Consider the following 60,948-nt stretch of genomic DNA (forward strand, 5'->3'; position numbering starts at 1 on the left):
TTAAGAAAGAAAATGGTTGTTTATCGTTTGTAGAAGCAGTACCCTTTGGTAAACCAAAATCACTGATTATTGTTAGGAATTAACACATTACATTTATTCAGATGTTACTTTTGTCACGGACCTATCAAAGTATGCGGTTGTATTAGTCGGTAGATGTCAATAAAATGTATTTCCCTTCGAAATTCAGTCATGGAACGACCGGCTTCCACTTCCGTAAATAATCGGAAACGGACACGTTCGCTGCCTGTATACTTCCGTCATTTAACGGGAAATTTTAATGAGCAGTCAAAGGATTGGCTGTCCAGAAAGGATGAAATTAAAAACCTTTCTAATGTTTGTTTTCATCAAATATTGTTTAATATTGAAGTAGAAAGACTTTTGAGCAAAGAACATGATTTTCAACATTAAAAAAAAAAATCATTAATTTGTTGTCCTTGCACGGCGTCGAATCTCATTCGAGGAATGGAAACCGTATGATGTTGTCAGAGTGACATTATTTTGAAGAATGCAGCGAGAATATTATTTAGCCACTCAGGTTAACGACTTAATTACGACAGGCGTAAAAATACTCGAGGTCTTTGGAACGTAATCATCAGACGACAATGTCAGACACACTCACGTGTGCCTGAATGGAACCTAAATAATCCAATTAACCCACGCTTACGTGTAAAGTAGTAAATATTCCTGTGGTACATGATGTATAAAACTGTTTTCATTAAAATCTTATAAATGAAAAAGATGAAAAGCGGACATGTCTTTGGTAACACTCAAAGAGAACATACTGATTAAAAACCGTTACCATAACTCAATATCGACAACATAAGACCAAAATGATACACATTCAAACAATCAAATCAGACAACTGAACAGGGGAACAGAGAATTAGATCGAGGGCCCAGGAAGGGCAAAGGTTTTCTGATTCATCTTAAACACCCACCAAGTATAAATGTTTGATAAATCCAAGTAATGTTATGTTCTCAATATGCGAGTCGGGACTATGTCAACGTAACAGCTAGACATAGTATCTAGAATCATTCCCGGGGAAAAAGGGATGTTACTGTCAAGAAATGGGAAGTTCACAAATGATAATTTAAAAAAAAAACTTATTTACAGCTGAGTAATACAGTGGTAAGATTTTCCTGAAAAAAGTTTGCTTCGATTTATTTTGTTTAACTTCCTATTAACAGCCATGACCATTTATGGACGTGTCGGGTTTTGGAGGTGGAGGAAAGCCGGAGTACCCGGAGGAAAAGAACCACCCTACGGTCGATACTAGGCAACTGCCCCACATGGGTTTCGGACTCGCGATCCAGACTTGGAGGACTATTTTTTACACAGGCGCTTGCATAGAAAATGTGATTTTCATTTTTTTTTATGACAGTGGTATGTGTAATCTACATTTTTTACACCTTAATCACTCGGCCACAGCGGACCCGATTTCTTTCTTGAAAGTTGAACACCATTGGAAGTAAAGTTGGGGGTAAAGGACCGATGTAGGTGAAATATTCTGTCTTGGTATAATAGTTTGATGTTTGTTCCCGTAGGTATCAAAAAGAAATGGACATGTGTTTTTTCCGTGTGCATGCGTCTCCAATGCACAGCCTCTCCGTACTAGGCCTATTACATCTTCGTTTTCTGTACAAATGACCCGCGAGTGACTTGAAACAGTTATTCTCGGCAGTGGTGAAATTTTCCGTGTCTGAACAGTTTTTGGTGTTGAGAGTATGTCGAAGGTACATTTATATGACAATGAACGTTTCTATGTTGAGAAAATACAGCATCTTGGTACGAACAGACTTCGTTTTGCACATGTTTATTTTAGTCTGTTTTACGTGTCGAAAGGTCACTCGGAATTTTCGAAATTTCGAGGCAATGTCGACTTCGTTACCCTAGGTCGAAATGATTAACGGTAAGATATGGATCGATTGAAAAAATCCATTAAAGTAATCATGTACGTCTTCAGGCATCCACTCACGACCTTATTATTCAGGATCCCTTGAGATAAATTGCCTAACCATTTTGTAGTGTTATGGCCATAACCAGACATTGTGTCATTCAAACTGAGCTTTCCCTATTCTTTGCCTATTATGTGGCGCTACGCTAGATGTTTTGCGGTTTTGATAAGATTTGCCTATCACGACATAAAACTGTGCTAATTAACTGTTGCGTTTCAGATTTTAACAATGTAATTAGGCGAACAGTTACACGCTATAATACGTCTCTGAGACCCGATTACGTTCATACCACCGTAAACGCAATAAGACGCAGTTCAATCCCTATACCACATCTTTATGCTATATTATACATGTATAACACATCAGTACATGATGTATATGATGCATAGGTATACCATATCTATGTGTTACACTTTTACATAATACATTTAATATGCATATGCTTATAATATATTTGCCACATATCTTTACAAACACCAGACATCGTTAGACGTTCTGAGGAGGCCCGGATTAATTTGGGAATACGATAATCGGAACTAGTATTTGAAAATATTTCCTCATTTTGAGCTCCGTTACTCATAATCTGGCGATACCTTTGACTCACTGGTCTAAGATTGCATAATACGTACATGACAACGACATTTCATAGCAATTTGATGTTGGAAAGGAAGTATTGCGTTCGAACGAAATAATATTGAAGGGGAAAACAACATTATTTAATTCGAACGCAATATTTTTATGTAAGATGTCCGTTCTCAGCCACTTTAGAGATCCACACATATATACATATGGATTATTTTTTTGTGTTGTTTCACGTCATATCAACAAAATAACTTAAAGATGCTACACCCCCGACAGAGTGTAATATATTGCTATCTTTTGGACAATAAATGGCATTAAGTCCATATTAATGTATCCTTTTTTAAGACCTACAAATAATAAATAAAAAATGATTTATAAATTATTCTCTCTTTTTTAAAAACTTTAAAAGTAAACAAAAACATGAAAATTTCCGAGGGTGGTAATAGTGTAAAGTGTATAACTTTTATTACTGAAGAAAAATGCAAACGAGTCTCGTCGTGTTTTTAAGTGGTAAAAAGTACTATTTATTGGAGGTGTAGCACCTTTAGGAGGATATTCGCACAAGTTAGGATTTCATGATATGCATTTAATAAAACTTGTACACAAGTATATACTTATGTTCTTATGGAAATAATACGCCCCAGTTTACCAAAACTTATAAGATTTTTAATTTGTAGAAATTCTTTATATACCTAGTTAGACCGATTTGCAAACGTTCGCGCGGCCCTGTATCAGTCGGAAAGTGTGAAAAAATATGTAATCTCAGCAAAGATTATAAATGCTCAATACTTCACATAAAATCTGGACCCTTCCCCCCAAAGCGCTATATTTAGACGCTCTAATCTTATATTTGTCAGGGGTATTCCCACCAATTTGCTTGTCAAAACTGATCACAGGAAAGATATTTTGAGGCTGATAATAATTTTACAAGTCACATGAAAAAGTTTGTTGAGGGTACACAACAGCTAGAAATTGTCCATCTTGTGATTAATATAACTTTTAGGCGACGGAATTCCATAATTCAAAAGTTTACTTAATGTCTAATGGTGAGAGACGGAGACCAACCCGTGATTCTAAGGTTAAGTATGGTTATGTTCGCTTCTTATTCCGATTGGACGAGATAATTCAGCACACGGACAATCACGGTTGCATGAGTGTGTTCCTTCTTACATGGCCAGCAATTTCATGTCTGGCTATAAGGGTGGGAGTTCGACCAAATATTTTGGAAAAGGGAGTCAATATTGGAAGCGTATACATGTATGGAAGATACATGTTCAGACGTAAGTACTCCTGTAGAATATTTAAAGTATTTCAAATGTCAAGGTCATTTATATGAGTAAACAAGCCATACCAGGTGCTATCGGCCAAAACATTCAAAATCAAAATCCAGACTTGTCGAACGACCACGAAAATTAAACATTTAAGACATTAACGTTGTCCACTCTGGATTCTTTTTGTCTGTTGTCTTTTATTAATTACTTACATTAGCCTACTATAAAACATGTAGGGAGAAAGTTGTTTGTGGAGCCACCGGCCCCTCCTACGCACGTGTAGCCGACACATGTCTCTGATCAGGGAGGTGTATTCGGCTGATTCTGCAGAAATAATGTTTCTCCCTGTGTACTCGGCGCGCGCTACAGTTATCTATATATATAACAATCGCTAATACCCGTCGTCTACGTCTAAAATAGCTGACGAGAAAGACGATAGCCCGTCTATACAGCCTTGTATTGATATACCGTAAACTCTCGCTGGATGCATCTTAGTTCTACCGGTAAATACCTAAAATCGGCGTACCGTAATCATACTAATAAACTGGTACGATGGTAACATCACACTGTTAAACAGGACTCGCGTTGGGGTGACTTTACTAGTATCACATTGTTGAACAGGACTCATATTGAGGTGACTTCGGTAGTATCATATATTGTTGAACAGGACTCGTATTGAGGTGACTACGGTAGTACCACATGGTTGAACAGGACTCGCGTTGATGTGACTACGGTATAGTATCACATAGTTGAACAGGACTCGCGTTGGGATGACTACGGTAATATCACATAGTTGAACATGGCTCGCGTTGAGGTGACTACAGTAATATCACATAGTTGAACAGGACTCGCGTTGGGGTGACTACAGTAGTATCACATTGTTGAACATGACTCGCGTTGAGGTGACTTCGGTAATATCAGATTGTTGAACAGGACTCGCGTTGAGGTGACTTCGGTAATATCAAATAGTTGAACAGGGCTCGCGTTGATGTGACTACGGTAGTATCAGTACATATATCGCGTGTTTGTCATAATTGACACTGTATGTTGAACACATCGCCGAGTTGTCAGGTGATAAAGGTACAGATAATGGTTAAATATGTCGGTAGGCACCCCAAGGACGGGGCGCAATGTAATATCGGAGGGTAGGGCTTCCATTCAGACCAATATGTGACATAACCTTCCAGTGACCACAGGTCAAGTACCTAATACAGATATATCACAGGGGTATACTGATTGTACACATTGTCAAAGTAACTTTATGGTAATTATATGTTCATCTGAAAATTATTATTAATGTAACGTGTACTTTTAATATGGACAATGGTCCATTGTTATCTACGATTTATACTAAGATTTTTTCTTTTCTTCTTTTCTTTATAGTGGCTTTTTGTTTTGCTTGTTTGACTGTTTTTACGTAATTATGTACACAAGTGAAAACAACAACGCTGTATATCAAACTGACACGTGCCAGTACCACTGTGCTATTTCGGACAGTGTTCCATGGTTTTATATATATTTTTCCTGACAATCATGAAATAATGGTATACGTTTGCTAAGTTTACTTTTCACGTAAGTCTTGTCCCGATATTTTGCTATTTTCACCTGAACACACATTCCTCCCACTCACAGAGGCATACTGCCAAAATTCTAACGGGAAACCTGGCATCACCACAACAAAAATATTTTTTCCTCCCATTAAAAGTCCTACTTTTCTTTCTAGAATGAACTACGATTCGGACCATCTGAAATGAATTTTCTTTGAGTCTATGAAAATGTTTCCTTGACGAATGCGACTAAGTTTCCATGTAATTAGGCCTAATCGAATCAGCATCCTGTTTCATCTAGAACTTCGAATATATGTCTGTACATTTGTGGACTGTTTATCCTATGGGAAAGTTGTTTAATACGCCCAGTACATAGAGATCCGATCGAAAATCATTAAACCATACTCTAGTGTAGCGAGAAATTGGCATACCAAGTACCGAAAGAAGTTGAACACAATGGTCAGTGTTGGGAGCGCCACCTAGTGAAATCAAGGTTGTTTAGTGTTGGGAGCGCCACCTAGTGAAATCAAGGTTGTTTAGTGTTGAGAGCGCCACTTAGTGAAATCAAGGTTGTTAAGTGTTGAGAGCGCCACCTAGTGAAATCAGGGTTGTTTAGTGCTGAGAGCGCCACCTAGTGAAATCAAGGTTGTTAAGTGTTGAGAGCGCCACCTAGTGAAATCAAGGTTGTTAAGTGTTGAGAGCGCCACCAAGTGAAATCAAGGTTGTTAAGTGTTGAGAGCGCCACCTAGTGAAATCAAGGTTGTTTAGTGTTGAGAGCGCCACCTAGTGAAATCAGGGTTGTTTACTACTTACATTGTTTCCGAAAAGAGCGAAAGTTTCCTGGCGAGCTTCCCAACAGGAAACGAGCCCAGATCTCCAGGATGATAACCCACGATTCTACCGACTGAGTTATGTCAACTAAATGACAGATATTGTGTAAAGTGATGTTAATGTTATTGCCGTCAACCTTCGAATGACGAAAACGACTAGTTCGAATATTTAGCGAATGTCTTATATTCCACGCACAGTCAGATAAAGTAATCTGGAGACTTGTTGATGTTGTTGTCAACAAGAACACAACAAACGCCCACAACAATCACACGAACAATTTCAAGCAATCACAAAGCAATCATACCAATCATACCAAAATCAGTTTCTTCTATTGTCTTGGTATCAATTTGAATTAAGGTTTTTCTTTTTGTGGTGGACGTTACGAAATGTTGTTCTTTTTTTTCAACTATGCAAATATTTCCGACTACAGGACGTTAGGAGGTGAGGCTATTGCCTGTGTCACGTGACCAATACTACACCCAGTACATTGTTTTCATACCGAACAGGTGGAATTTCTGCTATAGGTTAATTTGCCTTGGTGCAAATAGAAGATTGGGAGATACGCGGTATTTATGTGACGTCACTGAGGTAAATGTAGCTATGCGATGCAGGTGTCACTGAAGCCGGATATACTGGTATACTTTGCAATAAAGCATTTCTATATTCTCTAAGAACATAGTGCCACAAAGTGTCACCCAAGCTTAGGTCATCCATGTCAGGCGACCGTGTCCATATTTGAAGGTTCACAAATCCGTGTCGCTGATTTGTGAGAAATATGCCTTTATTATTAAGGTTCCGACCAGCTCTGTCACTCGATGATGCTGGGATGGCCCGTTACAGCAACGATGACGCCGAGCCATTTTATACATACCCAACTAAGATAGTCATAATCGAGTCGAAGTTACCAGGTAGTTTATGGTTCAGTTAACCAAGTCCGAGTTCAGTTACCAGGTAGTTTATGGTTCAGTTAACCAAGTCCGAGTTCAGTTACCAGGTAGTTTATGGTTCAGTTAACCAAGTCCGAGTTCAGTTACCAGGTAGTTTATGGTTCAGTTAACCAAGTCCGAGTTCAGTTACCAGGTAGTTTATGGTTCAGTTAACCAAGTCCGAGTTCACTTACCAGGTAGTTGATGGTTCAGTTAACCAAGTCCGAGTTCAGTTACCAGGTAGTTTATGGTTCAGTTAAACAAGTCCGAGTTCAGTTACCAGGTAGTTTATGGTTCAGTTAACCAAGTCCGAGTTCAGTTACCAGGTAGTTTATGGTTCAGTTAACCAAGTCCGAGTTCAGTTACCAGGTAGTTTATGGTTCAGTTAACCAAGTCCGAGTTCAGTTACCAGGTAGTTGATGGTTCAGTTAACCAAGTCCGATGTTCAGTTACCAGGTAGTTTATGGTTCACTTAACCAAGTCCGAGTTCAGTTACCAGGTAGTTTATGGCTCAGTTAACCAAGTCCGAGTTCAGTTACCAGGTAGTTGATGGTTCAGTTAACCAAGTCCGAGTTCAGTTACCAGGTAGTTGATGGTTCAGTTACCAGGTAGTTTATGGTTCAGTTAACCAAGTCCGAGTTCAGTTACCAAGTTCCACGGTTTCGTTAATGCTTGCGACAGTTACCTACTTCCGTTATACTTTAGCAAACGTTTGTGAGAGTATCCAAGTTCCGGTGCAGTTTGTGAGGGTTACGAACTTATGGTGTACTTTAACTTTACTTGTGATGGTTACCAAAGTTCCGGTGTAGTTTATTTAACCTTGGTGACGGTTATCAAGTTCCGATGTAACTATCTATCTTTAGTAAGAGTTACCAAGTACCGATTTAGTTTATACAGAGATGGTGAAGGTTACCAAGTTCCAGTTCCAGTTTAGTTTATCTAACTTTAGTGAAGGTTACCAAGTTCCAGTTCCAGTTTAGTTTATCTAACTCTAGTGAGGGTTACCAAGTTCCAGTTTAGTTTATCTAACTTTAGTGAGGGTTACCAAGTTCCAGTTTAGTTTTTCTAACTTCAGTGAGGATTACCAAGTTCTGGTTCAGTTTATCTAACTTTAGTGAGGGTTACCAAGTTCCAGTTTAGTTTATCTAACTTTAGTGAGGGTTACCAAGTTCCAGTTTAGTTTATCTAACTTCAGTGAGGGTTACCAAGTTCAAATGAGTTTACCGTAGTGTGCTTTACGCATACCTAATCTATCTACGTTATGGCACAGATCGGTAGAGTTCAGTTGTGTTATTTTTCACGAAAATACTTAATTTTGATATTCTTAGATCATGATGAAATGGGAAATAACCAGAAGAGACAGGAAAAGATATTTCAATAAAACAGACACCCTACAATATGGATATCCCCGTGTTATTGTCGGACGTAACTGTCAAAATTTGACAGACAGAAGACCTCTTCGAGTGTCCACTCCCCGTAGTGAGTCTAGATTCGGATACCTATATACCTAGACCACATAATGCGATTTTTACAACTAACAGATAAACACTAGATAAAGAGGATAACATATCAGATAATAACGATCATTCTGTAGTACACGGAAGTAAAGATAGTGCTATACTAACGCCAGCCGCTAAAACATCTCATCTTATGTCAGTATCCCTACATTACTCAGTTAATATATAAAGATAAATGACCTTCAACGACTGTTAAAAACCTATTCCTTTGTAATCCAGAGTTATATATACGTGACCTCTATAATCATCAAATCATTATGTGACCTTTACACTACAACTGTTACCTCTGCAACCCTGACCTGTATACCGGTAAAAGTGACCTCTTAACCTTGACCTGAATATGTGTGGCTCTATAACCCTGGGCTGTATATATGTGACCTATATAACCTTGACCTATATATATGTGTGACTATAACCCAAACTTGTATATAGGTGCCCTCTATGACCCTGACCTGTATATACATGTGACCTCTTTATCCCTGACCCGTATATGTGACCTCTATTATCATGACCTGTATATATGTAACCTCTATAACTATGACCTGTATATATGTGACCTCTATAACCCTGACCTGTATATATGTGACCTCTGTAACCCTGACCTGTGTAAATATGACATCTATAATCCAGACCTATGTAGATACGTGACCTCTATAACCTAGACCTGCATAATTATTATGCATGTGACCTCTTATAACCTACATTAGTGTATTTGACCTCAATATATTCAACACGTTTGCGTGTGACCTCTGTAGATTATGTACTGTCTATACATATGTACATGATTTCTCGCGTAACATTCATAACATTTCTTTCTGTAATGAGGAAATAGTGATAGAATGTAATTACGGTTTTCAAGGCAGTGAAACTGTAATAAAATGTACATGAACATATCTATACCTGGTAATGTGAATAACAGGAAAGGGGCTAAAACTGGAACACAGGAATCCCCGTAATGTGAATAACAGGAAAGGAACTAAAACCGGAACACAGGAATCCCCGTAATGTGAATAACAGGAAAGGAACTAAAACCGGAACACAGGAATCCCCGTAATGTGAATAACAGGAAAGGAACTAAAACCGGAACACAGGAATCCCCGTAATGTGAATAACAGGAAAGGGGCTAAAACCGGAACACAGGAATCCCCGTAATGTGAATAACAGGAAAGGAACTAAAACCGGAACACAGGAATCCCCGTAATGTGAATAACAGGAAAGGGGCTAAAACCGGAACACAGGAATCCCCGTAATGTGAATAACAGGAAAGGGGCTAAAACCGGAACACAGGAATCCCCGTAATGTGAATAACAGGAAAGGGGCTAAAACCGGAACACAGGAATCCCCGTAATGTGAATAACAGGAAAGGGGCTAAAACCGGAACACAGGAATCCCCGTAATGTGAATAACAGGAAAGGAACTAAAACCGGAACACAGGAATCCCCGTAATGTGAATAACAGGAAAGGAACTAAAACCGGAACACAGGATTCCCCGTAATGTGAATAACAGGAAAGGGGCTAAAACCGGAACACAGGAATCCCCGTCATGTGAATAACAGGAAGGGGCTAAAACCGGAACACAGGCATCCCCGTATGTGAATAACAGGAAAGGGGCTAAAACCGGAACACAGGAATCCCCGTATTGTGAATAACAGGAAAAGGGGCTAAACCGGAACACAGGAATCCCCGTAATGTGAATAACAGGAAAGGGGCTAAAACCGGAACACAGGAATCCCCGTAATGTGAATAACAGGAAAGGGACTAAAACCGGAACACAGGAATCCCCGTCATTCCGTCTTACGGAGAAATATCACTGGTGTTAGTCTTCCGGAGTCCAATGACCTCTACATAAAACAAGATATTGACAGGAAACAGATGCTTATTTTCGTCATCAACATGTCTTAATAAATAACTATAACACAATATCCAGACTTCCCGTGATGCGGCACGTACTTTTTATCGTTAAGATGAGAAATGTGAGATAAAATATTGAACTATGTTGATGAATCAATTTAATTAATTAAATTCAAAATAATATCTGGATCACTTTACTTCAATGTCGACTGTTTTTTAATATTAGCAATATTAATTTGTTTAGGTGTATGGTGCTGGGGTAGGAGTGGGAGTAGGGGCGGGGGATGTGGTATCAGGATTTTCGTTAGAAAGTAGGTTTACATAAAATGTATCTCATGGTCATGGGAACGCTATAATTCCTTATAAAGCTTCTAGGGGTGTTTTAAAACACGATGTAGTGTGATAATGTACAGAAATGCTATATATCACGAGCCGTGACGTAATCGAGACTGCGGTGGAGAGTTAGCACCACACCAGATACATGCTCAATGTCTTGGTGGACTATGTATCATTCGCTGCAATTTCGTGAAGAGCTCGTAACTTGTTAGAATTTAAATAATTCTCTCATCTATTTGTCTTTTATGACAACAGGATAGGTTAAAATCAATTTCAGTTAGGGCGTTTCGCTGACCAGAGAACACACTATGTTCTATACATGTTTGATAACGCAATGATTTCCAAGATAATCTGATTAGTGTATCCCAGAACATTCATTTTAGTATCTTTAAGACTTTCTATATTTCTCTACATGGGAAAGGTATTTAGTGGGTGTATGGGCAAAGGAGAGTCAAATTTCTAAAATACCATTATCACTACGTAGGGGCCTTAGAGTGCATATGTTTTGTATCAATACTGCATAACGTAGACAATTATTGTGCTTGGTGTTTGCGTGGGTTATCGGTAGCGTGGCTACACCATCTAAAGACTCTGCCAAATAGCAATAATGGTTCATCTTAAGTAACTAGACCATATCTATTAGTTTTAATTTTCACACATAGGCCATGCCGATTAGTTTTAATTAATGGATACAATCATTTGCAATTTTGTTTTAATCAAAATGTCTTGTCGGCCACATGGTTACCGCGGGCTGGTGGCAGACAGAAGATTGCTTCAATAACATGCATCGCGAAGCAGCTAATAGTACACATGGTCAGGATTAGGGCCATACAAATTATCAATAAATCCAATGAGCATTGCTAATTGGTCTTTACTAGAATGTCGCTTTTTACAGTCACATAACATTATACATAATCGGGGCCTAAATCCATAGTCTATATAAGCACAATATACATAATCAGGGGCTACACCATGGTTTATACAGTCACCATATACATAATCGTGGCTAAGTCCCTGGGGGCTTAAAACGTAACAACAAAAGAGGCATTATCTAAATAGCATATATTTGAAGGACCTTGAATGGGTCCGTATATTTGAAACAGTACAAATGCTCATGCACGGAATCTGTGCTCAAACCATCTTTCTATGAAATCATTTAAATCATAAAATAAAACTTAAAAAAAAAAAAAACTAAAATCGAAAATAATATCTCATTGAAATCTTTTCCTAAATTTCTTCACATCATTGAAAAAATATTAATTCAGATATCAACTATAACACCAAAACATTGGAGTCTGAAAACAAAAAGTGTATTTGAGCACGAGTACGTTTTCATGCGAACGGACCCTGATGTATCAATCTACCCCGATTTAATTTGAAAAAGAAACAGGACGAACACACTCGATGTCAACCCTAGATTCTATAGCAATTACTCCTGATAGAAATGATTTAAAATGTCAACAATAAGCTTAAACCAAGCTTTCAACGACACAAAGGGTGTTATTCTGAATATACGGCAGAAATAGATGACATGTTTGATTAATACAGTTGTAGACGGCAGTATTTATGGTAATGTAGAGTTATGTTAAACGCCACCGTTAGGAACCCTTGTATAAGTTATATATTTTCCAATCCAGAAAATCCTGATAATTATTCAAAAGACCGAGTAAGAGCTATGCTGTTCTTTTGGTACAAAGTACTTCTAAATCTTGACTGATTTTTGGCAGGCAAGCTACTTTACGTTGGCGATACCATAGCCCGAGTTTCCCCTGGCCCTGACACCATTGGTGGAAACTCGAGCTAGGATACCATAGTAAATCAGACGTTTGTTTCTTAATGACACGTACTGTAGCTTAGGTATAGTTTTGTTTTATTTAGATTTTTAAAAAGAGCTTTACGAAATACGACCTCCATCACTTGTACCGACCCTTGGAAGTTGACAATGCTTTGGCCTATCGTAATAGAGGCTCTAATACGTTCCCTATTATTACCCAAAGCCCCTTGTCTCGGATTATGTAGAGGTCTCGCAGAGGTCATAACAATGTTCCACCACTTTCTACACCAAACTGATGGCTATCATTACAACGTCTCCTCTGGGTTACTTAACACCCTAAATTCCTTTCGTTTCCTAGGCTAATGAGCTTCCCATGTTCAGTGGAGTTGTATGGCCGTACCGAATACAAGCGGTACTTCTCTCAGGCATGCAACCGATACCAACAAACAATACATGTAGTAGAGTGATATCAGTGGATAATCCTGTATTTTATCAAAAGTATTGGTTATTTCAATGATTAATTAATTGCAATTTAGCAAGGTTTCCAAAAAATGACGTCACCTAAGCTATGACGTTATGTGTGCAATTCCACCGTTAACTTCAATACTTTTTTGTCGGCAAGATGGTAAAGTATGTTCGATGTTCTACTTAATCAACTGAATGTATGCTGCAAACTGATGAGTTTCAAGTCAATAAACGTTTGAGTTTGAGTTTCCAGTCGGCACACGTTACAGATTGAATTTCAAGTCGACACACGTTACAGATTGAGTTTCAAGTCAACATACGTTACAGATTGAGTTTCATATCAACGTACATTAAATATTGAGCTTCAAGTTCACACACGTTACAGATTGAGTTTCAAGTCAACATACGTTACAGATTGAGTTTCATATCAACGTACATTAAATATTGAGCTTCAAGTTCACACACGTTACAGATTGAGTTTCAAGTCAACAAACATCAGATATCGAGTTTCAAGTCCACAGATGTCACAGATTGAGTTTCAGGTCAAAACATGTCAGAAATAGGGTTTTAAACCAACACATAAAACAGATTGAGTTTCAAGTTACAAACTTTCAAGACAGCACTCATTAGTGATTGGGTTTCAATTCAACACCCGTTTGATATAAGTTTCAAGTTAATGCACATTACAAATTGAGTTTCAAGTCAACACAAGTTACAGATTTAGTTCGAAAAACAAACACAAATAAGATGAGTATCAAGCTAACACACCTTAGAGTTTGGTACTGGACTTGTATGAAAATTAACACGACTTAGAAAATGAGTTTAAAGTTTACACAAATCAGAAATATGTTTCAAGTTAAAACAAACAAAATTCTCTAAAGACAATATTGGCTGGAAATTGAACTTAAAGGCAACACCAAGCTGAGATTGAGATTTAGCTACACAGATTAGAAATTGTGTTTTAAGCTTGTTGGGAACACAGATCCAGCTGAGCACCTGTGTACCTACTATGACCATGTAACATTAAATTTATGTAAATTTACTTGTACACATAAACATTAAAATACATAAAACACTGATGTAATACAATTTACTTGTTTCCTTGCTGATGTATGAAGGCTAGTAACACTCCTCTTTGCACATTATATATGAACATGCATAAGCAACAACTCTTATTTGGAGATACAAGTATATACATTTAATAGCTCTGAAAATCTCCTTCACACAACATCAGAATTTGTCACCCATATACACACAATGGGAGTATCTCACTTTACACACACAATCAGAATTTGTCACCTTTATATACAACATCAGAATCTCTCACTTTACACACATAATCAGAATCTCTCACTCTACACACAACATCAGAATCTCTCACCTTTACATACATCAGAATCCCTTACCCTTATATGTAACATCAGAATCACTCACTTTATACACACAACATCAAAATCTCTCACCCTTACACACATCAGAATCTGTCATCTTACACCCATCAGAATCTCTTACTCTAACACACAGCATCAGAATCTCTCAACATTATATGTAACATCAGAATCTCTCACTTTACACACAACATCAGAATCCCTTGTCTTACACATATCAGAATTTCTTACTCTAACCCACAGCATTAGAATCTCTCAACCTTACACACAGCATCATAATTTCTCATCCTTATACATAACATCATAATCTCTCACCCTTACACACATCATAATCTCTCAACCTTACAAACAACATCAGAATCTCTCACCCTTACACAAAACATCAGAATCTCTTAACTTTAGATGCAATATCAGAATCTCTTACCCTTACACACAACATCAGATTCTCTCAACCTTACACACAACATCAGAATCTCTCAACTTACACACAACATCAGTTTATATCAAAATAGCAGATTCACATGTATATATTTATACATGGCACAGAAGCTACATGTGGAATCTGTGCTGCTAACAAGTTCTGTCCATCATTATCGTGAAAATATGTGAACTGTCAAAAAAGTAGGAAAGAAGAAATGATATTTACTTTTTATTTTCATTCCACTCAGCATTACATAATGAACACAGCATGTTCTACACAACATAGGGTACATTACTCTTCAAATTATCTCCGATCATGCATATCAGTGTTATGTATGTGAGGTATTAAAATGGGACTGATATTACCTACAGGCTGTCAAAAACCATAACACACATAGCAGGCTCCTACTCACAAACTGTGTCCTATCAAACAGACACATGCATTTATATCTCAGACAACTGTCGGCCTCTCCCTAAAAAAACAATGTGTCTTTCAGATTCTATCATTATCCAGGTTTTTGTGCATTTGCTGTGATGTTTTTTATGTATGAAGAAAAACACACCTTGAGAAGGATGTCTGTAGATAACAGAGGCATCAAAATGGATGGCAGTCTGGAAACAATATAGAACCTGTAGATGTTTATTTCATAATTAATTTGACATGTGGAGAAGACAAACAAGATGTACACATATCTGTAGACAACAAAGATGTCAAATATGTTGACAATGAAGGAATCAATTGTATCTATAGGCCTAGAGAGGCAAATATATGTATGTCATTGTCTATAGAACTTCTAATGAATACGTCTCCAAACTTCATAATGTATGGATGTCTAGACCTCAGAATACTTTTATGGATGTGTGTAGACCTCATAATGTATGGATGTGTGCAGACCTCATAATGTATGGATGTGTGCAGACCTCATAATGTATGGATGTGTGTAGACCTCATAATGTATGGATGTGTGTAGACCTCATAGTGTATGGATGTGTGTAGACCTCATAATGTATGGATGTGTGCAGACCTCATAAGGTATGGATGTGTGTAGATGTCACAATGTATGGATGTGTGCAGACTTCATAATGTATGGTTGTCTAGACCTCATAATGTATGGATGTGTGCAGACCTCATAATGTATGGATGTGTGCAGACCTCATAATGTACGGATGTGTGCAGACCTCATAATGTATTGATGTGTGTAGACCTCATAATGTATGGATGTGTGCAGACCTCATAATGTATGGATGTGTGCAGATGTATAGACTTGAGGAAGAAATAGAAAGCCTCCGGGCGCAAGTTTGGGCCATGAAGAAAGTTGTAAAAGGTCTCAAAAACTCGTCTGTTGCAGATGCAGAAGCAGATGCAGAACTGGATGTGATTGTTAATCAGTCAGCTAGCCCTCGAATGCCATAGGATTGATTGCACGGAAACTATACAGCACCAACAAACTAATAATTAATTCAGTTACGGGAAAAAGAACATCAAAATGTTCATCAGGAGGTCAAAGACCAGCAATTGACCAATGTAAACTTAACAAACTTGAAGGATTACTGGTAAAGAAATGGCAGAACTTAAAGCGAAAGGAAATCTTGTTATCACTATTTCTCAGAAAATATTTAAGGGATCTTTCTCAAATTTAATATGTAAGTTCCCCTTGGTCCCTTGTTGTGCATATTGTGACCGAACGGAAAACAACATGGCAGAGAGGCGACCATCTTGGATTTTGTCAATTATGCAGACCTCATAATGTATGGATGTGTGTAGGCTTCATGATAAGGATTCTCATCTATCGGGGTTACTTTCCTTTATTTCATTTTGTCAGTGTACCACAATGAGGTGCACACACATTGAAATGTACATATGATCCTGAAAACATCACAGGATTACGCAGAGGATGGTAAAGCAATAGCTTGACAGCTAATATGGTCAGAGAATGCATGATGTATGGGTATCTGTAGACATTGCAATGTATGGATTTCTGCAGACCTCTAGATGTATGGATGTCTTCCAGCCTCATGATGGATGAATTCTGTGCGCCTCCAGATGTATGGATGTCTTCGAGCCTCATGATGGATGAATGTCTGTGCGCCTCCAGATGTATGGATGTCTTCGAGCCTCATGATGGATGAATGTCTGTGCGCCTCCAGATGTATGGATGTCTGCTGGCCTCCAGATGTATGGATGTCTGTAGACATTGTAATGTATGGATGTCTGTAGACATTGTAATGTATGGATGTCTGCGGGCCTCATGATGTATGGATGTCTGTAGACATTGTAATGTATGGATGTCTGTAGACATTGTAATGTATGGATGTGTGCGGGCCTCATGATGTATGGATGTGTGCGGGCCTCATGATGTATAGATGTGTGCGGGCCTCATGATGTCTTCAGACCCGATATCAAACTAATGAAATAATGTCTTTCCTGATCATCGGATTATCACTGATAAATGTCTAAATTGTCATTCATGGGCCTATAAATGACAGGCCCTGAAGGTCATGTGAACTCTGAAGTGTGATGGAATCCTGAAGATGACACCATCCTGTGAACATCTGTCTTCCACACAAGTATTTACTATTCATTACAACATGCTCCATCATACAACTCACTTACACTATCACACACAAACAGATGGCATGATGCTTTCACACGCAATTTACAACTGTTGAGATAACTTTCTAAAACTGATCAAAAGATATCTTATCATGGCATACAGCAATTCACACTTAAAATTTGGTAAAAAAAGAAACTGAAGATCTACTCATCTCCACAACAGGTGTCCTTGTACAGGAACTATTTCATTAAGGTTGCAAGTTTTACAGATTTGATAAACTGATTAACAATTATACAATACACTTGCTTCCCTTGTTATTACCAACACTTTAAGAAATTTATTTGAAGGCAAAAATAACTGTACCATGTAACATAACTTTAATTCAAAATAATCAGGCATTAATTATACTGGTTACATATATCTAATCCATGCAACAAGATCCAAAATTCACATGAATCATCATAACATACAGCCTTCCATCATTATCGCCCCAAGTCAGCTGCTTTATATCCAGTGAAACCTGTTTACACGCTCTCGTGCAGTTGATAGAAACAGTTGAAAATAAACGCTGCATGTTTCACATTTTCTAGATATTTTTTATCTTGTTCAATCAAGATGGAGAGGTATATAAATAGTTTATGTGTATCACAGATCTAACATTCTCCGGACCACTGACGTAGATGCTATTCCTCGACAGTCTTCCTTGATGGTCCTTTTTACCTCGAACACGTAAGTCTATGTTCTGGTCCGTCGTTACTGGTTAGAGTTCTTCTCTCTGAAACACATGAAATACAGGATTAATAGAGGCTGAGGAAACAGACACCAGTGTACAGCAGAACACCCATGGAATCTCATACTATAGGTAGGGGGTGGGGGATATTACATGTGCATGAAGGGTAGGGGGTGGGGATAAGGTGTACATCAAGGGTAAGTGTTGGAGATTATGTGTGCATCAACGGTAGGGGGCTGGGGATTACGTGTGCATCAAAAGGTAGTGAGTGGGGATCAGGTGTGCATTAAGGTGAGGGGTTGGAGATCAGGTTTGCATTAAGGTGAGGGGTTGGAGATCAGGTGTGCATTAAGGTGAGGGGTTGGAGATCAGGTGTACATTAAGGTGAGGGGTTGGAGATCAGGTGTGCATTAAGGTTAGGGGTTGGAGATCAGGTGTGCATTAAGGTGAGGGGTTGGAGATCAGGTGTACATTAAGGTGAGGGGTTGGAGATCAGGTGTACATTAAGGTGAGGGGTTGGAGATCAGGTGTGCATTAAGGTTAGGGGTTGGAGATCAGGTGTACATTAAGGTGAGGGGTTGGAGATCAGGTGTACATTAAGGTGAGGGGTTGGAGATCAGGTGTACATTAAGGTGAGGGGTTGGAGATCAGATGTGCATTAAGGTGAGGGGTTGGAGATCAGGTGTGCATTGAGGTTAGGGGTTGGAGATCAGGTGTGCATTAAGTGTACGGGATGGGGATTATATGTGCATCAAGGGTAGTGCGTGGAAATCAGGTGTGCATCAAGGGGTTGGGTTGGAAGATAAGGCATGCATCAAGTGGAGATTAGGTGTGCATCAAGGCTAGGCATTGGAGGAATAGGTGTGCATCAAGGGTTGTTGGTCGGAGATTAGGTGTGCATCAAAGGTAGAGGTGGGAATTACATGTGCATCTAGTGAAGAAGGTAGGGGAGGTAGGGGGAATAGGGGTAGATAGGGGGAGGTATGGGGGAGGTAGGGGAGGTAGGGGAGAGGTAGGGGTAGGTATGGGAGAGGTAGGGGGAGGTATGGGGGAGGTAGGGGAGGTAGGGGAGAGGTAGGGGGAGGTATGGGGGAGGTAGGGGAGGTAGGGGGGAGGTAGGGGAGAGGTAGGGGAGGTTTGGGGTAGGTAGGGGAGGAAGGGGGAGGTAGGGGGTAGGTAGGGGTAGGGGTAGGTAGGGGTAGATAGGGGGGGTAGGTAGGGGTAGGTTGGGGGTAGGTAGGGGTAGGTAGGGGAGGTAGGGGGGTAGGGGGGAGGGGAGGTGGGTAGGTGGGGGTAGGTTGGGGAGGGAGGGAAGTTGGGTAGGTTGGGGGATAGGTAGAGTAGTAGGGGAGGTTGGGTGGGGTAGGGTAGGTGTGGAGTAGGTAGGGGAGGTAGTAGTAGGGGTAGTTAGGGAGGTTGGGGTGTTGGGGGTAGTAAGGGGAGTAGGGGGGAGGTAGGGGTAGGTAGGGGGTATGTAGGGGGGAGGTAGGGGTAGGTAGGGGGTAGGTAGGGTAGGTAGGTTAGTGGTAGGGGTAGGTAGGGGTTAGTGGTAGGAGTAGGTAGGGGGTAGACCAACCCAGGTGACATTTAGGGGAAAAACATTCTTTTGTGGTTGAACCAATTGTATAGTGCATTATACACACACATCCACTGAGACACAGACATAATCACTCCATACTTTATTTTTATCACACTACACAAGCTAAGTACCTGATGCTCATTATAAACAGTATCAAGTTCTATGTCCCCAGTCATGACTAATGTAATAGTCAGGAAGGTCGTTGGCCGCACAAGCCATTTAAAACAAGTGGTTTTACTATACGTAACCTCTAATCTGAGCAGCTAAGTGTGTACAAATCTCTATCATAGATAGCCCTGTCTGTAATTTGACAATAAAATGAAAGAATACACTCAATATCATAATATTCAATGCTTACTTTTTCATATTGTTAGCCGTGTTTGTAATTGACAATAAAACAAACGGATAACTAATTATTTTGATACTCAATAATTATTTTCATATTTTTATTTCTAAACTTGTTCAAAAGATGTTAAGATCTATTTATTACATTTTTACCAGTGAAATATCGAAAATTATTCATTCTATAAAAGTGATATTTTCTTTTTCTGATTTGACCTATCAAAACACTGCTTACAAATGACATTGGGGAAAATTAAAAGCAGATCCAGTAGATTTTTTTATCAAATGTAATAAACAGATTCTCTAACAGTATCTTCAATAATACCAAACACTTTTCACTTGTGTGGCTAATATTTTGATAATTTTCACTGCTGCAGACTCGTGAAAAATATCAAAATGTTAGCCCACTCATGAAATATATTTGATATAAATGAAGACACTGTTAGATATCCTCTATATCTTTTTCCTTATCTACATATCAAAAGCTTGCCCAAATATGGCTATATATACCACATTTCACAGGGAAAGTTGTACTAGAATTGATGGATGTTTGACCTCCACAAGGACGTTTACCCATTATTGTTACCTATCTGTAACACAGGCAGCCGAGTGAGTAATTATGCTGAATTATTATCATGAGTAGAATAATTCTGTATTGAGATAGTGAGAGTGCACTACAAACTTGTCACATACTCATACGTACCTGTCAACAGGTATGAATTTTAATGGATATTTCTCTGTGGTAGGAATAAAAATCATTATACATATACAATGAATTCTAAGGAAAGCACCACACATTGCAACAAGAGTATAATGTAATCTTTATGACTTTATCAATAGTGTTTAAACCACACCATAGGAAGTAAACACTTTAGGTTATACAGTACAAATTATTGTACATTCTCCCACCTGATCATGTCAAGTCTATATTTAGCTATGATGTATCGTTTGGACATTGAAATCTATATCCACGGCTTTAGAACACTTGTTACTGTAGTGAAATGATACATAGTGTTACCCTGTTGAAATACCTGGTCACTTTCTTGTCACCGCATTCATACACTTTATACATTATAGTGTTACCATACTGAAATATCTGGTCACTAATTTGACACACAGTTTACTGCATTGAAATATCTGGTCACTGGCTTAATTATAATGTCTCTTGACTTGGTACAGTGGATTATAGTTTGACCCTACTGAAATATCTGGTCACAAACCTGTATCTCTATTGATATGCAGTGTATATATAGTGTTACCCTCCTGAACTATCTGGTCACCAACTTTTCTTTTGATAGAGTGTATAGCTATGATCTACTTAAATATCTGGTCACTAACCTGTGTCTATATTGAAACACAATGTATAGTGTTACCCTCCTGCATTATCTTGTCACTAACTTTCCCTAATTTGACACATAATTTAAAGTGTTCCCTACAGATGTATCTGGGCACTGACCTTGCTGTACAGAGGCTATGGTCATACTAGGAGTTGTAACACGAACACCAACCCTACCTTGTAAACATTATACAGAGAGAATTAATGTCACATCTTCTGTAATCTACCGACATCAAGTACTACCGAAATCTTCCTTCTATCCTGAGCATGGACTCCCTATGTGTTCCTGCCTCGCATTCGTGATCAACATCTGTCTCATCACCACAGCGAGGGAGAAACTTACACCAATATACCGTCTTGTCAATCAATTATCAATGTTCTTCAAAAATACCAATAAAATATTGCTGTAATTCTCCTCAATGATCGTTTAATTGCAGTATCACTGGTGAAACTGTTATTGTTGTAGAGAGAAAGTTCTTGTCTTGTCTGATGTTGATTATTGTTACAGGCTTGCTGTCCCTGAAGTTTGTTAGATGATAACAGTGTAGAGGAAGTGTGCCAAGAGAGAGAGTGTACCTCGGCAGCTAACAAGAACAGAGGAAGACTGCCAGGACAGCGTAGTTTGTCAGTAACTGTCAAAGGCTATCCTATCAAACATCTGCTACACAAACTGTCACACACCAAGTCCAGTAACACCTCTACTGTCCCAGCACACATAAAACATTTCTGTATTGAATTAACTACAACAAAATCAACACTATTCGGTCCTCAATGGATTTTATGCCATGGTAACCAAAATAATGAGGTTCAAATCTCAGGATCAGATGGCAATCGTGTTTTTATCTGTGACCGGGATTCTGTCGTATTTTCTCACCCCTGTGATGGGTTATGAATTTTAGTCTGTATAACATCAAAATTTAAAAAAGGAGTAGACCATACATGCTACAACTATAAATGAATTCTTTTGATTATATAACCCGAGGTTTCCATTCATTTTTATGTCATTTCCTGCTGAAAGAAATCATTAAGAACAATTTTTTGAATCCATTCAAACGGATATTTTATTTATGGTACATTCATTTGAAGCTGACTAGACTGACATTAATAGCGGAAGCTTCCAACGGATGAAATGGAAATTACAAAAGCCCTATTTAAAATGGCGCAATGGCAGAATTAATATAAATCTGGCTCTGAATAGAGACCTATCCCTCCCAGTCAGGAGCAGTCTTACAAAGAGTAATGAGTCATAATCAGCCATCGATAGTTCTATTTCACAGGTAAGATTGATTACAGGTGTGTACACCTTGACCATACACCTGTACACAGAGATTAGAGATTTGTTTACAGTTTTACCTATTATTTTTTAAACAACAAATGAGTAGCCCTATCATCAGCCTGGTCTACTTACCTGTGAGATAGGGATGAGGTACCGACCCAGCATGACTACAGAGAAATGGCAGTAAATAACACGGACCAGGTAAAATGATGGACCAGGTGAAATGGAAAGGTACATATACATGTAACTTGGTCATAGACTGACCCCTCTGACATCATCACAAGAGACCATCTGGTCAAATACTAGACCTATCAACACTAAGCACATCTTCACAGTTTCATTAACATTGTAACATTGGCCTGATCTGATCTTATAAAGTTTGTTCAAACATAACCTGTGACAGATCAATTGAATGGACACCATAATAGGACACTAAGTTGGATAGCTATCGGACCCTTTAAAGTGATGGGGATATCAGAGACCTCTGAAGGAACATATTCCTGCCTAGTGCCCATGAAGACAGGAATCAGCCCTGTTCCACATGGTATTCCATGAAGACAGGAATCAGCCCTGTCCCACATGGTATTCCATGAAGACAGGAATCAGCCCTGTCCCACATGGTATTCCACGAAGACAGGAATCAGCCCTGTCCCACATGGTGTTCCATGAAGACAGGAATCAGCCCTGTCCCACATGGTGTTCCATGAAGACAGGAATCAGCCCTGTCCCACATGGTATTCCAAGGCTCTACCAACTGTACCAAAGAAGCGTGCTCCGTCAGCTGAGTAGTGGTGACCATACAGTAAAACCATATACCTATTTACAACCCTGTGTGGGAAAAAACAGCTTAACCCCTAGTAGACTGGCGCCTTTCTCTAGAATATTAAAATCATAAATAAAGTTGAGCTTTTTGATATTGGTGTCTATATCATGTCTGATCCTAAGTTTCAAACTTGGGGAGATAATCAAGCATAAGAATTAAGCTGGACAATTATTTTCGAAACCTTAGGAGGTATACTTATTATTTTTTTCCAATGCAGGATTATAATGTATTGTAGACTGGCTAACAATACATTTTATTCCTGCATTGGAAAAAAATAATTAGTATACCCCTGGAGGGACAAATGGGGTATCAGCGTCCCAGAAAAGGAGCTATGATCAAGTTCGGCTACATAGCAGGGATGGGATAGATGGTGGAAAAGATGGAGACACATACCACTAAGCCCTGAAATGACATCCGGAAGCCGAGGACCTAGCATAACTGACAGCATGTCCTGTTAATAGGATGGACAACCCTCTCTTTAAAGGTTAATCTGTCATGCTATCTACTACAGGGACAAATACATGGTATCTTAATGTTCACAGGTTAAAAGGGTGAGGCTCAGAATATTTTACACGTGATTAAGACTATATAGTATTCTGATGTATGGTGTTCATCTGTCTGTACCACGCAAAATGATTTACTCCGTTTTGAGTTTAGATTAAGTTTAAGAAACCTTTGTGTAAGCATTTGTCAAATATTTGGTTACCTGGAGTTATGCGGTAACTGACAAGGGAGGAAAGAATAATAGTTTCCTTTGAAAGGCTACTGTTATCAGCTTAGCTATAGTCCTTGGTCCACACCACATACTGGATGTGTAACTGAGACATCACCGAACCTAACCTTATACCAGGTATCTATAGAAAATCCACACAAGCTTTACCTAGTACATATACTATAAACCTTAATTCACCATATATATATATATTTGGACTCAATGGAAACATGGAGTTATCTATCAATTAAAGTGAGATTATGCCAGAGGGAATGTACTGGATAAGTTTTCTATATATACAACACCAGCTGGACAGGTGTCCTGATCTCTACTCCAAGGTCTGTGAATATCCTCTCTGGCTACAGGTAGTTCAGACCTGGTGACATTTATCAAACTGGCCCGTTCTATGAAGGTGGACTGTTTCTTGTTTACATGTAATTGCTATACCTTGCCACTGAGGGAGATGAAAGAACATAGAACAAGAGATCCCAGAGGGATCTTGGCGCCCACCATTGAATGATCTTTATAGGTTCCATGTCAGATTGATCTTTTCTCTACTTTTCCCTTCCTCTAAGTGTTACTAATCTGTGTAAATTCAGAAACAGCCCTCTAGTACTTTTCAAACAAGGGGAACCTATATATAAAATTTAAGATTTAGCAATAATGGCTGTCTGTCGGCCATGTTGTTTTCGGATTGGTCCCAAAATGCAACACCAGGACCAAGGGGAACCTACATATGAAATTTGAGAAAGATCCCTTCAGTACCTTCTGTAAAATAGCAATAACAAACTTCAATTGTCAAAATACAAGATGGCTGCCTGTCGGCCAGTTTGTTTTCTGACTGGTCTCAAAATCCAATATGCATAACTAGGCACAGAGGGCAACCTACAAATGAAATTTCAGAAAGATCCCTTCAGTACTTTCTGAGAAATAGCGATAACAAAATTCAATTGTCAAAATCCAAGATGGCTGGCTTTTGGCCATGTTGTTTTCCTATTGGTCCCAAGATGCAATATGCAGAACTACAGACCAAGGGGAACTTACAAAAAAGTTTGAGAACGATCCCTTCAGTACTTTCTGAAAAATAGCGATAACCAACTTCAATTGTAACAAGAGATCCCAGAGGGATCTTGGCGCCCACCATTGAATGTTCTTTATAGGTTCCATGTCAGATTGATCTTTTCTCTACTTTTCTCTTCTTCTAAGTCTTACTAATCTGTGTAAACTCAGAAGAAACCTCTAGTACTTTTCAAACAAGGGAAACCTATATATAAAATTTAAGATTTAGGCACCAAGGGGAACCTATATATATGGAATTTGAGAAAGATTCCTTCAGTGCTTTCTGAGAAATAGTGATAACAAACTTCAATTGTCAAAATCCAAGATGGCTGCTTGTCGGCCATGTTGTTTTCCGATTGGTCTCAAAATGCAATATGCATAACTAGGCACCTGGGGGAACCTACATATGAAATTTCAGGAAGATCCCTTCATTAGTTTCTTAGTAATAGTGATAACCAGTTTCAATTTTCGAAATCCAAGATGGCTGCCTGTCGGCCATGTTGTTTTCTGATTGGTCTCAAAATGCAATATGCATAACAAGGCACCAAGGGGAACCTACATATGAAATTGGAGAAAGATCCAATCAGAACTTTCTCAGAAATAGCGATAACAAACTTCTATGGTCAAAATCCAAGATGGCTGCCTGTCGGCCATGTTGTTTTCCGATCAGTCCCAAAATGCGATATGCATTACTAGGCACCAAGGGGAACCTACATATGAAATTTGAGGAAGATCCCTTCAGTACTTTCTCAGAAATGGCAATAACAAACTTTAATGGTCAAAATCCAAGATGGCTGCCTGTCGGCCATGTTGTTTTCCGATTGTTCTCAAAATGCTATATGCATAACTAAGCACCAAGGGGAACCTACATAACAAATATGAAAAAGATCCCTTTAGTACTTTCACAGAAATAGCGATAACAAACTTCAATTGTCAAAATCCAAGATGGCTGCCTGTCGGCCATGTTGTTTTCAGATCGGTCTCAAAATGCAATATGCATAACTAGGCACTAAGGGGAACCTACATATGAAATTTGAGAAAGATCCCTTCTGTGCTTTTTGAGAAATAGCGATAACAATCTTCAATTGTCAAAATCCAAGATGGCTGCCTGTCGGCCATGTTGTTTTCCGATTGGTCTCCAAATGCAATATGCATAACTAGGCACCAAGGGGAACCTACATATGAAATTTGAGAAAGATCCCTTCAGTACTTTCTTAGAAATAGCGATAACAAACTTCAATGGTCAAAATCCAAGATGGCTGCCTGTCGGCCATGTTGTTTTCCGATCGGTCCCAAAATGCAATATGCATAACTAGGCACCAAGGGAAACCTACATATGAAATTTGAGAAAGATCCCTTCAGTACTTTCTCAGAAATAGCGATAACAAACTTCAATGGTCAAAATCCAAGATGGCTGCCCGTCGGCCATGTTGTTTTCCGATCGGTCCCAAAATGCAATATGCATAACTAGGCACCAAGGGAAACCCTCATATCAAATTTGAGAAAGATCCCTTCAGTACTTTCTTAGAAATAGCGATAACAAACTTCAATTGTCAAAATCCAAGATGGCTGCCTGTCGGCCATGTTGTTTTCCGATCGGTCCCAAAACGCAATATGCATAACTAGGCACCAAGGGAAACCAACATATGAAATTTGAGAAAGATCCCTTCAGCTCTTTCTCAGAAATAGCGATAACAAACTTCAATGGTCAAAATCCAAGATGGCTGCCTGTCGGCCATTTTGTTTTCCGATCGGTCCCAAAATGCAATATGCATAACTAGGCACCAAGGGGAACCTACATATGAAATTTGAGAAAGATCCCTTCAGTCCTTTCTGAGGATTAGCGATAACAAGAATTGTTTACGGACGGACGGACGGACGGACGGACGGACGGACGGACGGACGGAGGGAGGGACGGACGGACGGACGGACGACGGACCACGGACGCAGGGCGATTTGAATAGCCCACCATCTGATGATGGTGGGCTAAAAATCCAAGATTGCTGCCTGTCGGCCATGTTGTTTTCCGATTGGTCTCAAAATGCAATATGCATAACTAGGCACCGAGAGGAACCTACATATGAAATTTGAGAAAGATCCCTTCAGTACCTTCTGTAAAATAGCAATAACAAACTTCAATTGTCAAAATACAAGATGGCTGCCTGTCGGCCAGTTTGTTTTCTGACTGGTCTCAAAATCCAATATGCATAACTAGGCACAGAGGGCAACCTACAAATGAAATTTCAGAAAGATCCCTTCAGTACTTTCTGAGAAATAGCGATAACAAAATTCAATTGTCAAAATCCAAGATGGCTGGCTTTTGGCCATGTTGTTTTCCTATTGGTCCCAAGATGCAATATGCAGAACTACAGACCAAGGGGAACTTACAAAAAAGTTTGAGAACGATCCCTTCAGTACTTTCTGAAAAATAGCGATAACCAACTTCAATTGTAAAAATCCAAGATTGCTGCCTGTCGGCCATGTTGTTTTCCGATTGGTCTCAAAATGCAATATGCATAACTAGGCACCGAGAGGAACCTACATATGAAATTTGAGAAAGATCCCTTCATTACTTTCTGAGAAATAGCGATAACAAACTTCAATTGTCAAAATCCAAGATGGCTGCCTGTCGGCCATGTTGTTTTCCGATAGGTCTCAAATTGTTTTATGCATAACTAGGCACAAAGGGGAACCTACATATGAAATTTGAGAAAGATCTCTTCAGTACATTCTGAGAAATAGCGATAACAAACTTCAATTGTCAAAATCCAAGATGGCTGCCTGTCGGCCATGTTGTTTTCCAATAGGTCTCAAAATGCTTTATGCATAACTAGGCACCAAGGGGAACCTACATATGAAATTTGAGAAAGATCTCGTCAGTGCATTCTGAGAAATAGCGATAACAAACTTCAATTGTCAAAATCCAAGATGGCTGCCTGTCGGCCATGTTCTTTTCTGATTGGTCTCAAAATCCAATATGCATAACTTGGCACCAAGGGGAACCTACATATGAAATTTGAGAAAGATCCCTTAAATACTTTCTGAGAAATAACGATAACAAACTTCAATTGTCAAAATCCAAGATGGCTGCCTGTCGGCCATGTTGTTTTCCGATAGGTCTCAAAATGCTTTATGCATAACTAGGCACCAAGGGGAACCTCCATATGAAATTTGAGAAAGATCTCGTCAGTGCATTCTGAGAAATAGCGATAACAAACTTCAATTGTCAAAATCCAAGATGGCTGCCTGTCGGCCATGTTGTTTTCCGATTGGTCTCAAAATGCAATATGCATAACTAGGCACCAAGGGGAACTTACATATGAAATTTGAGAAAGATCCCTTCAGTACTTTCTGAGAAATAGCGATAACAAGAATTGTTTACGGACGGACGGACGGACGGACGGACGGAGGGACGGACGGACGGACGGAGGGACGGACGACGGACCACGGACGCAGGGCGATTTGAATAGCCCACCATCTGATGATGGTGGGCTAAAAAACCACATAACAGCTCCCCTGGTAAATATGTAATGCTGTAGGGTCCATAGAAGATGGTACATATCTCATTTTCACACACAACACTAGGGAAATATGTCTATACTACAGCTGACACATTTCCCTGACAATATGACATTGCAAAAACCTATGCTTACTGAGAAAAGGCTTTTTATATTTGAAATGTCGAAGAAAAACAAAAGGGAAAACAAATTTTCTGTAATTAGTATACAAGTGCAATAAATAAAACTTTACTGAACTTTGCTTAGTTAATAATTAACTTAACTGGTAACATGTATTGAGTGCTGTTCAGGTACACACAGGCCGATGGATGTTCTCATTAGCAATGAAGTGGAGCTATTTAAACACTGGCACAGTACCATGCCAATACACCATCACACCTTAGCAACCAGGCATCATGCTAAAAAGGCTGCAGGCACCATTGCAGGTGTATACATATTCCATGTCCATGTGGTGAACATATCAATATTATAAATGAATACAGAAAAGAAATAAGGACCAAGCCCATGTTTTATCAAAATTCCTTAACTTCAAATTTTCCCAGAAAGCTTTATTGGAAGTAAGAAAGATAAACCTTAACTCAGGTTTTATCCCTTAAATCCAACATGGAACATTTTAAGTTAAGGAATTTCTTTAAATTAAGTTGATGAATCTGACAGGGGTCTGATCTATTACAAGGGGCTGGTTCGGACTTGATCACCTGGTAATCTAGGATTCAAGGAATCAAAGGTACTGACAGGATCGTTAGTAATTAACTAATTAATAATTATATAACTAACTGATTGACTAACCAGATATTTTGTACAGAAACACATGTTTCCCTTTTATAACCAGTAAGCATTTTTACTTTGCACTATTTCACTTATGACCTGAAGGTCACATGACCTTATTTCACAGTGCACTGCATACATTTTGCAAGGTGATACAGGTATAATTGAAGTTTCATCAAAATATCTTCAGTATTGTAAAATTTACTGCTAAGACAAGATTTTGCTTAAAATTCTATTTGTCCTCTGACGTAACTAGAAATTTTATCACCATGATCTTATGACATTGGACTGTGACTGATTCAATTATACATGTACTTGAAGTTTCTCTTTAGCTGTTCAAAAATTACAGTGAAAATATTTCAATTATTTGATCTTTGATGAATTTTCTGGAAGCAATGGTCACATAGACATCAATCTTGTAGTTTAACTGCACATCATAAGTTTTGTGATGGATGCAGCTATTCTTCAAAACATTTTCCCATTGAATGTACATCCTAAAAATATTTCACTTTAAACATTTTTGACTTATGACACACAGATTCAGAATGTCCAATTACAGAATAATTACATAAATAGATAATTGCTACAACATAACTTTCTTAAAGCTTAGATATGCATTTTAACTTAAGGGCCTTGTAAAATGGCCATCCTTCAGACATCAGAAATTAGATTTCAATAATTTCATCTTGAAACAGGCTTTAAAGCATATCAGAACATCTAAATGACTCTTATGATTTTGAAAGCTTTTTGTACAGACACGGCTGTACTTCTAAGATGTTGGTAAGAGATTACAATTAAAAGAACAGTATATACATAACGCGAAACAGAAGTCCACTTCACCAAGTTCTTATAACTTAATTAAGATGTTATTTTTACCTGGGAGAACACCTTCAGAACTCATTAGATGAAAGCTGGCCTACAGAGGGATGGCTAAAGGAGATTATTTGTTAAACATTTAAAGCATGCCCGGACCTATATATAAGAGATTATCTATGCGTGTTATACATTTATAGCATGCATAAATCTATATGTTCATGAGAGATCAAGGAACCTCGGAATGATTACAAGACTAGTTGTACAAAGAAAGATAATGTTGATGTCTCAAGTGTGCAAATCAAAACAATATTCTAGAGTTTCTGATCTTGTCACCAGGACCTTTACTGGGTGTGGCCCTTTCATAATCCATTACATGTTTAATCATGATATCAAGGCAATTTTACCCACTATTACAGGTTCTAGAAGCTGGAATATAATTGTGATTTAACATACTGCTCACCTCTTCAGTCAGAAGCATGGCATTACTATGATCAGAATAGGGCAGAGAAGACACAAGGTCACACAGTCTGCCCTGTACAGGTTAAAAGTGTACAAATCCGGTCAGTATCACAGGTATCTATTCCTGGTATCTAGAAAGCTTGTTGATATGGAGCTCTTTTAAAACGAGACACATATTACAGTAAGGTAGCATATTGCAAAACATAAGCACATGGTTAAAGACTTATATGAAGCTCTCTAGTAAAGGAAATGTATATATATATATATTACAGTTTTGTTTTGGTTTTGGTTTTATTTGTTTAACGCCCTATCAACAGGTAAGGTCATTCAAGGACAGCCTCCCGTGCATGCGATATGCATGCGTGTGGCGAGTGCCTGTGTCCTTGTAGGCTGCGGTATATAGATACCAAGCATACTGTGTTAAATCACAGTAAGCTAAGGTGGCATACAGCCTTAAGTAACATAAACATTCATATACAGACTATAGTCTGTACTGAAACGTTTATTAGTGTGAAGCTCTTGTGGAAAAGGAGATTCAAATCATAGTAAGGTAGCATACAGCCTTAAGTAACATATACATTTACATATATACAGACCATAGTCTGTACTGAAACATTAATTAGTGTGAAGCTCTCCTGGAAAAAGAGATTCAAATCATAGTAAGGTAGCACACAGCCTTAAGTAATACATACAGGTCTGGGTCTGTACTGGAAGGTTTTTTAAAGCATGGAGCTCTCTTGGAAAAGAGATTTGAATCAGTGTATGGTGGCATACAGCCCTAAGTAAAACATACCGGGCCATTATCAGGCAGGTTTGTTAGTGTAAGGTCAGTGGTGTGGTATATAAGTAGATACACCATGTGTATCATATATTGTTTATTAATAGAACATTCAGAGATAAGAAGCCCCAAACTACCAGAATTTTTATTTGTGTTTATCTGTACAAGCAATTTAGTAGAGTAACTCAATCAAATAGCTGATGTGGACAGAAAAATACTGTGCAATACTTATCAAGGCCACATCCAACCAAGTGTGGCAGGAACATAACCTGATACCAATGTTACTACAATATGATCAATCTGAGTAACCTCTGTGTATTAACCCAAGGGTCAGCCTGGTGATTCACTCAGATATATCAGAATTACCCAACACACTAGATACAATATCACAACACTAAAGCATTAACACTGACAAAGGAATTTAAAAATCTAAACTTCAATACCAATCCAACTGGTCTACAGAAGTATAATGGTTACAGGTCGGCTGTCTCAACAGTTTACAACTAATACTTTTTTCCTGAATTACGAGCTAATTATAGTCGAATGTAGGTTAGACTGAGGTGACGATGCAGATTCCCGATGCAGATTCCCGTACTTCAGCTCTACAGTACAATCAAACCAATGTGAAACGTAATTCTCAGTAAAAGAAATTCTTTAAAAAAAAAGGAACATATGACACCATTTAAAACATTAAACTAATGGTCTATCTTTCACCAATCTGATCTTGTCAATAGTAAAGTAATTCAGTGTGCAGATGTCTGCATTCTGTAGAATTTATATACACAAGTGTCACAGTTCTGTAGACATATTGTCCATGTCAGCCAGAGTCAGGATTTGACATCATTTCCTTTGAATAAAACATGATAAGTCAGTTTTTATCTCTGATATAACACTGTCCCATATTCCATACAGCATAATAAATTAGTTTATGGTAGGCTTGCTATATTTGTTAAACAAGCATACTGAGTATCGCTAAAGCAATATGTACATGTCCCCTACCGGATCCTCGACAGCTATAACACTGTAATGATCGATTTATAACGAAACTTGGTTCTAAAAATAGTAGCAGTGACCTTGACCTGAACCCAACAACCTTGACGGTGAAACTTGCCTCAGAGATATTTTATGGTCCCTTGTCAATGTGTGAAGTTTGATAAAAATCCAACTGACAGAGCCCTCACAAGGATTTTCAAAAAATAGTAACGATGACCTTGACATGAAACCAACAACCCTGAAAGTGAAATTTGAGATATGAAGCTGCTAAAGCACAGACAAACTTTGGTGTTACATACATATGTTAGTGCATCACGACTGATGGAGAGGAAATCTATTTATACAAAATATCACTGACTGACGTATGTGTGCTATTGTGTTTAATTATAAACATGGATATATATTTAAAACCATGTACATATATGCAGTTTCTAAAGTGTCAATGCTCAGTTTGAAAATGCCTCTTTGTTGAATAAGTTTAAATCAATTAAAACCTAAAATTGATGTAACATGAAGCATAATGGGTTTTTGCTGTAGTCAAATTTAGTTTTGTGTAATTCTGTAAACACAGTGGTAAATAAAGTGTCTGGTTTATTTTATAGCTGTGTGCTGATCAATGTATGTACAAGGTTTGTAAGGAGTTTAGACAATGCCTGGGACACTGCCGTGGTTACAAACCCAGCCCACTGTCTTCACTACAGACAAAAGGATAATTCAAGCATGTAATTCAAATTTTTAATTAGCTTAAAACGCTAATGCAATTGTTCTGTTCCAATTGGTTGTGCATGTATTTAAAAAATTTGAAATGTACTACAATATGAAGACTTCAGAAAAAAATACATTTATATAATGAGGACCTAAGGGCTGTTATAATTACTGATAGTCACTATCAGGGCTGTGTGATTCATATAGTCCATCTGTCAGCAAGCTGCTTCACATAGTAGGATTCACAACACCCACACCACTGGATACTCACTACGCAACTCTAGACAATGAGTGTGTCACATCACCCACACCACTGGATACTCACTAACACAACTCTAGATAGTGAGTCTGTCACATCACCCACACCACTGGATACTCACTAACACAGCTCCAGATAATGAGTCTGTCACATCACCCACACCACTGGATACTCACTACACAACTCTAGATAGTGAGTCTGTCACATCACCCACACCACTGGATACTCACTACACAACTCTAGATAGTGAGTCTGTCATATCATCCACACCACTGGATACTCACTAACACAACTCTAGATAATGAGTCTGTCACATCACCCACACCACTGGATACTCACTAACACAACTCTAGATAGTGAGTCTGTCACATCATCCACACCACTGGATACTCACTAACACAACTCTAGACAGTGAGTCTGTCACATCATCCACACCACTGGATACTCACTAACACAACTCTAGATAATGTGTCTGTCACATCACCCACACCACTGGATACTCACTAAGACAACTCAAGATAATGAGTCTGTCACATCACCCACACCACTGGATACTCACTAACACAACTCTAGACAGTGAGTCTGTCACATCACCCACACCACTGGATACTCACTAACACAACTCTAGATAGTGAGTCTGTCACATCACCCACACCACTGGATACTCACTAACACAACTCTAGATAATGAGTCTGTCATATCATCCACACCACTGGATACTCACTAACACAACTCTAGACAATGAGTGTGTCACATCACCCACACCACTGGATACTCACTAACACAACTCTAGATAGTGAGTCTGTCATATCATCCACACCACTGGATACTCACTAACACAACTCTAGACAATGAGTGTGTCACATCACCCACACCACATGATACTTACTAACACAGCTCTAGACAATGAGTCTGCCATATCATCCACACCACTGGATACTCACTAACACAACTCTAGATAATGAGTCTGTCACATCACCCACATCACATGATATCTACTAATAGAGTTCAAAACAACTTCCTGAGAAGTGTTTTTGGTTATTATTATGTGACAGACTTTCATCTGAGGTTGAACCAGTCTGATTCTCATCTGACTGAGCTATCACCACCCTCATTGTTCAAAGGATTTTTTTTCTGTTATCATGAATGATGGATGAGCTTTGCAACACAAAAGTAATTGGTATTGTACCTGGTTGACCACTGGCTGCTTTGGTAAATTTGGAGGAGGGATTGTAATGGTCAGATATTCAAAAACCTACTGTCTTATCTGTCCATAGAAACCAGAAGATAACTATATTTCAAGCTTTGATAACAATACAGTCAAAATTATCAATAAAGGCCACTGAAGAGAAAGTAACCTTTATAGGCAGATGGCCTTTATATAGAGGTTCCTTTATAGACAGGTGGCCTTTATATAGAGGTTCCTAACTCCTGAAGTATGTTACAATGAGATATATATCTATAGACAAGTTTTGGCTATGAATAGGTGGAGTTACGGAGCGGCTTGATAATTTATTTTCACTCTTACCAAATAATTATTTTAATATTTTTTTTTTATTAACAGCCATATCATTAGATTGTCAGATTTTAGGTTATGACATACCGTAACTAATGTTGAAGGACGATGAGCTATGGTTTTTTAATCCTGACTGGTAGCAGTAGTTAGAAATCTATGGGTAATTCAGAAATATGAGGATATGATAATGATCTACCCTCGAGGGTACAGTGTAAAATAACCTAGCAGGATAATGGCAGGTACAAGCTGAGGAGAACACAGATTCAATATCTAGCTGAATCAAAACACATCTGCTAAATCATGTTTGGCTGTTCTTTGTGGAGGTACTGTGCCTGATGCAAAATCACTTAAATTTGTATGGACAAACAACAAAACTGTTTAATGCTGGACCACCTAGAGTAAAATCAGGCAGGTGTCAAGCATCATTAATCTGGAGTTCTGGACAGTAACCCTACATTTGAGTGAAATATTTCATTTACTCAGAAATAATGTTCTTTGTGTCTTTATCTATCTAAGCCTTTTTCCATTGTTGGGTACCTGGTAGTCCGGATAACAACATTCACCCTACTTTTTAAAGGACTGTAATTTCCCTGAAGTTTGTAAGGTATATCATTGAGGTCAGGCACCCCGTACTCTTTATCCTTAAAAATTTAGTCCCAGACGATACAATAATGTGAATGAGGTCAGTCAACTTAAAGGAAATCTTTGCAGTGATATTTTTTGCCCAGTTTTACAGATGAAAACAGACTGTTTCGCCTGGCTAAAAAGTCTGTTATTTTCTCAAAATGAAGAAAAATCATGAATATCTTCCCACGTTCTAAGAATATAACTATAAATTCCCAATTTTAGCTGATACAGGTTGTTATAAATTCCAGGTGGAAATAACAAAGCTATAAATATAACGAGTCTTGAGTAAAAGAGGATGACCACTTAAACGTACAGGATAGAGACACTTCATCAATGATGACAGTGTATCTTATTACACAGACAGGAAAGTGGGACAGATGTTCTTTATTATATAAGATATGTATATATGTATAACAATAGTAAGTCAAGTATATACAACCAGTAATACACCAAGAACCTACAGGTACCTTGCAATGATGTACAGAAAATATACATGTACAGAACTGATTCACATTACAGAACTGATTCACATTACAGGACTGATTCACATGTACAGAACTGATTCACATATACAGAACTGATTCACATGTACAGAACTGATTCACATGTACAAAGTTAAAACCGCTAGTAGTGGACAGTTTGTAAATAACCATTTTACGGTAATTATCATCTGCCAGCCAGCATACAAAATTATTGTTCCGAAACCTTCAGTTGCTGATGCTATATATATCGCATTCTGAGAGAATATGCAAATGATAAAGACAGATGAACCAAAATCAAATATCTCTTAATCCAAAGTACTAGACAATTGGTTCTTCCTATTGTTACATTATAACTGATGTTACTTAACTGATGTAACAAGAGATTTCAGAAGGTCAGAGCAACTCCTTTAGGAGATCATTACCTAATGGTGAGTATATAAACACTGATGGGATGAGATATGCTGACATATAGCCCTCAGACAACATCACCTACTGGGTAATGGAGTAACCACAGCTGCCCCCTATGTGTGTACTGTGTGGGGATAAGGAGGATCCCCACTGACAGTTACATACCCTCCAAGGCATCAGTTGTCAACTTGAATCCTCTCCACCTTCTCAATTACCTTGACCCCAGAACAACCCCTAATAGCATGGCTCCTAACAGAAGACTAAGATAGCGCTTCAAACATTGACATTCTACAATTATCTTCACACAGAAAATTGATCTATAAAACAGAAGTAATATTTTATGGTCAAGCAGGTAGTTGAGCCTAGTGGGGGATGACCCTGGTGGACTGTGGTTGAACTGAGCCAAACATATATTTATGTAATTAACAATAGTCATAAATGTAAATTTGTAACAGGAGAGGAGAAAATGTAGCGGCCAGACCAGGGTTCGAACCTGGGACCTCCGAACACTAGCCGGATGCTCTACCAATTGAGCTACCTGGTCACCGATGATCGACTCAGTCCAGTCCCGCTACAAATTGAACTTTATGAAACCTCTGATTAAGCCTTGGCTTGTCCCAAAATTTTTAACATGTACAAAATATATATGCCACAACCCAACTGCCCAGGGACCGTAGTTTTAAACATGGCTATATATATATACTATGGTCAAGGACGGCCAACTAAGTACTGTAACATTTGAGATTTTTGCCAATTTTGAGGCCTACATAGAATTTTCTGCACCTTTAACTTCATACTAGTGGACTATGGTGAACCACGTGCTTGACCCTAGGATGTGAAAACTTCTAATTTGTAAGATCCTAGGACCTTTAATTACAAAGCATAAGAGCTAATTCATGACACAATAATGGTCATGATATTTGCTGTGTCAATTATTTCTGCGGGAATTACTCTAAATAATTCGAAGCATTTTCTTAAAGGACCAGCAAATCTATGTAAATAATCTAAATACATCAAAGAAAACACCGAATTTGAAATGAAAATATTCAATGAAGATCTTTCCTCAGTAATTTTTTTTTTCTATGTTAATAAGACCTTGTATTAACCTGATGAAAAGGTTATCAATTGTACACGTAACATAACTGTACTTCCTTAAGCAATCTTGTTGATAAACTATTATCATTAACTATTGTTATTTCACTTTAGGTAGGATGGAATATAGTGCATTTGTATAAACGAAATATGCATATTTATTTCTACAGCAAGGGAACAAATGTAAACCATTACTTACATACAATTCATATGACACCATGTTTATAGTGGATTCTGTACCTCCTAATAACTCGGTCATTACTGTCTTAGCCAAGTTCATTACCAACAAGGCCGATATGTCATTACTGAATCCACTAATGTAATTAATAACCCAGCCAAGGTCATATGAGCAGAAACATTGACCACCGCTGACCACTGCTGACCACCAGTGATTAGTACCTGATGAAGAGTAGCACTAGGTACAGTAACACACATGGACTATAAGCATACATTCCCAACCCACGCTTCTTGAGGTGGGATATTGCAGTGGTGGAATTAGCCACTGGTCTAAGACCAGTAGGTTTTCTGATCGACCAGTAGGATTCTTAGCAAGCTATCCCAACAGGCCAGTTGATTTTTTGTCCCTCATTTGACAAAAACTCAATCCCTGTAACAGCAGCATTAGTATACCCAACAGTAAATACAGAAATTGGATGTTATCTTAATATTTTGTTAAATCATCTAAACATTCAGCAGATTTGAAAAGTTTTATATTTGGCACAAAACATACCAGATTGCACCACATGTGCAAAGAGCTAGCTCTTTAAAATTTCAAAACAATATTCCTGGACCACCTGAAACTGAGCCATAGCTCCTATATTGCTAGAAATTCAAGAACCCTTCAGCACCTGCATGGTCAATTTGTTGCACCAGTTTGCTTACAACTGGGCCAGTGAATTCGGGTTTTAATTTGCCCTTCTGGCCAGTTCCCACCTTTCCCCCCTGATAGAGTGATTCTAAACCAAAAGATAAAATGCTAAAGACCATGCAGATTGTACAAACAAAATTTAAGAATGTACTTCTTCAACACTTCTACAAGAAGAGTACCACAAGGCAGAACAAATATGCTGGTGTCATGCCAAAGTGACTTAGATACTTGTCTCAGAATGGAGAAGATATGGAAATATTATAAGAAGCCTTTAAAATCAAAATACGTTCAATTAACCACAGTAAAGAGGTATGCCAACAAGTTTCATAAAGATAAGTTTGAAGTGAGACGATCACAATAAAAACATTAAAATACTTAAATAGAGAATTATTGAATTGACATTTCCCTTGGGAAATCACAACTACATATAATATATCACTATGAAACCTTGGGAAATATTGGTAAACTTTACGTTAAATAGAATTGTTGAGCACTAATGATCAAAGAGGGAGTGTCCTTAAAGTTGATTTTGAACATACCAGAATCCTAATCTTCAATCTATATATATAGGGCATTTGGATTAACAAACAGAAGGGGTCAATCATCTGTAGTAATAAATAATTTCGTCCTGGTATTTGCATTCCATGATATTTTTTCTGTGCATAAATGCATTTGTATATTATATAGGAAATCAAACAGCAGCCACATCATTTCCTGAACTGAAATGTCACCAAGCTTCCTGTTTTTCTGTCCTGGAGGATATCTGATTATACACCATGTGGATGATTCAGTATTCTGATAATCATAATTACTGAGAAACCCTGAGGCTATCATTTTACTAATCAACTACAACATAGAGACCTACCAGTCCAGTAGATAACTTCATCATACACAGTATCTGATTTTCAGGATAAAAGCCTTATCGTTAATTTTTCTATCTGCCTTTGATTTTTGATTTATTCAATCATTATATATAATTATCTATATTTGTCTGTTGTGTGTACCATTATTTTGACCTTCCAGCCATTTGTTGGTCCAAACTAAAAATCTAGCTGTTATATCTGTAAATGGTTTTGTTTAATACCATTAAACAAGTTAGTCCCCACAAAAATCAGTCTTTATCTATAGCAGTCAAACTCTGCTTAATCTGCATATTCTGTAACCCGGCCATATTAGTGTAAACTGGTATGTCAGCTTCTTTCTGGTCCAGTGTGCAGGTGTGGCTTTGTGGGCTCCCTGTGGTGTTAATACAGTGCTTAGGTAAACTATCAAATGACCTGGCATTGTCACTGTCAAGGAAGACATGGGATGAGGGGACACCGGGTAAATGTTAGATTAGCAAAGCATGCTAGGTTGCTCACATGAGGGGAAACATGGGATGAGCGAACTATGCTATTTAGTTTGGTAAACGTTGGGTTAGCAAAGCATGCTAGGCTGCTCAAATGGGGGAAACATGATAAACAAAGCATGCTAGGCTGCTCAAATGGGGGAAACATGATAAGAAAAGCATGCTAGGCTGCTCAAATGGGGGAAACATGATAAGAAAAGCATGCTAGGCTGCTCACACGAGGGAAACATGGGATGAGCGAATCATTCTAGTTATAAAGGCTGCTCACACTGGGAAAACGTTGGATAAGCAAAGCATGCTAGGCAGCTTACGTGGGAAACATGGGATAAGCAAAGCATGCTGGGCTGCTCACACGGGGGAAATATGGGATAAGCAAAGCATGCTAGGCTGTTCACATGAGGGAAACAAGATAAGCAAAGCATGCTAGGCAGCTTACGTGGGAAACATGGGATAAGCAAAGCATGCTGGGCTGCTCACACGGGGGAAATATGGGATGAGCGAACCATTCTAGTTATAAAGGCTGCTCACACTGGGAAAATGTTGGATAAGCAAAGCATGCTAGGCAGCTTACGTGGGAAACATGGGATAAGCAAAGCATGCTGGGCTGCTCACACGGGGGAAATATGGGATAAGCAAAGCATGCTAGGCTGTTCACATGAGGGAAACAAGATAAGCAAAGCATGCTAGGCAGCTTACGTGGGAAACATGGGATAAGCAAAGCATGCTGGGCTGCTCACACGGGGGAAATATGGGATAGGCAAAGCATGCTAGGCTGTTCACATGAGGGAAACAAGATAAGCAAAGCATGCTAGGCTGCTCACATGGGAAAATGTGGGATAAGTGAAGCATGCTAGGCTGCTCAAACAGAGGAAACATGGGATAAGGGAAGCATCCTAGACTATTCACACAGGGAAATGTGATATGAGCAAAGCATGCTAGGCTGCTGACATGAGGGAAATGTGGGATGAGTGAAGCATGCTTTGCTGCTCACACGGGGAAATGAGGAATGAGCAAACATGTTTCTAGGGTGAATACAGTAAGCATAGATATTTTAGCAGTAATCTTATTTCAGTGCTTTTTGGACTGAAAGCCTTTCACTCTAGTGTTTGTTTGCGCTAAGTTCTGTCTATTGTCTTCTGTGGCAAGTATTTTAGATGTGCTAATACATCATTTCAGTAACAAGCTAAAATTTAAATATGTTTACTGTGCTATACTTTTTTTCCAAAGAGTAACTTTCAAATAAAGAGTTTATTCTGATCTTTATTGGTAAATGCTACATTAAGTTGAATACAATTCAATCAGAGAAATCATTAACTTCACTTAAAGCAATACCTATATATTAATTACCAAGATCAACGACCATTTGATCCCCATGACAGAATGTTTTGTAAAATAAATTCACCATTAGTACAGGATGTTATATGGATGTCTTTGAAAAGCTGTGTATCTGAGGTGCTGACCTGTCAGGGAAACAGCTTGTGTTGATTACAGATGTACCTAACTCTGTAAACTAACAGTCATTATCTGGGGCTAATTACCAACTATAACACACAGGCCAGTGTGATTACCACTGTTTCTCCAGGGTCTGTAGGGTACAGCACATCAACACACATGTGTATGTTATCAAGGACTTTTTCTGTCTACCTTGCATTTCAATGATAAGCTAGTCCTTGAAGTTCTGATAAGACTTATGACAGATTCCATGTGATTCTATGAATGAAAAGGTCTTCTTTCTTCATGTATACATACTTGCTGGGTGTCCAGGAAATAACCAAAGTTTTGTGAAGATAAAAATCAGATTCTCAATAAGATTTCTAAATCTGCTCAAGGATGAACATTTCAAATTCTAAAATAAGAATAACAACTATCCTTTACAAGACACAAGGTCTACTCTTCATTGCTCTGTGTAATTTTTTTACCTTTCCAAATAGAACTTAAAGCATTTTAAGCACACTGTCTAGTCATACATTAAATTTGAAGTTAAAATCATATTCACTTCATCTACAGGAAAATACCAAACAAAAATTAGGAGAAATACTGTACGTAATGGTACAGAAGTTGATAACAAGAGTTCAACTCAGCACTTTGATTTGTATAAGATATGTATAAGCATGATTAAATTTTAATAGCTACATGACAAACTCTGGAGTGTGTCATATAAAGTGGTATGGTGTAATAGGTACTTTTGATGTAAGAAGTTACGGGATTTGAACTTTGTCTACTGTGACTCGGTACAGGTCGAGGTATGTTGAACATCCCTTCGTGTGATAGTGTGCACAAGGAGAAGACGCCAGGGAGTCGGAGACACTGCTCGGGCAGGCAAAAACTGATCCACTTTCGATGTACATGTGTATGAATATTAAGGTGCCTCTACTTTTGTCAGATTAATCTTGCAGTGAAGGATTGATAGACTAAATAAAATATGTTCCGTTGTTGAGAATAATGTTCACATACACAACTGTCTCCGTAAAGTAAAAATTTTCAAATTGGTAATATAGACAGGTACATATGTTCTTATGTTATACTAGTACCAGGTGTTTATAAGGTAGGAATGGGTAGAGATAGACAGATATAGTAAAAAATAACAAAATAATAATATGTTTTAAATTATCATATAAACAAGAGTTATCAGATGACACCGTAGTTCACTGTGTGGGTTGAAATTCAAAATTAGTTTTTTAAAAGTAGGTCAAAGGTCATGTCAAGGTTAGCAGTTCCGCAAATTTAGCACCAATGGAAAGATCGTATATGACAAGGAACATGCATGCCAATTAATACCTCAGCTGTATCCTCAACAACATTGACACAACACTGTTTTATAAAAACTTTAACCTAGATGTCTGTAGATAATGCTGACACTGGGGGTATAGCAATAGCTCCCCTTGACTTCGTTCTGGCGAGCTAAAAATAGATATATGAATGTTAATTTGAATTGATATATATCACAATGTGTGATCAATAACAATTTCCATCACTTAAACCTTTGAAGGATTACAATAAAATGTTTGAACATCTACCATGATTTTAATCATAAAGGAATTAAAGAACATCAGGTTCTCTGAGTTATTAGTAGACAGATGAATCGGATTGATTGGCAGTGATATCCTTTACTTCGGCCGATCCCCGTCTCATTAAATCACAAGACAGCTGTAATCAACAACCTAAAGATTATGACAAAAAATCTATATTGATGAGAATGTCAATATCTTATCAATGAAATCCATCAAACCTGTAAGATGGTAAAAGTCTAGAGAATGTTATACTATGTACACTGCAGCTCTGCTAAGGCAGGTGTAAACACAGACATTTCAGACACGCTCTTTTCGCTTAGGGACATGCCGAGAAGATTGAAACACAAAATCCATTAGGCATCTTTTTTGCCAAGTGAATATCACAGAAGAAGCAATATACAACATGTAGGCATCCTTAATAGCCTCTTTTTTCATTATACATTTATAAACTTTTAAGTTTCTACAAGTTTCCAAACTAACACTATATGTCTGTTTGTCTGTTCCTGATGCTGAGTGGCTACTGCAGGTCACAAGTGTGTCAGCCAAAGGCGACTTCTAGCTCCTCGATTTATAATCTGACAATAAAGATTGTTACATCAGAGTATAAAGAGCATTCCGTCTGTTACATAATTACCTGGGGATTGTATTCCTGTGAGTCATCAGCACCTGAATATGTACTACACAACTTGACTGCCTGTTGCATTTACCTCACAGAATAGCTAAAGACAATTCAGGGATATGTGGAATTGCTACACATCTTCATTTTTTAAGGAAATTCTATATTTTGGAACAACGACCATTTTCAACCATGTCTTGTTAAGTCTGTTATTGCTGAATCAAAAGTACCCGGTAATCACTTTTTTTTAAGACAAACTCATTTCAATCAAGGCTAGCTGTTATACGGCCATTGTTTATTACAGAAAGTTTTACAATAAGGCTTTTTTTCTCTTCTCAAAAAGTGTTTATTGGGGACTGGAAAACAAGCTGAAAACATACATTTATTATATATTATGGTTAAAAAGAAGAGATGTTCTGGGAAAAAACTGATAAAATCAGCTACTACATTAATGTACACCAATCCTCTTCTTGGCCAAGTACATTGTATACAAATGAAATTGTTCCTTGTGGTAATGAATCCTCATTTTGAAGAAACCCATAACATATTACAGTAGTAAATGATCAAAATCATGTAGTAAAACTGGTTTTAAACATTTTAAAGCATTTTGAATTTTTTTGAATTTTAGAATTTTTTTCCAAACAATTCAGCATTCAGACATAGCCAGATTAAAACAATTCAGCACTACTAGGGTTTTGATTTCCTTCCTCGTGTAATATTACAAGCTTGCTGACTTTTGGATGGAAACACCAGAATATTTTTAGAAAACATGCATTCAAATAGAAATAGTGGCAGGGAATCTGAAGTTACGGATATTTGAATAAGGAAAGAAAATGAGAGACCTGGATTTAAAAAAAATAATAATAAAAACTCAATTTTATTGATGAAAGGAAAAATGTACATTGTATACTGTATATGATTTATTACAATGTATATATTCACAATTTGTTTTTTTAAGCTTCAACAAAGGAATACACTTTTTTCCCCCCATTTAAATGTAGTTTTCAGGGAATTTAACCATTTAACCTTGCAAGAGAAAATGAAATTATTAAATTCTGAGAACCGATAGAGTTAAGAGTAAACATAATGTTTTTCTAAGTTTCAACAAAGGAATACCCTGTTTTTTCCCCATTTAAATGTAGTTTTCAGGGAATTTAACCTTTTAACCTTGCAAGAGAAACTGAAATTATTAAATTCTGAGAACCGATAGATTTAAGAGTAAACATAATGAGAATTCAGAAAAGGAAATTGCATGTTTATTAAATCACATGATTTTAAATCAGGTACTTGACCTTGGAATAAAAAAAAATTATGTGAAAGGAAGTTATTTTCCTGTATTTTGTTACCATATTCGCTGAAAGTGATATCATACTTGTTAAAAGAACTTTACTTAGTTCATCCTTCCAACTATAGGACACAATACGATATCCCCGATCATACAAAGGGGAATAACTGCTGCAATACACTGTAGCTGTGGCACAAAGGAAAAACCTTTTGAAGGACATGTAGATGAGAGAGTTGAAAACACACATGTGACAGCATCACTCAGGACAATATATATGTTTGGCAAGACAACTTTTTGGTTACTTCATACATAGTTCATGATAACATACAAAATCACTAATTTTTATGGAATCTGAAAAAGCATGTTTATACAGCAAGTATGTATGCATTCTAATACTTTTCAAGCACTCATGAGCAAATTGCAGTATTTTTCCAGCACTGACCCCTAATTCCAGCACTTTTCCAGCACTGACCCCAAAATGCAGCACTTTTCCAGCACTGACCCCAAATTCCAGCACTTTTCTGTATCGAACCTAAATTCAAGCACTTTTCCAGCACTGACCCCAAATTCTAGAACTTTTCCAGCCCTGACCCCAAATTCCATTGCTTTTCTAGCACTTATCCCAAATTCCATTACTTTTCCAGCACTGATGCCAAATTCCATTACTTTTCCAGCACTGATGCCAAATTCCATTACTTTTTCAGCACTGATGCCAAATTCAACCACTTTTCCAGCACTGATGCCAAATTCAACCACTTTTCATCATCTGTATGAACAATGTCACATCAATGAATATCAGTCAAGTAACATTCATTGCTACTGATAGCTGGTATCATATTTACAGTCACAGGATTTATTCATGTGAAAAATGTATGTCCAGTTTTCCTGTGGAACAAATTCATCTAAAATATACCTTACAGTTTTCACTGTCATAATCATAATTACAGAGATATTGACAATTATTTCCCATCAACTCACTTTTATTGTACCCATAGTTATCTGCTGATTTTCAACATATTCAGGGTGAAATACCATTCATTCATTACACATTATATAGTTATATCAATGTTTTTTTTTGGGAAATATTGCAGAGCATATGCGTATAACAGTCATGATTACAATATCAATACTCAGTACTTTTTTATAAAGTAAAATGCACCCCCTTGTCCCATTTTGTTTGCATTTAGCATGGAATATAAATTCTTGCACATATTCTAATATCATTTCTGATTTCAATATACAGTGTATATGAGGTGAAAACTAAAAAAAAAAAAAAAACAAGCATGCTAGGTATTACTTAAGCAAAACATGTCCCATACCGGCCCCTGCAAAAATAGTAACAGTGACCTTGACCTTGACCCGAAAACCCCGAAACTCACACTGGAACTGTAGCTTATCATACAGAAGTTGCATACCAACTTTCACCAACATACCTTGAAGCAATGTTGAAAAAAGTGCGGAAAACTGAGTGGACAGACTGACAGACAGACAGACAGACGGATGGGGAGGAAACCTATAGTCCCCCCAGTTTCATCATTAGGGGACTAATAAGAAATTTGAAGAATCATCTGGAGAACAAAAATATTTAAGCCATCTGCAAAGAAATCTACAACTATCTCCCACAAAATATTTTTTTCAAAATTTACATTTTATGTGACACTGGAAATCAGAAAAATTTACTGAGAATTAAGATTGCCATGGACATGTTTCCTGTGTCTAACTCACAGAATTAAAAACAAAGATTCTGATTGGTCAACATGAAAATCAATGTGGCATTAATAACCATTACATGTACTCTTGTTCTATTCAGAAAAAACTTAGACTGAACTAGATAATGAATACGTCTACCGTAGTGAGTAACTCAGACCTTCTTTGGTCATTGGTCTATATATCATGATCGATAGACCAATTTATTATCTACCTCAAACCTTCAATGTATAGGCCTATAATGGAGATATGTCTTAAAGTATAAACATACATGTACATAAGTCAAAGCTATATATATAACAACAATGCAATGATAAACAAAACAATATCTTTAAGATGCTATAGGCCATTACAAACAAGGGTTTTATTGGTCACCATTCCCTACTAAAATTATTCCATATTTATTTAGCCAAATCCCCAGTTTACTCGGCTACTCCTGAAAACCTTGCCAATTCGCCAATATTCTTCCCAATATAAGGCAAAATGTCCCATCCAAAAATGCCATGTTGCAGCAAATATGCATGTACATTTGTATATTGAAGATTTGAAACGAACTAACCCTAGCAGTTAATTAATTAGAAGATCTATACTCACTTCAATATATCTTCTTCCTGTTTTCTGTAAATCTGTTCTAATGTCCCCATCTGTTTTGCATGTTCCTTTAGCTTCTGTCTCTCATAGTCCCGATACACTGTGGCCCTCATAGCCTGTTATATACAAGAAATGATAGGTATTTCATAGTATACCACTTAAAAACAGGGAAATATTGTTGAGAAGTAAAGTAATTTAATTGAGGTCAAATCAGGAACAATTTTTATAATAGTGACAAAAGAAATTTTTCAGCAAAAAACAAATAAATACATGGATAATATTCAGTTTGAAACACTAGGCCCTGAAGCATTTTAGCTGCTGTGTTATCTGTGCAGCTTCAGAGTTTGAGTTTTGTATACAATGTGTACGATAATAATGTTGTGAAATGAAGGGTGAGATTGGTGATTGTGTGATGTAATGTCTACTTCAAATACTGACATCATAATTTCGTATCATAATTTGGTTATGTTGAAGCTACATTTGTAGGTCTCCTTGAAGTAACCTTATGATAAATCCTTGATCAATTCAAAGAAGGCCCACTGCATGTAATCCAGAGCAATATTATATATACATATATGTTATAAGATTTTTTTATAGCGATAGTCCACCATTATTGTTTGAATGTGATATGTGATATAGAAATATCTTGTGATGCTGTATATATATATTAATACAACTTGCCTAATTTTTTTTGGGCGCGGGAGCGAAGCTCTCTTTAAGACAACACGTGTATAAGCTATATTTCCAATCAATTCTATATATGTACCCCTTCAACTTTGAAATTGTGTCCCGCGGGAAAAGTCGCGCGCCTCCAGTAGAGGCAGCCATGTTTGAAATCTCGTTACCTACACGACGAGATCTGAATGATTTCTCTCTTGTCAAAACAAATAACTGAAAGTTAGTTCAAATTACTTAATTCTTGAAATATCCACACAACCCGTGCCAAAAGCCTGATTGATTTAAAAGTTAAATGTATTTGGCTTGAGATATTTCGTTGGTTACCTAAATGGGAACCCTCCCAGTTTCTGGTGCTGATCAAATTTGAAGCGAGAGAAGAATAAGAGGCTATTTTGCTGCATATGTGCATTATAAAGAACAGTTTTTAATTGTATTATCATTAGATAACAGCATTGTAAACACAACTTTCCAGGTTATAACCGAAAACCCTGAAATATTACTGAGTTTAACACCTCATTCTGAATGGTGCTGTATTGTCGTCAAGCGTGACGTCAAGAATTCAACGTCAAAGATTATGCCACTGATTCCCGCGCTTTCTCAGCGCATATATTTTTCAAGAGTTTTTCTTCGTCCAGATTTCTGTAAAATATGTGATATTTTACGGGAAACGAATAACTTCTCTATTTTCAAAGTGGGTTATAGATGTATTAACTGCAAACTTAAATAAAATTTCATAATTTGTCCAATATGCACTCACTTCAGATTAAAAACCTGGATGTTTATAATATACGTATCTCAAATAACAGTCTAAGCGAGTGATTTTGCTTCTTGTTACATGTACTTCAACCACGGACTTAGATATACATACTGATATATGTCCATGCTTTAATAAAAACAAAACCAAAACCCAACACATGCATAAAATAAAAGATAATATATAGATATACGTCGCAAGCTTTAATTGTAACTAGTTTATATAGTGATACGATTGCCTTCTAGCGGGCTCGATCCCGGCGGAGGCACACTTCTTGCTTTTCTGTTACATCGGTTGACCACTCCAAGTGCAAGCTACAGGGAAATGAGAGGCTTCGTTGGGGATAAAACCTGAGTTAATGTGTGTTCGGGGCAAACACGTTTGAACAGTGAGGAATAGTGAGGCAGGTTTTAATTGTAAAAAGTGTACATAGTGATTTCAGGTGGGGGAATTTCCATTAAGCTCAGTTGGTAGAGCGACGGACCAGTAAGCAGAGGGTCACAGGTTCAACCCCATGTGGAGGCACTAAATTCGCTTTCCTGTTATGTATATTATGAAAATATTGTTGTATTGTCTGCCCAATATGGCACTAGAATACTGATGCCATTATTAAGTGCACATGTCATCACGGATATGATATGTATGATCATTTGGAATCAGACAATGCAAAGTAAAGACAATGAAAGTCACATCAGGACAACAATAAGAATTTCAGCTGATACATGTATAGATGTGATATATAGTTTATGTTACAATGTGTTTACATGTTAAGATTTAGATTTTTTTTTAAAAAGGGGGGTATACTCACCCCATTATATTTTGGCCTAGTTTGTAGCATAACTTGTGTGTCATTCTTTTAAATTACCCCCCCCCCCCCCCCCCCCAAGTCTAACACATGTACATGTCAAAACTGTAGATTAACGGCGAGTGATTACTGTCATACTCATAGCTCTGCGCTCTTCTAAGGCTTTGCCTTCATTCATATTACATTATGTAGGCAAGACATGGGTCCCAAGATACGAACATTACCTGGCTAATGTTGTAGCGGGGGAAAAGCATTTGACAATCTTGTCTGTTTTCCCCCAGTTACAACACAGTAATATACAGGCAATCTAACTGTTACACGACAGGTTATGGTTACGCAATATCATAATGATGTTCATACCGCTCTCTCGGCATATTGGTAGTTCCAGACGACGTACCCTGCCGTTGTAACACAAAACACAATCGACAGACCGAAGAATGTCCGTGACAATTTGTAGTGTATGTTCTTTGACATGTTTTTTCTGTTACTGCACTTGATCTCTAGCAACCGTGATACCACTATGCCACCATATTGGAAAGGGGAATAACTCCTGAATTATCGCCCCTTCTACTTGAACAGGTGAAATTGGTTCGAACCACAGCAAGGACAGATATCGGAATTAGTTTTCTTTTCTTTTTTTCAAATATAAAACCACGCACAACAAATAATCTATACACACATGTTTCCTCCCCACCCTGCAAAATAATAATAATACAGATAAAAAAGTACATCCATTTTTATGAAATCATATTTTCCATATTTATAATTTTGGTTTTAAATTCTTTATTATATGTTTACATCATTCTAGCAACCAGCTTTATACTAACTTATGGATTGGAATTTGACCATTTTCAAAAGCGGTCTGGAGGTTTGTGTATCATTTCTGGACAACACACACTTTTTCACCCACTTCTTTTCATGTAAGTAAATGTTTCTTTTATATGGATATTTGTTTGTACCATCTTTTAGTGTACATTGTATTTCCTATCTTGCCTTTTCCAAAATCTGTGTCACCCACTGGGTTGTGATTTCTCTGTCTGCCCATAGGGTATGACAGATAAAACATGCTGTCAACAATAGAATGACATCACGGTAACAATCAATGGTTGTCACAGCAACAATACAATGATTTCGCGTCGACAATTAATGATGTCACAGCAACAATACAATGATGTCACAGCAACAATACGATGATGTCACAGCAACAATACGATGATGTCACAGCAACAATACAATGATGTCACAGCAACAATACAATGATGTCACAGCAACAATACAATGATGTCACAGCAACAATACAATGATGTCACAGCAACAATACAATGATGTAGCATCGACAATTAAAAATGTCATGTCAATAGTGTGTTGCATTATATATTTTTTCAAACTGGATCCTGTGTAAATAAAATAGTATGATGGGAGAAAAATATGATGATGATGATGATCTGAATGAAAGTGTATATATGGCATGCTTTATATATGTATGTATATTTGTGCAAAATCTTTCAAAATAAAAGAAAAAAAAAGAAAAAAAGAATCTTGATAAAATGAAAGAACAATGAATAATAATAACAACAACAAAAAAGAATATATTTTGCTCCATTTATTATGAATGAAAATGGAAATGTACACATGCATATAAATTACTTACACATGTTTTCATCAACATAAAAAGTTTACAGGTATTGCATTGCCCCGTATCATTAATGATAACATGTATATCTCAATAACACCCTAAGTAAAATTTAGATACCACATACATTTTGATATACTGCATATCATAGTAGTACCTATGCTTCTCCAGAAAGTATTGATGTAATAGATACATGCATAAAATTAAATCATAAATAATTTGTCATTCTATTTTGGCTTACATAAGGACAGGAACACATCAAGGTGCTTTAAGTTCACTCTTGTGAAATGAAAATCTTAAAACTTTATAGCATTAAAATTATCATAAAAGAAAATATGTTCTATTTCATTTCAAACAGGAAATACAGTAATAACTAAAGCAAGCATATTCTGAATGAACTGATCACTGATTTTATAAGTGACATTTCTCTTAATTTAATAGGTCTTTCATACATAATAGCTACAACTACTGAAACTGTTGTATTTCGTAATTTTTATTTTTTTTTATTTTTCAATTTTCTGTATCTAGCATCCTAAAACTGGGCAGTCCAAATGGTACTTTTTATCTGCTTTAGTATACTGTAGGTAGTGGATAAATAGACTCATTCAGACTAAATGCAAGGTAGCTACTAAATTCGCAATAATGTTTTCAGTGTATTCCTCATTGCTACGCCTCACTAAGACCTAAAATAGCGTATGAAGACTTATAATTCATGGTTACCCTTTGTACCAGTATATGTAAGTAAACCAGTAGTAAACCCTCACACCAGACTCAGAAAACAGGTTATTACAAGCTTTGCTCCGTTTCTTCAATTACATATATGTATTGAGGATATTCTGAAAAAAGCATACTGGGTATGTCCCTACAAGCCCCCACTGAAAATAGTAACTGTGACCTTGACCTTTACTCAAAAACACTGAAACTTGAACTTGTTCGAGATGTTATGGTCCTTTATCATTGTGTGAAGTTCGATTAGAATCCTCACGGAAGCACGGAGCACTGACAAACTTTGGCGTTAGGTACATATGTACAAGAAGAAGGAAGGAAAGGAAGGCTTTAGTCCTTCTGGTTTCACCAGTAGTGGACTAATAAGCAAAAATGATGATCTTTACTAAATATTCTTTATACACAAAGTTTTACCCTTTGGGTCATTCATGGTTACCAGACAATACCTATGCAATGTAAATGAGTACAAACCTGCATATAAATTGCCAATACCACTGATATTTTTGTTGTATTTACAAATCACCAACTATTAAAATGTTGACATCTCGGGCACAATGAGATTTGCTGACACAAAGCTTGGGCCAAACATATACTACATGTACTGTCAGAAAATGATATTACATTTACAGAATATGTTTTCGATTTTGATTCCATTTTGTTCCCGTAACATACTGGTTTTTCCATCCAGCATGATTTTTGCCCTGAGAATAAGTATATGGATATAGAAAATGACAGAGCAATTTAATTCTCTGACACTAATATCCAAACATGAAGACAAAATTGCAGCTAAGGGAATAGAATATAGCCCAACTGTTGGACCCGAGAGCAATCACTCTGTGAATTTAAAGATTTACCTTTAATATCCTACTGGGCTATTTCCATCCATTTTTACAATATTGAGACCCTTCACTAACTAATGTTCCTGGTCAGACTTGGACAAAGTCTACTTGTAGACCACTAAAATAAATGTTGCTAGATGGACGAATAATGACAGATCACATGCCTGGGTACACACTCATCATGGTTCTATGGACCAAGTAAGCTTGTTATATACAGTTTAGGAGTGATTAAATGAAATTCCAGGTACTGATGGAAACTGACAGACAAAATGTATGATCAATTTAAAACTGTTTTAGTGATCAATGTTAGAGAGTATTGGTAGTGCTTTTGTTGATAACAGTAATCAATGTTTAGAGAGTATTGGTAGTGCTTTTGTTGATAACAGCAGAGTAAGCCACCGGTAGAAGACTTTTCAGAAAGTAACTTTTGAAGTGCAGCTGTAGGAAGAGAAGCTCCTAAGTCACGATGTCCTTATCTTGATAAAGATCGCTTTCCTTCTTCCGTGTCGTTGTTATACTCCTCTAAAGAATTTCGGAAGTCGTGTAAAAAGTTGTATTGCTGAAAAGAGGTAAAAATACACATTAGAAACAAATAGACAACTATGTAGACAAATTGGTTTGCCAATGTACATGTATTAAATCAAATATTTCAGGCATAGATCTTAATGGACCTGCAGATGTTAATAAAGGACTGGAATGTCTTCGTCAAGTCTTGTCCAAAAGCAACATACGAGAAAAATCACAACTTCAAAACCTGACTTGTCTCAGGCAACATATTAAATACCCAAAACTTCACATGTTTTATGGCAGTTATAAATCGAGCCATTAGATTTCATTTTATTTTGTAGTTTCAATACCAGTGATATTTTTTTTAATATGTTTGAGTCAAAAACATACTGTCCCCAACCCCCTTCACAAAGTGTGTCATTTTCCAAAAATGCTGGAAGTTCATGATATATAACAATTTTCGCCATAAGTTGTTTCAGAAGGAAATACATACCAAGTGTACCCTCATGTGAACTTAGACAGATATTGTGTCAAAATGAATTTTTGAAATAACTGATATAAAAGTTTAGGACTTTTCCAGTAAAATGTCTACACCGCCAAGGACTCCAGGTTTGGTTAAGGGTTATCACCTATAGAATTTAATAAATTACAGAGAAGTAATAGGAAGGCAATCCAAACTGGGATAGAAGTTATTTTTATTTGTGGAGTCCTGGGGTCAGGTAGATATTTTAATGGAATAACCCTTAGTGGTTCCAGAATCAAACAGTGATTTTTAACCTTTGGTGTAACTTTTGGAATTTCTTCCATGTATTATACAATAAGACATTACATACAACCCAGATGTAGATTGTATTATTACCTTCACTGACTGGACAGCAGCGTGGCCTCGTAAGTCCCGCACCTTCTGTATGGCTACATCAGGCTCCATACCCGGGTCCATCACCATCAACAGACAGGCTGTCACTAAACATAAATAACATTATCTCATTAAGATATTTCATTGAAGAAAACAAATCATATCTTTATAAAGATAGATAGCTTTTCCAAAATAATTTTATGAAAAATATTTTTTCTTTACTAGTCTGTTTATAACACAAAAATACTAGTTCCTTACAAACATTTTCATTGGAAATGATAATAATCTTCATCAATCTGATTAAAATAAATATCAGCTTTATTTATACACTAAGTTATGAAGAACAGACGGCGGCCAGTAAAGGGTCGTGTTTGGTTGACCTCAATGCTTACTATACAATGGTATACTTTAAGCCAATCAAAAAGTGTCTCATATACAATGTATACATGTTCGGCAGTGTGTACAAATTGAACAGGCATTCGAAACAGTATTGAAAATGTTAATTAGCCTCTGATCAACATGTTATTTCTTTTAATTCATTTCCTACGGGGGCAATGTCTGTTACAACGATGAAATATCCAAAAACTACACAGACTTTGTCCACCAAATACATGTACACTGTTTTGAACATTAAGTGGCTGGCAATGGGAGCAGCCATCTTGGTTTGGTTGATATTCGGGACTCTCAGATACAATAAGGACCAACAATGAAGTTGTCGAAGAAAAGCAGATTTTGGCAAAATTTTGCCAGTTGAGCTATGGTTGCTTGGTTGAAAGGTCATCTGAACATGAACTCTAACCAAACACCATCAGATCTTCATAATGTAGTGTATAATGATGATCTGTATTCTAATCAGTTGAATCTTCAGAACATTTTCAAAATCTGTATTAAAATACATTGCTATAAAACTTAAAGAGACTTTTCATTAGTCATGTAAAGTATTAATCCTGAGTGCTCTCAGAAATTGGCTATACAGCCAAAAATATCTTAAAAAATCATGGTCATGAGACAATTGACAGAGAAGAAGAGTTTCACTTAAGCGTAGTAGTTAATTGTATTACAATTAATTACAAATCTTTAAAGTATAAATATGGTTGAAAAAAAGCTAGTTCTATAAAGACTACATGGGTACTTCAACAACATAACAAAACAGGTAGCTTACAATCATACTTAGTGTACTTACCAAGACATGATCGCCCAAGTCCTCCATAGCAACTGTAACATAGAATGTTTATATTACCTTCAATACCAGCTGTAAAATATGAAACATTACATACACGTAGCACATTGTTACAGTAACAGAATCAGATATGTGATATTTAAAAGCTTTCTATTGACCTGAGTGAATTTAAACACATTTCGATCATCTTGCTTGTTTCAGATGTCAGCCAAAATGTCAGAACTTTAAATTAAAATTCAGTATCCTAAATCTAATGGCTGTTGATTTAATATTAATTAATCGTTAAAAACATACCATGGAAACATACAGTAAGATATTGGTGAACTATTTCAGATGCTAAAAAATAATCGTATAAATATATATAATAATAAAATTTCATCAATATGTATCTAATACATCTTCTGAAATCTACAATAAGTTGAGAATCAAGGTTTATCAAAAACCAATGTATTTCTATTACTGCTTTTCTCTCTCTCAAAATTAATAAACAAAAACAAAATAAACACTGACTGTATAAGAGATGTCTTATTGTTCATAAGATTGGAGTGAATTTCGTCGACAATCTTCATCAGTAATGGAAAGCTGGGGACCTGTCCATCAGGGAAAGCATGGTGGTGAACAGTGATTTCAGTTGCAGACAGTTCGTGTAGAAGCCATGGTACACGGTATTTGTTGAGCTCACCCTTACTGCACAAACAGAACACATCGGTCACCTCCTCTCGTCTGATAGCTTCTACAAAACAATGTTAATCATGTGTGTTTATAGATTTTTTGTTTTTGTTCTGTGTAAGTGTTTGGGAGAGATACACTATGTATTCTATATAAATCTATTAAAAAAAAGAAATATGCACATGTAATAATTTAAGCAACTGAAAATAGAAGCACTTTGCTAAAAGCAGTTTTGAGTGTAAGGAATGAGTAGGGCAATTTTGTGCTACTGACATTTATTTCTACCTTAATTTCTTTGAAAATATCAATCAATATTACATATTAGAAAATATTTCACAAATTTGACTTCTTACTTATGTCATTCTCCAAACTTCTCCAGGTGTCTTTAAATCTGCAGCCTGTAAATAAAGTAAATATTAAGGATATATATTCTTCTTGGAGAAAAAGTAAATTATATTCCTTTAACTGGACTGTAAAAAGTACTGAACATAAACTTCATGACTTAGAAGTGTGATGGAAAATATAGAAAATATTTGTCATATATCTAATTTATATAAGTAGAGTTGATGAAACTTAACCGACACACCTGGTATATTGAAAATAAGATAAAGAACTATATCTGGGAAATAACAATACTGAAAACAATAAATAGTACGGAGCCTGTGGAGAATGGGAACTCACCTGGAAGAGCACACACACCAAACTTGGCACTGCAGTTTAGGAACGACAAATCCAACCTGTGTATACAATTGATAAAGATGTTGAATGATTTAGCATTATAGAATTATGTATATAGGGTTAGAATCTATATATGGGAGATCAAAGCGGGCACCTGTTATTACAGTAGCCCAAGTTTTCTCTGTCCCCCCCCACCAGGAGACATCTATTTGTCAGAATGTCAAAGCACTGGCATTTGAAATTCTGGTGTCAAATTCAGAGAAACATTGCAAAATCCTTAATTTTTGTAATATGATATATCTAATACTTTTATTTTTATTTGATATATCAGAGGCCAATATAGGTCTATATTAATATTCAGTATGCTTAAGCTTAAAAGCATTGGCGAAATTTTTCTTCATTTTTCAGACCAACATTAGCCCCATCACAGTGTGTAGTAATGTTGCATTGGGAACCATGGGTAGTACTCTCCACTGTCAAAATTTTCTTCTCCCCAGGTTCTTTTAAATAAACATGATCCATGTAATATTTACATAAATCCAATGTTGTTATGGTCTCCGAAATGTTCAAAACATCAAAATCACCCAAAAAATCTCGCAGAATAAGTGTTGTAGATGGAACTACTTTTTGTTTGGGTTGCTGTTATGATGGTTGCTAAGGCCGTGCCAAGAACTGTCTGACGCTTTTCCGCAAAAGTAATCATAATGGAAATAAAAGGATTATTTTTTTCAACATTCATGAGGTCATATCAACATTGGATTTCTGGACATATTTACCATGAATCGCTTACATGATTCATGAAATATGTTCAGAAGCCAATGTTTTTATGACCTCATGAATGTTGAAAAAATAAATTTTATTCCTTAAATATGTCCCTGGATATATATCTCGATTTATATCATTACTGTCAGAATTTCAAATACTTGTGTTCAAAGTGTGGTGTTTGGGTCTGAGGAAGCTCCATCGACTGACTTAACTTAATTTCGCGACTTCTTTATTGCACATAGCTAGGACTGTGGCACAGTGCATATACACATTATATGTACTTACAACAAATTAGTGAAATCTTGTTGTGATGGTTGACTCAACGTCTATTGAGTTTAGGTTTGAATGAATTTACATTTGGTGACTCACGTTAACCAACATTGAGGGTAAAGAGTTCCACTTAGCATGGTCCTACTCCTTAACTATATATGGTCATGAAGCAGTTTTTAAGTAGATTCTGGAGGTCCCCCTGGTATTTTGATTTTCTTAGTCGGACAGGACTTATTTGCTTACATCTATGTTATTTATAATTTTATAAACTTCCATCATGTCTACCCTCATTCTACTAATCTCTAGTGTTTAACGTTGGTAAACATAATTTCTTGATTCATTCACAATAGCAATTTAATTAAAACTAAGGTATGTCTTTTAAGTGAAAGGATTAATTTGGGAGCACATGTACACCTTTGGATTTTTTTCATGGCTGCTAATTAGTTTTTTAGGTGTCATTTTTTAGGGTATAATGACAGTTGTTCAAGATATGGATGTACTAGTGTGTTAAGGTTACAAACATATCTTTGTTATAACTAATAATACATTTAAGGATTTTAAAAATGAATATAACATTTCTGCTTGCTTTCAATACAGCTATGTTGATGTAGTCCTTCACTTTATAGATTTTTACCAAGATCACTCTATTTGCCTGTTCAATTTGATATCTTGTTGTGAAACAGCATTGCATTTTACGTACGGTTCCGAGGAATCTGGGTAGTTATCCTCTCCATGGAAGGCCTCATACCTTTACATACCTATGTTTTAGCCTCAGTTATCGGTTAGACCTCAGAGCAATACAGACACATATGCCTGACGTTGCTGTTCTGTCTTATTTTACCATCATACAGATACGACAACTCACTCCTGTCATATCACACCACTCGATTTTACAACAATCTTGTTCTTTGGTAATTGGAGCACAGGGTCTGGACATGTTCCTATATAATGGCCCATGAATGAAATATTTAGCCCTCAGTCCAACGATCACTTATAATTGATCATAAATGATCGTATGGTCGGACCCTGGGGTTGGATTAAATACTACAAGTCACCTTGGTGTCGGACCCTACGGTTAATATTTCATTGTGAGCAATAAGGCCCTTCAATGTGTCAATCCTCTGCCATATAATGCCTAGGCTGTGGCAGAGTCTATGGATTTTTATGAATGTGTCTGGAACGATTACAATGCAAGTGAATCATATATTAATTGACATAAGTTGAAATTGTGTACAGATTGTGAACATGTGTTGAATTCTTCACCCATGACATAACAATCTTAGACAAACACGAATAGGCCTACTGCAGTTCAGTACCCGTACAAATAGCTGCTGTCATCGCCGACACTGTCAGTGCAGTATTTGTTTTTAAATATTTACAGTAACGACATCTCACCATGATATCTTAAATGGAGATAAGTCTAGCTCGCTACTTTCTTCGTCTGAGGAGTCGAAACTCGCTGATACCACCTCTTGCTTTTCTGGTGTTTTCATTGTAACATAAAGACGCTAGGCATTTTTGAACAGGTCTGAATTTGTTTATGGTTTGATTCTCCCGCTTATGTAAACTGCCTTCTGATTGGTCATAACACCCAAGTGCGAGCTTTCGAGTTATCTTTGGATTCATCATTGATTTCAATTCGGAATGTTTCTAATAAGCAACTTCCGTAGAACGATGCCAGGAAATGACATACGCCTAATGGACTAAAGTGTTATCCACTCCAAATCTACATTTATCGACTGTAGTTGCCTGATTTCTATGTTATGATTAAAACCCACTGTTATGTTTTTTTTGTTGTTTTTTAATTAGTTTTCTTCCTATATCAAACTACGAAATCATATATTAGAAATGGAATGTTTAGTAAAATATTTCTGAAAAATGATTAAACATTAATTTTAACAATATCACGCGACTGTGGAAAGCATATATATATCGAAAGATCAAATGGCGTCTGCTCTTCAATTGAAAATGGCTTTGGACGTAAAAGTGTTTGCTTTTTATATGGAAATAAATGGTTATTACAATTATATCGAAATCAATACGAATTGCCAGTATTTTATCTTTAAAAAATTGAAGGATTTCGGCACAAAATGTAAGTATAGGGACGTCCAATAACTGAATGGCATCGATACAAATATTCATCAATCCTTACTTGTTCATATGTAGTTATAAGATGCATGTCATCTGCGAGCAAAATATTAGAACTTTCTAGAGTTACTTTAAATTAAAAGAATATGTAAGGGATGTCCATCAGGTTGATGACACCGATTACATGATAGTATACATAGGCGAGGATGTCCATTAGGTGGATGACACTAAAAACAAAGAAATTATAGGGGATGTCCATTAGGTGGATGAAACTAAAAACAAAGAAATTATAGGGGATGTCCATTAGGTGGATGAAACCAAATACAAAGAATATATAGGGGATGTCCATTAGGTGGATGTAACCAAATACAAAGAATATATAGGAGATGTCCATTAGGTGGATGTCACCAAATACAAAGAATATATAGGAGATGTCCATTAGGTGGATGTCACCAAATACAAAGAATATATAGGGGATGTCCATTAGGTGGATGTAACCAAATACAAAGATTATATAGGAGATGGCCATAAGGTGGATGTAACCAAGTACAAAGAATATATAGTGGATGTCCATTAGATGGATGTCACCAAATACAAAGAATATATAGGGGATGTCCATTAGGTGGATGTAACCTAATACAAAGAATATATAGTGGATGTCCATTAGGTGGATGTCATCAAATACGAAGAATATATAGGGGATGTCCATTAGGTGGATGTCACCAAATACAAAGAATATATAGGGGATGTCCATTAGGTGGATGTAACCAAATACAAAGATTATATAGGAGATGGCCATAAGGTGGATGTAACCAAATACAAAGAATATATAGTGGATGTCCATTAGGTGGATGTCACCAAATACAAAGAATATATAGGGGATGTCCATTAGGTGGATGTAACCTAATACAAAGAATATATAGTGGATGTCCATTAGGTGGATGTCACCAAATACAAAGAATATATAGGGGATGTCCATTAGGTGGATGTCACCAAATACAAAGAATATATAGGGGATGTCCATTAGGTGGATGTAACCTAAATACAAAGAATATATAGGGGATGTCCATTAGGTGGATGTAACCAAATACAAAGAATATATAGGGGATGTCCATTAGGTGGATGTCACCAAATACAAAGAATATATAGGGGATGTCCATTAGGTGGATGTCACCAAATACAAAGAATATATAGGGATGTCCATTAGGTGGATGTCACCAAATACAAAGAATATATAGGGGATGTCCATTAGGTGGATGTAACCAAATACAAAGAATATATAGGAGATGTCCATTAGGTGGATGTCATCAAATACAAAGAATATATAGGGGATGTCCATTAGGTGGATGTAACCAAATACAAAGATTATGTAGTAGAT

At 37.1% G+C, this 60,948-nt stretch overlaps 1 protein-coding gene and 1 long non-coding RNA gene across 2 annotated transcripts; both read right to left on the minus strand.

Annotated features, from left to right (window-relative positions):
* Window positions 1-15,079: 15,079 nt before the first annotated feature.
* Window positions 15,080-49,913, minus strand: LOC117323559. Its single transcript, XR_004531765.1, has 4 exons — window positions 49,720-49,913; window positions 47,126-47,238; window positions 15,965-18,193; window positions 15,080-15,888 (listed from the first exon to the last, which is right to left on the minus strand). It is a non-coding gene; the product is annotated as an uncharacterized LOC117323559 (long non-coding RNA).
* Window positions 49,914-50,947: 1,034 nt separating this feature from the next.
* Window positions 50,948-59,034, minus strand: LOC117323560 (cyclin-dependent kinase inhibitor 3-like). Its single transcript, XM_033878846.1, has 7 exons — window positions 58,878-59,034; window positions 56,451-56,506; window positions 56,123-56,167; window positions 55,611-55,833; window positions 55,104-55,135; window positions 53,924-54,027; window positions 50,948-53,116 (listed from the first exon to the last, which is right to left on the minus strand). The coding sequence occupies exons 1-7, from the start codon at window positions 58,973-58,975 to the stop codon at window positions 53,030-53,032; spliced, it is 645 nt and encodes a 214-aa protein (XP_033734737.1). The 5' UTR covers window positions 58,976-59,034; the 3' UTR covers window positions 50,948-53,029.
* Between the last annotated feature and the right edge of the window lie 1,914 nt (window positions 59,035-60,948).

The sequence above is a fragment of the Pecten maximus genome, chromosome 3, assembly GCF_902652985.1.
Source record: "Pecten maximus chromosome 3, xPecMax1.1, whole genome shotgun sequence".
Lineage (NCBI taxonomy): Eukaryota > Metazoa > Mollusca > Bivalvia > Pectinida > Pectinidae > Pecten > Pecten maximus.

Bases quoted from the DNA above. Each gene is read 5' to 3' on its own strand.
- LOC117323560 (XM_033878846.1), bottom strand. From the start codon at position 58,975: ATGAAAACACCAGAAAAGCAAGAGGTGGTATCAGCGAGTTTCGACTCC. The intron at 56,507-58,877 runs GTGAGATGTCGT...TTGTATACACAG, and splicing joins TCTCCATTTAAGATATCATG to GTTGGATTTGTCGTTCCTAA. The intron at 55,136-55,610 runs GTCAGTGTTTAT...TCTATGTTACAG, and splicing joins AATAAGACATCTCTTATACA to TTGCTATGGAGGACTTGGGC.